This window comes from Sparus aurata, chromosome 2 (genome assembly GCF_900880675.1).
Source record: "Sparus aurata chromosome 2, fSpaAur1.1, whole genome shotgun sequence".
Lineage (NCBI taxonomy): Eukaryota > Metazoa > Chordata > Actinopteri > Spariformes > Sparidae > Sparus > Sparus aurata.
In genome coordinates this window covers 12,509,157-12,579,240 of record NC_044188.1, presented here as the reverse complement: position 1 = coordinate 12,579,240, position 70,084 = coordinate 12,509,157, and the positions used below count along the sequence as shown (strand labels likewise).

The window sequence follows — 70,084 nt, the reverse complement described above, 5'->3', positions numbered from 1 at the left end:
AAGCTATAAAACACATCCTTCCAAGAATTCTGACTGTGCCAAAGGCGAGGCTCTGAGATGACATCAGTCACATTTTTCTTTTTAACACTGTTCACTTGGATGGTGTCATCTGGCACATGGTTCAGACTAGACCAGTGTACTGAGCTTAGTCAGCATGGGTATGATGAAGAGACAAAGGGCTTCAGCTCAAATGCATCAGATAAAAAGACTGTTACTCATGACAAAACAAAACTGCCACTGACATGTGAGAGGTGAGTATATTGTTGGTAGATTAGTGTTTTCTGTTTCCTTCATTTTCTTCCTCTTGTATGTTGCTTATTAACTTGCTTTTTTGCTGTCAAGCTTGGATACCCAAGTGTGGTTTATCACAGATTCATCAGCAATGAACATGTGATGTAATGATTTCCTCAGCGGGGAAGCAGCCTGACTTATGGGGGCCTAAACACCACATTGAGAGACCCCTCAAAAAAAGACAATTAGATAATCTCTGGAGTACCTCTCATGACTCAATTTCAAGACAATTTACTGTAATCCTATACAAATTAACAGTCACACAGGTTATTATGCTCTTCACGTTGCACTGGAAGATTTGAAGATGTTGTTTTACCAGTATTGTTCAGTTTTCTTGCTTCTAAAATGCCAGTTTAGCTTGTGTCTGTTTTAATGGTGAGTAGTTGGGTGATTAGTGCAATGTACAGTAGTTAAGGGTTATGGGTGTGTGTGTGATCATGACCTGATGCTTGTTACTTTTTTATCTCACTCGTCTAGATCTACTGGAATGAGTGTTGCCTTGAAGAGATCTTTTACGCTGGACAGCATAAAAAAAGACTGCACTCTCTTTCCTGGTGTGACTTTAAACTGCTTGTTCTTTAACGGCTGTGTGAACCTGTTGCAAAGAGTTAAAGACATTGTGGGCAGAGAGAAGCAAAACAGGCATGTCCGCGAGTGTCCATTTCAAGAGTTCTTGGTGTTCTTCTTTTCTAAGACCCACTGCTGTCCCGAGGTGAGCCCCAGAGGTCAATATTAAGAGGAAGCAATTTAGACCAGCACACTTTCACAATTATTGCCATTTTGTGTATGCAATGCATGTCTACTTGTTCTAATTTGCTATTAAATGTATTATGATCATGTTTGTTTGTGATTTCCCTTCAAGCAGATGAAGACTGATAATCACAGCACACATTTGAATTACAGATGTCTTTGTCCTTCATGTGTTCCACTGAGATCTGTGGCTCACGCCTCCCACATCATCACCTTTGTTGTAGAGGACTGCTGGAAATCAACAGATTGTAACCTTGAGATAAAAATCTTTGGACTTAGATCTGCATTTTTAGAGTTCCTTGTCTTCAGCCTGCCTGAGAGTCAAGTGAGCTTGATGTCCTATCAAAGACTATCAAAGAAGTCTTACGTCTGCTGTGTGCAGGTTTGCATATATACCCATAATATTTCTTTGCGACGCCTAAGTTCTGTGAAGTTCTCTCAATAAAAGTGTATTTCAGGATAAAGTCAGTGCTCAAATCAAAAATACTGTAGACTTTGAATGTATTGCAATCGTGACAGCTGTTTTAATTATGCTTACCAAAGTGAGTCAAATATTTTTAAAGTTATATCGTCAAGGATGGATGTTGTGATGACGGATTTAAAGCAAAATGCAAATTCAAGTCAATATGAAGAGCACTTGTGTGTATATTGTATATTTTTCTATATGATTTGGATAAAAGTTCAGAATTTTAAGGTTTGCATATATATATATAAAACAACCACATGGGTCTACACTACTATATGTTTTCTATATTATTCAGTGAATTTACATGGATTTTTGGAAACAAATGACAAATTGTATTGTATTTGTAACTATATTTGCAGAAATGTGTGATCTGTCTGGAGTGATTAATTTGCATATATTCTCAGCAGGTGCCATGGAAGTTTTGTGCACCACTTGCTCACAAAGAAATATTTCTAACACAAGCAGGTAATATTAAAAGCAAGTATTTCATTCTTTACAAGAAAAGCACATGCTATTTTCCTTGAAAAGTCACATAATAATCCAAACCTTTTTTCCTCACATCGCATCAAATTTGCTGTTTATACCAGGTGGGGTGGAGAATGTGCAGCCTGTAGACACCAGCAGATGGGTGGCAAGATGTTTTCTGGCAGCTGTGTTACTGCATGGAATCTACATGATGAGAGTAAAGACATCACCAAACCGAGTCGGTCCTGCTCATGGCAGTAACTCTTCAATTGTGGTGCTTTTTACCATGACATGGCACTGTTTTTCCCCATCACGCAGCATCCACCAGCCTTCTGAGTGGTCCCAGATAGCTGTAGGGATGACTTTTGTCTTCTCCCTATCTTGTGCTCTTGGAAGATCTGTGCATGTGTTAATTGCCTGCAGGACTGCTCTTTCTGTCATGAAACTGTTTTGCAGCACACAGCTGCATTGTAGGGCTTTTCATGTGACTGTATTGTTTATCTGGTTAACCCTCAACCCTCTTTTTACAAATAAGAACACAAGACACTGGTTTGAAGACATACTTGTTGTTGAAACTATGGGATTAACACCAAAATCATGGGCTGTGTTAAGGCAGATAGAGCTACTGGCCACTTTTTTTCTGTTTGTCTCACTTCCCAGTATGCTACAATCCATCCTGACTAAATTAAACGTTTTAAGCGTCCTCTTAAATGTGCAGCTGATAACCTGTCTACAGAATTCAAGGGTACCAACAAAGTATGTACTGCTCATCAAGATCAACCGGTGATTTTAAAAAATATATAAACCTATGCGAACCTGTCACACTACATAGTTCTAAAGTTGAATTTGATGACACTCTCAATAAAAATAAATAAATAAATAAATAAATAAATAAAATAAGGCCATCATGTTCTATTTTTTTCTTCATTAATACCCTCTCAGCATGCAGTTTTGGAAAACAAGTTTATTGAACAGGAGCATTGTAGCTTGAATAATACATACTATGATTTATCAAACAATCGCATGTTCCAAAAGTAAGAAAAAAAAGAAAAAAAATCTCCTGTACATATTTACTCTCTTTGTTTTAAGCATTTAATTTTTTTCATTTTACGTGGTGAGGATTGCAGACACTCCACGGCATCCACAGCGATTGGAGTGGTGACAGTTGGATGTAAAAAAAACCCCTCTCATGTTATATTTCTATTAGCTATTCTACCACTGCATACATCGCTGACTGTAAGGAACACTTGTACAATAGTACACTATCTCAATATTAAACAGTTTTTTTTATGTAAATGTGTCCTGTGTGATTTTTTTTTTATTCATGTTTTATAATGGCACTTTCACTTAAAATGTTTACCATAAGCTTATATGGGAAAACATAATGATGTAGGCCATTTAACATTATTTTTTCAATGAATCATAGTAAATGTGCTTATTAAGTGTTAAGTGAAAATTAATTTAAATTAAGCCCACTAATGACAAATACACACGCACACACACACACACACAGTTAAATTTGATTATACACACAAATTCTGCTGCTCCTCAAAGCATCTAGGCAGCAACAATAAAAAGCATATGGGTGCAGTTTATCTCAGTCGGTAGCGCGCGCGTCCCATGTGCCGAGGCTCTGCAGCGGACCCGGGTTCAACTCCCGACCTGGGTCCCTTTGCTGCATGTCACTCCCCCTCTCTCTCCCTGTTTCCTGTCATATCTTCAGCTGGCCAAAAAAATATTTTTTAAAAAAACAATAAAAAGCATGGCTGCCAGCCACCGTGCAGGTCGATGCCGACATTTTTGTGGCATTATTCCCTCTCTGAGAAGTATTGCACCTTGCTTTGACTGTGGCATTTATAGAGCAGCTTGTGATTATGTGCTGATGGACTATACATGTCATCCTATCTACCATCCTGTTAACACCTCAGGCGAAGGGAACTGCCCCTCATATGACTTCCTGGCCTGTTCTAATACTAACAGGCCCTCCCACCTTAGGTGAAGGGGAATCTCCCCTCCTCTCTCATAATGATATGTTAATTACTGCATTCAAAATTATTTAATTCCAACAAGCTGCACATTGACAGAGTGACCGACACATTCCTCCTCTATTCATTGGCACCGAGGAGATGAATCAGTCCTCTTGGGAGGAGATGGATTTCCGTTCCATTGAGGTCCATGAACTTATATGGAAACAAGCAGTGTCTACGACAGACAGTGGGGTACATTGTGTCATAGTCATTCTGTATGCTAGGCAGATACTGTTATTGGATCAGCTTTGCAAATGGTTCCCCACCATCAACCTAAAGAATGCATTTTAACGTGGCACAGAAAGACAGGAAGTTCCCGCATTTTGTCTCACAGGAAACAGATGATTATAGCCTACTCCCTGGCTGCCCACCAGGGACGTGCACATGATTATAGAGGGGCAGGGGCTCAAAGTCAGGAAAGGGCAGTACGTGCGCGCGAAATGTAGATTAATTAATGTAAAATGAATAAACAGTACTTATAGAAAGCTAACTACTTAGCTGTGTATCCTGTGTAGCTGTGAGTGATATGCAATTGCCATTTATTTTGTGTCAACAAATTATTGTCAACATGATTTTATTCACATTATAATACTGAGGTTTGGAAGACATGCAATTCAGCTACAATTCTTAAAAAGCAATAAAACACTGGTTTATTATTAGGCTATTTATTGAGCAAGTGCAAACTAGAAATACAGGCTACACATCTAAAAATGTGACAAAACCAAGAAATGACTACTGTGACTGCTACTGTAAGTAGGAACAGCAATGTTTACAACAGCAAAGTTGCAGTAAACTCAATATCTGATAGAAGTTTGAGATTTGAGATAAACAGCCGACACAGCTGTCAGATTGTTCTAACTCTCATTAACAAGCATATAGCATAGCTTAATAAGCACAAATGGGTGCTCTTCAGAAATATGACTCATATTTAAGCACGTTAAATAAGTGGAAGGTGACTTGTTAGCCCCCACAAGGAAGTTAAGTTAATTGATTTATAACTCACAAAGGTTCAAGTCGCTCTACTGTCACGTGTCATCTACGTGCATGGTGGAGTTCTCGATGAGGCAGCTCTCTCTCTCTCTCTCTCTCTCTCTCTCTCTCTCTCTCTCTCCCTCTCTCTCTTCTCTGCAAGAGACAGAGTGGAGCAGCGGACAGAGAGGCGGCTTGAGGCTCAACACACACACAACACCTATTACGTACGAAATTCATACGGTAGATAACCGTGGCGTTTTTATACCGCCGTTTTTTCACATCCCTATGCACAACAGGAATTTATTTATTAATCTATCTATAAATGCATGGAATCTCTGTCTGTCTGTGTGTGTGTGTGTGTCTGTTAGTCAAATATCTCTGCGGATCAGGATCACACTGACCCGAGACTTTCAACATGGCTGCTGCGTGGTTCAGTGGTGTGCATCTAAGCATTTGTTTGGACTGCAATAATACCGTGAATAAATTATTTCATAATTGCTTTACAAATTCCGCTGAGCATTGTCCACCAGAGCCACCACAGTCACGTGCGCATCAGAGCCAATCACTGCAGAGCTCAAGCCCACGACATACCTGAAGAAACAAGCGGATTTATACCTACAGCGGCGCGAGCTGGACCGGGATTTTGCCGCAGTTCGGTCCGTTCTGTTCTGTGCATCTAAACTGACTGCTGTGGATTAATGAGATTAAACGAGTCCGGACCGAGTTTGTTCGGGTCTGAGGAGATCCGAAGACGCGCGGACAACAAAGTGGAATCGGAATCTGTGGATGTTCGTGTGTAGCTAGCCGCTAGCTAGCCACTAGCCGCTAGCGGCTAGCTACACGGCCCACCTCCCGAGGCGACGGACCGGCACGGCCACAACCGGACCTAGGGTAAATAATGTCCGCCACGCTTTTTCGCGAACATTGCCGTCACGTTTGCTTTGTGTCTGGTGCAGAAGAAACGGTAAAAACGGGCTTTTGTCACGAAAGTGTCCAAGCAGCAAGTTTGGTTGTTGAGGAACAGGAAGTTGTGGGAGGGACCTAGGCGGATGATTGACATGCAACGACGGTCGGTGTGTAGACAGCGATATTGAGAGTTGAGAGATTTGTGACATTTAGCGTGTTTGGAGTGTGTAGTTAGTGTGTTATGTAGTGTTTGGTGTAGTGTGTTTAGTGTGTAGTGGAGACGGTTTTTTGTTTAATGAGTCAGAATGAGGAGAAGCTGAATGTGGAGCAGGCAGTCCAGCTATTTATTCAGCTGGAAGGAGCTCAGGCAGACCTGAGCATTGCCTGCATTTAAATGTAAATAGTTACATATAACTTTGTACATTTTTTAAATGTATGCACAAATTTAGCAAATGACAATTTATATTTGCAAGTAAAAAAAAAAAAATGGTTTGTTAAACATATTTGTGGTTTTCACAGTAAAAAAATCTAACTTTTTCTACTCGGATTTTATGTTTTTTTTTGTGATTTTAGGTCCATTGTGTTAATACAGTATGTCAAAATGAAAAAAGATCTGTACAGTCACACATGTGAGGTTGTGCTGAAAATAATGACACCAAGTAAATAGTTTTTAAGGTGAAATATAATGGCAAAATCAAAAATAGTCAAAAACAGCCAATTATACCCTGGAATATCGGATTTCACAACAAACCTAAATATCCCTGACATCCCACCTTCAAACACAGCCTCATTTGGCCATCCATGAAAAAGCTGCTTAACCTCCCACTTTTTTATAGGAATACACTTTTCTTACGGGCACTGCACTAGTTAAAAAAACCACACAAAAAGGGCACTTTATAATACGTGGCAAAAAGGGCAGGGGCTCAAGCATCCCTTGGGCCTTATGTGTGCAAGTGCCTGCTGCCCACTGTAGCACTTTATGCAACATTAAACTAGCATTTGGGTAAATGTGGCTATCAATGACATGATCAGGGATACTTATTGATTATGATAAAAATAAGCTCCAATTGACATTAGATCACCTCAGGGGCACCAACCTTAAGAAGGGAAATGATAGCCAATTCAATAATTCAGTCTCATAAAAAGGTACTGAATTGCGGAGAGAACAAACAAACAATGATGTTGCTCACATTATTAGCTCACGGATATGCAAAACACATGGCAGGAAGGACCTGCAGCGGGTGGTGAGGGCAGCAGCACATGTCATTGGGATTACACTACACTGATTGACTCCAAAAGAAGGCCAGTGGTATTGTTAAGGACCCCACTCACCACGGACATTACCTCCCCCCTGCCCTCTGCGAAGAGATATATATCTATCAGATCTAAAACCATCAGACTGAAGAACAGTTTATTCCCACAGGCAGTGCAATGCACTATAAAGGAAAGGCCCAAGGTCAGGGTTTGTTTCATTGGAGGGGAGGGAAGCTCGTGATGGGTTGGATAATTAATGCTGTATTCACTCTGCTGGCAGTAACAAAGTCAGAGAACCATGCATGCAAATTGATCGGACAGACAGGGTTCATGGAATTTTCAAAAGAAGCTGATCTTATGATTGGAGGAGTTTTCTCTATAACTAGTACACGCACACTGATTGATAATGGCTACCAAGCAATTCCATATGCATACTGCAAAAAGTAAGTGACTTGAATATGGTAAACATTTATGCAATGTCATAGCACAATAACATTTTTTATGCACCACTCTGACATGTTGCAGAATGATTTGCTGTAATAACTTGCTTGTCAGTAATGTGTCAACCCTTACCACTTCTTTACAGGTGGAATGACAGAGAATTAAAGTTTGCCAGGACAGTGATTTTTACTGTGGAGGAGATCAACAGGGATACTAAGCTCCTTCCTGGAGTGAGTCTTGGCTATAGGCTGTACAATGGTTGTGGAAATGAAAACCTTTTACGAGCAGCTGTAGAAGCTGTAAATGGAGAGAATTTGAAAGGCTGCAGAGGTCAGATCCAGGCTTTTTTAGGCCATTCATCCTCAGGAGTGAGTAAAGACATAAACAGCCAACTAAGTCCGCTGTCTGTTCCTCAGGTGAGAAAAAAAAATGGCATATAACTGCAATCTATCCTTGTTTAACATTCTATTTGTTTTTGTTATATATAATATTAATGTCCATATATGTATATATGTATATATAGTGTAGTTTGCATGTCTTTTTTAGGTTAGCCATCTTTCAACCTGTGCTTGTTTGAGTAACTATAAGACTATACCCCACCTTCTTCAGAACTGTGCCAAGTGACCACTTCCAAATCATCGGTCTGGTGCAGTTTATGAAATATTTTGACTGGCAATGGGTGGGGATAATTCATTCTGAACAACTGTATGCAGAGCAAGGGACAGCTGAATTCACTAAGGAAGCAATGAAGGTGGGCATATGTGTTGAATACAGATTACCTTTCTCTAAGACATCTCAAATCACTTCAAAGTTGAATGCTATTGTAGAGACACTGAGGGAATCCTCATCAAAGGTGGTCCTGTTGTTTATGTCCTTGTCCGTCACAAAAACGTTCCTGTCCAAAATGGAGAATTATAACATAACTGGAAAGCAGTGGGTCGGCAGTGAGTCTTGGATCACACAAGCAGATCTGGCATCTGTTGAGAGAAACAACATTTTACAGGGAGCAATGGGCTTTGCTCTCCCTCAGGCATCCATACCAGGTCTTGGTGAATTCTTACTCAGCTTGAAACCTTCTGATGAACAACAGAGTGATATCATAAAAGCTATCTGGGAGAAGTTCTTTGACTGCAGCTTCTCTCCATCAAATACCTCTGCTATGTGCACTGGCACAGAAGATCTCAGGACAGTGTCCTCTGACTACACAGATGTGACACATTTCAGGCCTGAGAATAATGTGTACAAAGCTGTGTACTTGGTGGCATATGCCCTTCATGCACTACTGCAATGTGAGAATGGGTCTAATCCCACAACAGGAAAGCCCTGTGTGAACAAGAGTGAAGTTCAGCCTAAGCTAGTACGTTCTAATCAATTTGTTTGTATTAAATCATTTTCATTAAAGGTTCAGTTTGATTACAAAATGCCTTGATGGTTTATCTTTTGCTTGCTTGTTGTATTGAGACCAAAATGCATCATATTGTCTCTCTGAAGGTGTTGGAACATATTAAGTATGTGAACTTCACGACACAGAATGGGGCCAAGGTTTTCTTTGATGAAAATGGAGACTCAGTTGCCCAGTATGACTTAGTTAACTGGCAGATAAAAGAAGATGGCTCTGCCGAGATTGTGAATATTGGTCAATACGATACCTCTTTTCCAGACGGGAAACATTTTAAACTAAAAGACAACAGCAACATAGTTTGGGGAGGAAACAGTGATCGGGTAAAGACAGTGGAAAGTTGCATGTCTAACCCTGGAGTGTTGAGAGAATCTCATTTTTGTTATCTCATTTTGGATGACAGCTGAATGATGCAATGTCAGTGATGCCCAAAACTTGGTTGTATTATTGACTTTTACATCCTGTGTTTGCCTTATCAGGTGCCAAGGTCTGTCTGCAGAGAACCGTGCCCACCAGGGACTCGTAAGGCCACGAACAAGTTTAAGCCTGTTTGCTGTTTTGACTGTTTTGAATGCCCTGAGGGAACAATAAGTAATCAGACAGGTCAGTAAGAATTTTCGAATTGAATTTTAGTCATGTGTGTTGTCTTCAGTATATATTCAAAGGTGATACATTCAAATGCATGATACAAGAATATTAATAAAACATGGTTTGATTGTATTTTAACAAGTTGTAATTGTATTTCTGTTTGATTTTTTGTGTGATTTCACTGTTTTAACAGATTCTCCAGACTGTTTGATCTGTCCGCCTGAATTCTGGCCAAATGAAAAGAAGGATCAGTGTCTTCCAAAACCTACTGAATACCTGTCTTACAAAGAGGTCATGGGGGCACTTTTAACTGGATTTGGCTGTGTCGGTGTATTTCTATCCCTTCTGACATCGATCATTTTTTTGACTCATAAAGAGACTCCCAATGTTAAAGCCAACAACTCTGAACTGAGTTTTTTGCTTCTCTTTTCATTAAAACTGTGTTTCCTGTGTTCCCTGACCTTCATTGGCCGGCCATCCGAGTGGTCCTGCATGCTGCGACACACAGCATTTGGGATCACCTTTGTCCTCTGTATCTCTTGTGTTCTTGGCAAAACTATAGTGGTTTTAATGGCCTTCAGAGCAACACTTCCAGGAAGCAATGTGATGAAATGGTTTGGTCCTACACAGCAGAGACTCAGTGTTCTGACTTTCACTCTCATTCAGGTTGTGATTTGCATCCTTTGGCTGACGATCAGCCCACCATTTCCAAAGATGAACATGAAATACTATAAAGAAAAGATAATCTTAGAGTGTGCACTGGGTTCAGCTGTTGGATTCTGGGCTGTGTTGAGTTATATTGGACTTCTTGCTCTCTTGTGTTTTATACTTGCTTTTCTTGCTAGGAAGCTGCCAGACAGTTTTAATGAGGCCAAACTGATAACCTTCAGCATGCTGATATTCTGTGCCGTCTGGATCACATTCATCCCAGCATATGTCAGCTCTCCTGGCAAGTTTACTGTAGCTGTGGAGATATTTGCAATCCTGGCATCCAGCTTCGGTCTGCTGGCATGCATTTTTTCCCCAAAATGTTACATTATTATCTTCAGACCAGAACAAAACTCAAAAAAACATATGATGAGGAAAATACAACCAATAACTCTTTAATCTATAGTTTAGTATCCTCTTAAACAAATAGCACTACTGTGGCCATGAATAAACTGAATGGTCTGATAGATAATGTAAAAACACAAGACATTGTTGGAGCCTAAATCATGACCTTGTTGTGATGTGTTGAATAAATTAAATACACTGACTCGTGTTCTTTCCTGTGTTTTTTTTTTTTTTTAATCATACCGTATACAATCTATTCAAATAAACCAAAATGTTTCAACTTGCAACTGTGCAGTGGGGTATTCTAGAGCAAAGTAAGTAATATTGTAAATGTCAAAATAATAGGGAGCAGAAAACAATCTTTCCTCCATCAATATCTGCCATCAATGTGTCAGTTAGTTGGTTAGGTAGCTATTAATTAGTACTTGATAGCTCTCGCCAAAAAGCAACCTAGGCTTTATTTGTGATTGTATATGAGTCAAACCCGCACCGGTGGTGCACCGGAGACGCAGCTTCTAATGTGAGTTGTTTAAAAACCTTCTTTTTAGTAAATGCTGTGTACACAAACAATGTTGTCAATGCTTGTGTTCATGCGTAGAGACCCTGCTGATACTACGAGAGAAAGGTTCATGTTATGTCGAGCCTTCTTAGTGTTTTAAAAATAGCGATTTTAATGCTAGCATACGAGTTCCCCTGCACTCCATTGAAAATTAGCTTGCCCAAAAACGAAACTATTGTAAATCTTCAAAGTGCCTTTTTCGTCGAAATTATGCTTTTACACGAAGGTTTGACTCATATACAATCACAAATAAAGCCTAGGTTGCTTTTTGGCAAGAGTTTCATTTTAATTCCAAAAACACTTTGCAAAAAACATGTTTTCATCACTCCACTTGATAAGCATTGCTTTCAGTATGAATGGTACAGATGTGTCACTAACATTTTTTAGGTGATCTTCCGAATATCCATAGTTGGTTTGCTGCGGCATTGGTGAACTGAATGATAGGTACTTTAAACAGTTTGTACATCACTATTAAAAACTCAGTTGACTGTTAATATTTAGATTTCAGATTTAGTTTTGATTCTGATCATTGCTCATTTCAATTTATCGAACAACTGTTGATGAAAAAAGAAGATCTGTAGCAACATTATGTTGATATTTTATCTAAATACAGCTTCAAACTCCTTTTGATGGGATTTAATGGTGTGTCTCAGCCACTCTGATAGACAAGTCATTCATAGCAATAATCCATCATCAATTAATCAATCATCCATTCTTTATTTGTATAGTGCCAATTCACAGCAAAAAGTCAGATCAGGACAATTTCCAAACTGAGCTGGTCTAAGCCGTTCACCTAAGAGTTGATTAAATGCACACACATTACACTTAAATAGTGTAATGTGTGTGCATAAAATGCAAAAGCACATAGCAAATAAGCCTTTGCTGATAAACAGCCTATCATGCCTATCATGATAATGGAGTCTGCGATGAGATACAGCCTTGAACCCATCAAACACACTGACCCCTTCTGCTTCTGTCCTGGTCGTCTGCTGCTACTCTCAGTGTTAGTCATACTCCGGAGCCCCTTTGCTGCCAGTGTCCCTGGGCTGATTAGATAGAGATCTCCCTATGAGCCTAGAGACAGCTGTGACAGCCAAAGTGGTAAATGATGTCCATCTTGACAACTGCTATTGTAACTTGTTGCTCGAGGTGAGTGAGCCAGAGTCAACTTGAGGCCTATTGTCCAATTAAAATGTAGACAGCTTCTTTGTTGGAATCACGCTAAATAGCAATGCAGAATCACTGTAGTCGTTTACCTCAAGATTTATTAATGCGTTGCCTCATATTGATTTTTTGGAGATTGTATTGTTTTTTTTGAAGGCCGTCATAGGCCTTATTAAGATAGTCTGCATATTTTGTGTCTTATACTATTACATACAAGAACATACAATTACAAAAAACTTAGCAGATCAGAAATAAATTTATCAGACACACTACCCTCACTACCAAATAACCAACCCGGACCAAATTACACCCTGGGCTGTAATTTGACAAATAAAGTGCCCTATTAATAATGATCAGAAATAAATCAAGGCTCAGAGGATGATTCACTCATTTGGGCTTTATTTGACATAGTTTCATTTTAGTACAGGGTAATTTGTTGCTAATTACTACCTTGTTAGCATATTATTTGACTTTCTTTGAGGTCCATTAGCGACACATTACAAAAGAAGTTTCACTGCAAAATAAAGCAAAGACCATCTTTAGTTTCTACCCTTTTACACATTTTCTTTTTTAGAAGTTAATCAGCAACATAGTTATATTTGGTAGCTCCTCAACAACAAATAATGGCTTATTACATCGTGTTAGTTGATGTTAGTTGTAACTGTCCTTGTTTACTATCTAAGAAAGACCATGTTATACCTAGTTTTATATAATTTGATACAAAGTACATTGTATTACATCTTATGAGTATAGTTGGCGACGGAATGTTCTGTAATCAACCCAAAGATGTCTTTGTCTTAACATTTTAGTAACGCATATCATTAACATTTATTGAACTATTGCCATCTGGTCACCTCACTTTCTTCATGAGTGGTGAGGTATAAGCTTATTTATTATTGTAAGGGTCATTATATCACAGGCAGTTTTTATAAATTAAATTAGCTGTGGCATATCCATCTCATCCATTGTATCATTACATTATCATTAACTTGTGCATGTGGCCTGAATACAGAGAGTAGACCTTTCCTTGTTGCCCTCTGGGAAATAAATCAACCATTTATGAAGAGAGCTTGTCTACCTGCATCTTACACACTTGTTATAAGAGCTGTGTCCTCTCTTTTAAAACATGCCTTGCAAACATGCATGAGCTGCAGAGAGCTATTATCTCATTTCTGTTTGTTCTCTACCCGGACACAGTTTTTGGTTGTGATCTGCTTGGTAGATTTAACATGCCAAGTTTGTTCAAAAAGGGAGACATAATGATTGGGGGGATTTTCCCAGCTTTCAACAAAGAGATAAGTAGCACTTCGACATTTGAGAGCGAGCCACCTGGAGTGAAGTGTGCAGGGTAAGTTTGAATCCATCTCACTTTTCCATACTGCATACATGTTCCTGTACGCTTATCTACGTTGTTGTCATTGTACGTACATGTACAGCTGCAGCTTTCTAATCTTACAACCTAATTAAATCAACAATGCCTTTCTAGATTTGACCTGAGAGCTTTTCGGTGGACCCAAGTGATGATATTTGCAATTGAAGAAATCAACAATGATCCTGCTCTCCTGCCAAACATATCTCTTGGCTATAGGATCCTTAACTCTTGCGCATCCCCCACAAATACGTTACGTGCTGCACTAACACTGGCTAGTAGACCAGAAGAGATAGATTTGACTTCCCCTTGTCCTCCGGCTATATCTGCCCTGATAGCAGAGTCAGGATCATCTCAGTCTTTAGCAGTGGCTGGAACTCTCGGACCATTTCAAGTACCAATAGTAAGAGAATAATTGAAGGTTCTATTGCATGAGTGTTCCTTGATATTTGCTTTTTACTTCTTGTTTTGAGGCTTCTTTTGGTGTTCTCTTTTTAGGTAAGTTACTTCTCAACATGTGCCTGCCTGAGTGACAGAGCTAAATATCCTACATTTTTTAGAACAATCCCCAGCGACTACTTCCAGGCAAAAGCTTTGGCAGCACTTGTCAAGCATTTTGGTTGGCAGTGGATTGGGGCCATACAGTCAGACAATGATTACGGGCGAAATGGAATCCTAGCATTTACTGAGGAGGTTAAAAAGCTGGGGGTTTGTGTCGCATTTGTTGGGACAGTTCTACGCACTTACACCATGGATAAAATTCTGGATGTTGTGGAAATGATCAAGAGGTCAACAGTCAGCGTCATCCTGGCTTTTGTTCCAGAGGGTGACTTTTACCCTTTAATGAAAGAGGTTGTGAAACAGAACATTACAGGAATTCAGTGGATTGCCAGTGAGGCCTGGATAACAGCACCTCGACCTTCCACACCTGAAATCTACCAAGCTTTTGGTGGAGCCCTAGGATTTGTGGTGCAAAAAATGTCTATTCCAAATCTAAAACCATTTCTTACAGACATTAGTCCTTATACTGATCCAAGTGCAGCCTTTGTGAAGAATTTCTGGGAGATTATGGTCGGCTGTAGACTCCTGTCAGAAGGGGAAAACACAGGTACTGAGGTGAAGGATGAAATATGCAAAGGCAATGAGACATTAATACATTCCCAGGATGTATTCTTCAATGTAACACAGCTCAGAGTGTCCTACAATGTGTATAAAGCCGTTTATGCCATTGCACATGCCCTTCATCAGCTGTTATTCTGCCAACCAGTTGGAGGAAAGATTGTGAGGCCATGTCTGAATACATCTGAAATTCAGCCCAAACAGGTGAGAATTAGTGCAAGTGAAATCCCCAGTGCCTCCAATTGTCTAAAAATAAATAACACATATGTCAGTGTATAAGTCATCATGTTAATATGAACACTTAGAAATAACAGTCATTCTGTTCCTTTTCTTAGGTCACTGATCAGCTTCAAAGGGTGAATTTCAGGAATCAGTTTGGTGATGATGTGTTTTTTGATGTCAATGGTGACCCTCCTGCTTCTTATGATATTATTAACTGGCAACTGATAGACCGACAAGTGCAACATGTCACACTGGGACATTTTGCCTCTGATGTTAATGGCAATTATAGGCTCAGCATTCAGGAGGAAGAAATTGTGTGGAGGACAGGGAAAATGGTAATCATGGATGCTTTTAGTGTTTTAAGTATGTGTCTTGTGTAAACCTGAAATTAATTAATTAATTTCACTGAATTACTGTTGGACTGTTTCAACGTTATTTTCACAGGTTCCGACATCCGTGTGCTCTAATATTTGTCCAGTAGGAACCAGAACAGCTCAAATAAAGGGAAAACCCTCCTGCTGTTTTGACTGTATCACATGCGCTGATGGAACTATAGCCAACTCAACAGGTATAAGAAGCATGTATGCCATATTTAACAAACAAATATTATCCAATATCATAGTGTGTATTTAGTTTTTACCTACATTTTGTTAGAAATGTTACTATCAGTGCTGCGAGATGTGGGATAATTTTTTTGTCTCTATATTGCATATTTGCAGAGGTTAGACACTGTTCTTATTTTTTTGGTTCATGTTTGACAGGTTCCGCTGACTGCACACCCTGTCCACAGGAATACTGGTCTAATGAAAGGAAAGATGAGTGCATTCCTAAATCAGTGGAGTTCCTAACATATCATGAGCCGATGGGAACCGCTATCACAGTCATATCTTTGCTCGGAGCTTCCCTATCTTTGGCCACGATGATGACCTACATCCGCTACAGAGATACTCCTGTAATCAAGGCCAGCAACTCTGAGCTCAGCTGCTTCCTTCTGGTTTCACTTTTTTTGTGTTTTCTCTGTCCCCTCACTTTCCTCGGCAGACCTACAGTCTGGACATGCATGCTGCGCCACACAGCTTTTGGTGTGACATTTGCACTTTGTATTTCCTGTGTTTTGGGAAAAACTATTGTTGTTGTTACGGCTTTCAAAGCCACAATTCCTGGCAACAAAGTTGCAGGAAAGTTTGGTCCTGCAAAGCAAAGGATCATAGTTTGCTTCTGTACTTTGATTCAGATAGTGATATGTGTGTTGTGGCTTACCTTAAAACCTCCTTTCCCAGACATGGTTTTCAAAAACAGCAATAAGAAGATCATTTTAGAATGTAACACAGGCTCAGAAGCTGCTTTCTATGCAGTTCTTGGGTACATAGGAATCCTTGCAATAATATGTTTGATCCTGGCATTTCTAGCAAGAAAGTTGCCTGATAACTTTAATGAGGCCAAATTTATAACATTTAGCATGCTGATATTCTGTGCTGTCTGGATTACTTTTATCCCAGCATATGTCAGCTCTCCTGGAAAGTTCACTGTAGCTGTTGAAATATTTGCAATTCTATCCTCAGCATTTGGCTTATTACTTAGCATTTTTGCACCGAAATGTTACATAATATTAATCAAGCCAGAGAAAAATACAAAGAAAAATGTAATGGGAAATAATAATAAAATATAACTTTATCTTAATAAATGATGCTTCACACTGGCACTTACTTGTAAGTAGTTACATGAGTATGGTAACTTTAATCAGCATTTTATAGAACAGATTTTGCATCTTTAAATCAAATGTATTTGATTCATACATATTATGACATTAGAGATGCACACGATTTACAGTACTCTCTGTGAAAACCATGGATGGAAATTATTAATCATTACTTGGATGGATGGACGTTAGTTGATGAAACCATTAAATGAAGCAGTAGCATGTTTTGTAAACCATTTCATAATAAATTATTTCCCTGTGTGTATGTGAATGCAGTGTTAAATGAAGTTGTAATTATATAGATATGGTATATATAAATACTGTACACTTTTTAACTAGCTTAGTTAAAACGTTTTTTTAATTAGCTTAGTAATAAAATTTGCAGACTTCAACAAATCACCATCACCTACCACAACATAGACTCCAACACAAAGTCAAAGTTAACATTTTTGAAAAGCATGTAGCTACCTGTGCTTGCTTGCAAATTGTTACCAAAATTCTGTCTTGAGGGGCTCATGTCAACTACCTGATCCAGATTTCCAGGGCTAATCTGGATAGTAGATTGGCTGTTCAAACATTGCATTGGCTACTGGCATGGCGGGCCAGCACACGTGCCATGCAGGATAAGAAAGTTACTGCGAGCTGGCTAATCTAACTGTAGCTTGCTCGCTAATGTTAACATTTGCAAAATGTAAAAAAAAAGATTTTGACAACTGTCGATTATAGCCAACAATAAATTATGTACAGGGCAAAGGCGTATAACTAAAGATCACCTTCTTCTAGCTAAGAGGGATGCAAGGCAGGGGCAGATTAAAAGCTAAATGTGAACTAAGCTAGGCTTATCTGTGTGGCATAGGTCTGAAGTTGGTTACTGTGTAAAGTCTGCTGATGGAGTGATTTGGCAAGCAAGTTAGATTAATGTTGGCCAATGGTCCAGATAAAATATAGGAACATTCCAGGTAGTAATATTGTGTTAATTATAACGTATTTTAAGGCATTCAGTTTTCATTTCACCGTTCAGTCCTGTGTATATCATGTCACTGTTTTAGTTGATGCCCATCTGCTCATTCAAACAGGTGCTGATTGTAGTTTATGTAACAGCTACTGGTGTCATTAATAACAAGGGTTTTTCAGAAGTTACTATGGAACCTTTAAAAGTTCATATGACAACACAGAAGTATTTAATCAAAATGGCTTTATTATGCATGGAAATAAATTATAAACACATGAAAAGTACTGTCATTTTCATTTCTGCATCATGTTTTTCTTGCTGTTTTTTTCTGGTTTCAGTATTATGATATAGCACTTTGGGGCAAAAATGCAAAAGAGGAGACCAAAAGCTGAGGCTAAAATAGCAAAAATATGGACAGCCACTGTGTATTTCCCAGCTGTGCTCACATAAACTGGGATAAAAGTAATCCACACTGCAAAGAATATCAGCATGCTGAAGGTGATGAACTTTGCTTCATTAAAATTATCAGGTAGCTTCCGAGCCAAAAAAGCCATCAGGAAGCACATGCAGGCAAGGATCCCGATGTATCCAAGAACACACCAGAAGCCAACCTCTGAACCAGGAACACACTCAATGATGATGGTAGCACTGTGGTAATCTGTGTTGTTGTTGGCATGAGGTGGACTGGTGAGCAGCCATATCAGACAGATTATTACCTAAGTGAAGGGGAAAAACAGTGTGATTTAGTTGAGTTGGAAAAAAAAAAAGATTTCTGGACTTATGGAAGGTGTCTCTACCTGGACAGCCGTTCCTAAAAGTGCGCTGGCTCTCTGCTGGTTGTGTCCAAACCACTTCATGACATTACTTCCTGGCAGTGTGGACCTAAAAGCCATTAGGACAACTACTGTCTTGGCTAGGAGGCATGAGATGCAGAGAGCAAAACTGATTCCAAATGCTGGGTACCTAATGCAGCAAAGCCAGTCTGAAGGCTCTCCAATGAACAACAGGCCAACAAGGAAACATACAGCAAGAAACACTAATAGGAGGAAGCTCAATTCCATGTTGTTGGCCCGAACAAGTGGTGTGTCTTTGTATGTGAAGAATATGGTGAGGATAGAGAGGGAAATACAAGCCCCAAGGACAGATACAATGCATAGCACAATACCCATTAAGTCATGGTAAGACAGAAACTCAATAGTCTTTGGGATGCAGAGTTCTCTGTCTTCATTGGGCCATGAGTCCGCTGAGCAGCGTAGGCACTCTAAAGAATCTGTAGATGGGGAGAGAGGAGGACTTTGTAGTTTTGAGAAGACACGCTTACAAGGAGAAAAAGTGAAAAAAGACAACACACCAGTCTTATTGCTAACTTCTCCCTCAGCACAGGGGACACAGTCGAAACAGCAGATTGGTTCCCCTTTTCTCCTGGCAATGCGGGAACCTGGAGGACAACTGTCACTGCACACAGACCGGGAAGCCTGAGAGGCAAAATTCAGCCTGATTTCAGTCAATAATAACCACTCCTCTTTGTTAAGCAATATTCTAAAGACTCTAATTCACTAAAGGTCTAATCTGATTTATTTTTATAGAAATATTTTGAATTGAAGAGCTCAGCTACAATAATACATTCTTGAATTATACTGGTAAAAAATAATTTTCACTCTGTTATCACCTCAGCTATCACCCATTCACAAATGTAGCTATTCACATGGTAATTATACTGAAATTATTATCACAATGTTGGCTTAGTGGTTGCAACATTGTAATTGATGTTAGCTTGAGTAGATTATACTTGATGGTGACATTTTCTTCTGCTTGTTTAAAAGTACACATAAACAAGAACAAATTAGCTGATATATTAATCAACAGTACATACAACAGTCTAAGAGGTAAACATGGCCTCAATCCCGTTTGCAGTGAACACACCTGCTTCCCAACAGGCCACTGAATTACTGAGTCATTTATGACCAGGCTTTGTCCAGCAGGCAAAGAGGCATCATAGAAACCTACTTTTATCAAATTTAGCGACCCGTCAGGCCTGCTTTGCCAGTTCAAAAGGTCATAATATGCAATGGGATCACCATTATCGTCAAAGTTGACTTTTTCCCCCAGTGCTGAAAAATTTGCATGCTTCATGTAGTGGAGAAGCTGAAGGTGAAAATAAAAACACATTATCGATACACTAAATCTGGTGCATTTGACTTCTTTTTCACCCCTTTTTTCATTTTTTATACGTAAAAATAAAACTTAACCTACAATAAGTCTCACCTGCCAAGGTTTAAATTTCTTTGGGTCTGCGCAGGTGCCATTAAGAAAAGGTCCCAGGCCAACTATGCAGTTACTCATATCTTGCAAGGCATGGGCAACCAGATACACAGCCTTGTAGACATTATAGGACACTCGTAGCTGTGTTACATCAGAATATGGAGAGTAAACATCATTTAAGTCCACTGTCCCTTTACATGGGAATCTGTCTTGGAAGTTGTCGCCCCAATGAGAGTGGCTATTCACTGACCCGTTTAGTCGACAGTTAAACAACTCCTCCCAGTATTCTGCCAAGAAAGCTGATTCATGAATATCGGATGGCCTGAGACTAGTGAGGTGTTGTTTTAGCCCTGGAATCACATCAGCTCTCCGGATGGCAAATCCCAGTGTTCCTGTCATTAAGTCTCCAAACTTTTCCCAGAGTGATTTGGCAGTGGACCAAGCTTCACTGGCGATCCACTGCAGACCAGTTATATTCTGACGATAGATCTCTTTAAGAATACCCTTCATCTCCGACTCACCAGAGAAGTTTATGATGACCTTTGAGGATGCCATCTAAACATTCAAATACACATATAGTTAATATTTAATGACATTTTTACAACAATTTTAAGAAATGTGATTTTGTGATTGTGTGTTGGATATCTTCTACTTTATATGACATATAATTAATATAACAAAGCACAAAGCACCGTGGATTATTTGAGTTTCACTGTAAACAATGATGTATGTGCTTAACTATAAGAGGCTGTTTTTACATTCATTGCTGAAACTGTGCATTTTCTCTTTGTTTATTGGCCCTTTGTGTTGCAACTATGCAACTGTTGATCTTAAGGTGTGCAACAGCTGTTCTCATATATACTCAAATTAATGATATTCACACCACATAGGTACCTGAATAATATCCATAAGCTCATCTAGAGCCTGATGACTCAGGACTACAGGGTAGAAGTGTGTGTAGGCAGCACACACACCATATTGCTCTGATTCCTGCAGAAAGAGCTGAATGGCAAAGCGAGCATAATCAGATTCCACCCCAATGACTCCCACCCAGGTCCAGCCAAAATAACTAACCAGACGGGCCAGGGCTCTGATCTGGAAGGCGTCACTTGGCATTGTGCGCATGAATGTAGGGAAGTCTCTTTGGTTGCTCAGACAGCTGCAGGATGCGAAATAGCTCACCTGTTATTATAACAAACAATAGTTAAACTTCTGCACCATTTGGATCATGAAAAGGCTGTTGAACAAGCATCATATTTCACAGAACAATACCAGCGTTCAAGCATTAGGTGGTGCAGAATTCCACCTGCATTTGAAAGGGAAAAAAAAAGAAGGAATTTGATGACTCTACTACCCAGTTGTAAAAATGTGGATTTTGAAATATGAATAGTTGACTATTTCTTGGTCAATAGGTTTTTTTTAAAAAGAAAAGAAGATTTTGTAATTTTTTCACAGTATAAGCTCAAAGTACTGCTTATTTGAAAGTCCAATCAACAGCAACAAGTATCTCATCAATGTCAGTAAAAACCATGTTCCAGCATTTTTCTCTCCAACTAGCTGAAGGATTAAGTTTTTCTCCATGGGTTGAGAAAATTATTACTTCTCAAGTCAAATAAACCATTTTTTAAAACTTATAAAGCTGAAATGGGGCTGTTTTCAGCTTTTATAAGTTATAATTTAGTAATAAGTAAGTTATTTGAGTGCATTTGAGTTCATTACAATAAAGAATTAATACAACAGCGCTCAGTTAGTCTCACCACTGGGATATGGAAAGAACCCAGGCTTCTTAGCAGAGCCATAGACACCCCAGAGGCAGCATCTCCTATGATTACTGGGGACACAGTCCTTTGTATGGCAGCACAGCCTAAATTAGAACCAGTGTTTCTTTTTTGACCTTTGACTCTGTTCATGATTTCAGTTCTGTAGCCTCTCTCTGGCTGGCCATTCACCAACAGCAAAGATGCTCTCAGAGACACAGGTATGTCATCAGAACTGTCAAGGATGTGGAAACCCAGCTTGATCTGTGGCAAGAGGTCACTGCGCTGGTTGATCTCTTTGATTGCAAAAGTCATTGTCTGCATCCAGCGCAAAGCTCGAGAGCTGTAACTGTGGAAAAAAGTTCAAAACAGTTCATCACAACACAAGTATCCTGATACCCTCTCAACACTAATCTAATGACATGTACTCTACTGTGAAGACCAACTACAAAAGCCAACTACTATACAATTAATTCAAGTTTTCACTTACTACTTATACATACTACGTGTTGGTTTAATTGTGTATGTTGGAAGAGAAGACACAGGGCTGTAGTGTAGAGGGAATAAGCCCCCTATAACTACATCTCCTTCTTCGTACAGACTGTTTTTCTCCTCTCCCCCCAAGAAAACACAATTATCCAGAGCAGCAGTTAAACCAGGTTTGCCCCAAATAAAAAAAAGAAACATAAGAAGCTTTGCAGCTGGTAATGCCATGGCTCCTGCTTAGAAATGTTAAATATTTGTATGGCTGAACAAAACAAAAAGTAGCTGCCCTTTCTGGTCACATAGAATGAATAATGATATTTCAGGACGCACTTGATTTATAGAACATGATTAAGACCGCCCAGATACAATAGGTGTGACATCACAAAGGGTAACATGTTGTGTTTCTTGGGTAGGTTGAATATGCAGTGGCCTAAATGGAAAAAACAAAACAAAAAAAAAGTTTGTCCATCATCAATTCATCATTAGAGCCTCAGTTGTTCACTTACTCACATATAATTTACTGTATTTGGCTGTTGTTTGTTAGATTTGTTTATGAGTTATTGCTATACTCATCTAGTACAATGTGGTTCTTTATTTCTCATATCACAACAATGCATATATATTATGTATACAAAGAAAAACCACAGAAGGAACAATATGAATCGAAGACATAGATTAGAGCAGAATTATAAGAATAGAATAAAATAAAACATCATACTGTGGTAGACAGGTGTCCAGTATATTAACTGTGATACTGAGATGTTTGCAGGTATATATATATATATATATATATATATATATATATATATATATATATATATATATATATATATATATATATGGACCTAAACCAGAAGTTAAGCCTAAAATAGATATGAGTTGAGCATAAGTTGCAATAATCATTATTTATAGAAAACAATGTTCATGACAGTCTCAGAATTAAGATTCAGATAAACATTTTTGATCACAGTAGTACAGGAACTGGCTGCGGTGATTAGGGTCTGTGATGATCCTGTTGGCCTCTTTTCTGCACCACTTTTTTGGAATTAGGGTTGTAAATCAGCCACGCTTTATGTTAGGAGAGCAGTCTGTAGAAATGACTCTATGTCTGAGCACTATAAGATGTGGATTATAGACAGATACCCTTGCTCTCTTCTAGTTGTATTATCCGGTTCTGGCAATGAATGGAGATCCAATTAAGAACAATGGCAAGGTCCTGGATCGAAAGGTTGGGCAAGTCTCAATATAAACCAAAATGTTACAGTTCCACAATATTTTCATTCCATTCTTTCTTTCATTTTACTCCACAATTTTTGTATGTTTTGTATAAATTTGAATGATGCTCAAACATATATAAATAGGACCTTTAAAGTGACTACAAACACCTACTCGCCAATGAGAGAAATTTGGAATTCTGTGTTATGCCCAAGTAGCTACTCTTTAACAAGTGGATAGGGGGGGCTAGGGAACAAACTGCCAACCCTGGACAACCTGCTCCTCTCAAATGGTCTACCAATTTTTTTCTAAAAGTGTCACAAACTACAGCCTCGAAAAAGGCGATCATTTTAAATTCACACCTCTCTAAAACAGATTTGCAGAAGAGATGATTAGAATTTTCTTAAGGAAGGATTTATCACATGAGACTTCATCAGTTTTATCTAGGTATACCTGATAAACTGGGAGATGAATATGCATCCAAAAAAAATATGTTTTTGGTTGTTTTTTTTTTGTTTTTTTTTATATCTCCGGGGCCATTGTTGTGTTACATCAGTTATTTTTTTGATCATTCAATCTACATCAACCCACATTAGTAAACCAGGCGGAGCCACTGATGTCCAATGTCTTGATATCTTGATGATGTAAGAATACGAAGGTCACCTACTCCATATAACTTGCCTAATTCCATGCTCTTTCTTTCGCTTTTGGGGACTGTGTAACAATATGACTTTCTTTGTTTCATTTGCCTTGCTTTACTCTGTCTGTGTCCTCACCATAACTTATAACACAATTGCTAGCATCACCTCTGCACCTCCATCTGCAGCCAATGTGTGCACGCTTCACAAAAGCTTTCCTCCAGGCTTTGTGGCCCAGGGTGACTTTGTTATCGGGGGGATCTTCCCCCTTCACTATAACCAGGAGATGCCAGACATCAACAGCACCTACAGACCACCACCAGTGAAGTGCAATGGGTGAGTTTAATATATGTGCAATGGAAATGATAGTTTTAGTCCAGTCAAATGCCAACAAAAATCGTTTTGAAAGTCTATAATGATGGATCATGTTTCTTTTTTTATATTCACCAGATTTTAGTATGCAATATAAATTTTGCCTGACATGTAAGAAAAATTCCCACGTACACTGATCACGTTAAACTGATTTGAACTTTGAGTTTGAGAGATTTAGGTGCCAGAGAGAAACTTAAAAGAACAGATAATACTTTATTTTATGGGTATGTGATTAACTGATAATTTTCAAATAATTTAAAAGACGTTTGTTACACTGTGTTACCAAAGCCAATGAATGAAATTAACAACTTGGAGGTGTACCAGTTCAACAATGTAATGTATTTTTCCTAAATTAATTCCAATTAATTGCACAGGTCTTTAAAGAAAAAGTCTTGCAAAGATTCAATTCAATCTAACTTCAATTCAAAACATCAGATCTGCCCTTGACTTTACCCATTTTTATACCTGCTGTGTTCATGTGTGTCTACTGGGTTGCAGCTTTGACCCTAGGGCTTTTCGCTGGGCACAGACTATGAGGCTGGCAGTGAAGGAGATCAATCTGAGGACTGAGCTATTGCCCAATTACACCCTTGGATATAAAATCTTTGATTCATGTGCATATCCATTGACCGGCCAGAGGGCTGCTCTGGCTGTCCTGAATGGGCTGAGCGAGGACAACTCTCCCATGTGCAGCGGTGCCTCTCCTCTCCTCGCTGTAATTGGGGAATCCGGTTCTGCTCAGTCTATTGTGGTGTCGAGAATCCTGCAGCCATTCAGAATCCCGATGGTAATTGATGTGTTATTCCCCAAAAACAGCAACATGTCACCTTATAATTTGGTTTACTGTACTCTTTAACTGGTCAATCACTGTCCTTGTTCATACAGATAAGCTACTTTTCATCTTGTGCATGTTTCTCTGACAGAAGAAAATTTCCTACCTTCTTCAGAGTAATCCCTAATGATGACTATCAGGTGAATGTCTGGCCTTTTGATAGCCTTTCAGTGCTTTAGCAGTAAAAAGATGTCTTTTGAAAATGTAATATATTTATTTCTATATCATCTAGTGTGGTTTAATGAAAACATACAATTTAAATGATCTTTTTTACTTTTTGACACTCATTTCTGTTGAACTAAGGTGAAGGCCATTGCTCAGCTGTTGGTACGCTTCAACTGGACTTGGGTGGGGCTGGTGCGAGGGGACCATGAATACGGGCGCTTTGCTGTGCAAGGTTTAATGAGAGAATTACAGGGTACCAAAGTGTGTGTAGCATACCAAGAAATGATCCCTCTGCTCTACAATCGCCAGAGGGCCCTGGAGATCATTCAGGTAGACACAGTTTTATAGTGTTAAAGATGTTTTCACCTCAAGACCATTTGATAGTAGGTGCTGATTGCACATCAGTACCCTTTATGAACCTTTGTGTATAATTTTTCTGTTATTTTGTCATAGAATATTAGACAATCCTGCTGAAAATTGCAGTCTACATGCTGCTTACAGTGTCTCAGTGTCCCCAAGTTGGACCTATGGAGGGGAGGGGTAACTTCTTTTCCATATTGTCTTTTATTTATCTGAATAAGTATAACATTTCAAGTCCTGCATATAGTGAGGGGGTAAAAAGAAAATACTATTATTTTACATTACGCACTGGTCTGGCTCAATGTCACTTATTTGAACCCTTTCTTGTTTTTGCCCCCTCTTTTCCATGTGAAACTCTTTCCTCCTCCTTCATCTGCTTCTCTGTAAAGGTTATGCGAAGGTCTTTGGCAAAAGTGGTGGTGGTATTTTCAGCCGAAGGGGAGATGACACCTTTCTTGGATGATTACATGATGCAGAACATCACTGGAACCCAGTGGGTAGCTAGTGAGGCCTGGGTCACAGCGTCTGTCTTTACAGGCAGCGAGTATTACCCCTACATGGGGGGCACCATTGGGTTTGGCATCAGGAAAGGTCATATACCCCGACTCAGTGACTACCTGCAGACAGTAAACCCTCAGATGTATCCCGATAATCTCCTGGTTAAGGAGCTGTGGGAGGCTCTGTATGGTTGCAGTCCTTCTCTGTCCTCAGGCTCCCAGTTGCCTCCCTGCTCAGGGCAGGAGTCCCTGTTGGAACAGCATTCAGCCTACATGAATACATCAAGCCCGAGAGTTGCATATAATGTCTATAAGGCTGTTTATGCGATTGCTCATTCCCTCCACAACCTTCTTCTCTGTCAGCCAGGCAGTGGGCCCTTCCAAAACAACTCATGTGCATCAAGCAACAACATACAACCCTGGCAGGTAGGGCCTTGTTTTCTAAGCAAATGCAAAAATAACACATGGAAAATCTTGATGTATTTTTGAGTAATTACTATCATCCATTGGTTTTCTAGCTCCAATACTACCTAGAGGAAGTGACATTTAACATTGATGGGGAGGAGGTCAACTTTGATCTGAAAGGCGACTCAATACCCTATTATGATATCATAAACTGGCAGAGAGGCACAGACGGGAACATTGAGTTTGTCCATGTGGGGTTGTTCGATGGAACCAAGCCTTCTGGAGAGGAGCTAGTGATCCAGGAGGACAGTATAATATGGGCAGGCCATCAGAGTGAGGCAAGCTGCTCACACTGTGTTTTTACCTTCATCAGATGCCAACTGTTGAAGTTCTGTAGGTTGAGGTGGAGGTGAGTCAGGTGGACAGGACAAGGTGGACCTCCTATGAATGACTTTGCATTCATACAGTAAAAAGTAGAGAGACTAGCAAAATGTGAAGGGATGCATGGAAATGTAACAGCATTTGATCACAAGGTTATATATAGAGGTATAGATTCTTAAATACTTTGAATACCCTTGGGACAATAACCCAGATCACAGTGTGTAAATTACAGCTTTTCTCTAATAGTTTGGAGGAAAAAAAATCCAAAGTGGAAAGTGCATCTTGATTAACCAAAAATTCTTTATTTTAAGTACATATTTTGATCGTTTATACAATGTCAGAGAATAGACACAGCACCCTATACTCTGACTGCTGTAATTGCTTGCAATTTTCAACTAACAGTACAAAATTCAAAGACGTTCACTTCACAGGAATATTTAACATAAAAAAACAGCTTAAATTCACATTTGAGGAGGAGCATAATGTGTTTAATAATTAAGCAAATGAATACGGCATTAACAAATGAGTCTATTCAGACAATGGATTCATTGAATAATTGCCTGTCAACGTCACCTCAGTCACTGCAGAGCTGAAAGCCAGTATCTGCTCCCCAGGTGCCGCAGTCTGTATGCAGTGCCAGTTGTTATCCCGGGTCCCGGAAGGCTGTCCGTCGTGGGGAGCCTGTTTGCTGCTTTGACTGTGTACCATGTGACGGTGGCAAAATTAGCAATCAGACAAGTGAGCTTAAAACCATGAATATACATCACAACCATTAATGTATGTAATGTACATGATAATAATCAGGTAATATTTGAATACTGAAAATGTTGACCCTCTTCCCTTTAGATTCAATAGAGTGCACATTCTGTCCTGAGGACTTCTGGTCGAACAAAGACAGAACAGCCTGCATCCCTAAGAAGGTGGAGTTCTTGGCCTATGATTCCTTGGGTATAGCTCTGACAGTGACCTCTGTGGTGGGTGCCTGCCTCACTATAGCTGTCTTCGCAGTCTTTTTCTATCATAGAAACACAGCCATTGTCCGGGTAAATAACTCTGAACTCAGCTTCTTCATCTTATTCGCGCTGACTCTGTGTTTCCTGTGTTCCCTGGTGTTCATTGGAGAGCCAACATCTTGGTCCTGCATGTTGCGCCACACTGCCTTTAGCATAACATTTTCACTTTGCCTCTCCTGCATCCTGGGGAAGACTCTGGTAGTGTTGGCTGCTTTCACTGCCGCCAGACCAGGAGACAACATCATGAAATGGCTGGGACCCAAACAGCAGAGAGTCATCATCTTCAGTTGCACTCAGGTTCAGGTGGTTGTCTGTGCTGTCTGGCTCATTGATGCCCCCCCCTTTCCATCCCGAAATACACAATATGAACACTCAAAGATCATACTGGAATGTAGCGTGGGCTCTAGCATTGCATTCTGGTGTGTTCTGGGATACATTGGTCTACAGGCCTGTCTGTGCTTTGTTCTAGCTTTTCTGGCCCGTAAGTTGCCAGGCAACTTCAACGAGGCCAAGTTTATCACTTTTAGCATGCTTATCTTCTGTGCTGTGTGGCTGGCATTCATTCCTGCTTATATCAGCTCCCCTGGAAATTATGCAGATGCAGTGGAGTCATTTGCCATTCTGGCTTCCAGCTTTGGCTTGTTGTTTTGCCTGTTTTCTCCAAAGTGTTACATTATTTTACTTAAACCAGAGAAGAATACAAAACAGCACCTAATGGCAAAAGATAAAAAGTAACAGGCCATAAGTCAACCCTTTGAAATGTGTCAGAAATGTTATATCTAATTGCCACTACTAATTTAAAAGAAATCTTCACAGGTTAAGTGTTCTTGCACATTTGTATTGTCAGGCTGGTTTTAGACACCTGATATTGGATCATTGTAACTGTAGTCCAGAGTACAAGTTAATAAATAAATATATAACTTTAATGTTTTTTTAAGAAATATTGACTTTCATCAGAGAATGTTCTTTTCCGTCCGGGGGCTCAGTTTTATTTTCATGATTTTTTGCTAATCCTCTATGCTGCTACACCTGTGAACTTTTGTTTTTGAATGAAGCAAGATCAAAGGGTTTAGAAATGTACACACTGGACAAGAACATTTAAATAATGAAGCAATCATTGAATTTTACTATTCCAACCAGGGTGAGAATTTCATCATTTTAGGGGCAAGGCCATTTGGCCTTCACTTTTTTTTTTTTTTTTAAAGGCACCAAGGCCACAGGCCATTGAGTAAAATTTGATGATTTACCTTTCAGATTGATACCATAACATCCTAATTTATAATAAGACATGGATTATGTATTAAAACATTGTTTTAATACCAATATCAAGGTTACATTAGAAAAATTTTTTTTTAAAGTGGGGTTAGGGTTAGGTGATTTTGGTGACACTACACTGAATATTAGTGTTGGTGTTATTGAATATTTCTCCCAATAGAAATTCCCCAAAATTATGGCAAAGCACATTTTTTCAAAACAAATAGAAAAACCAGCAGGAGACCACTGATGTGTGGAGTGATTTTGGTGACACTACATTGAATAATAGTGAAATTATTGAATATTTATTGTAGTATTTCTTTTCTGGGTTGCACTTTGTTGACGGTCCCTGCGCCCTCGTCTCACAGACGGCTGACCTTAGAGACAAATGTTAATGTCCAGCCCGGAGGACCACTCGTTCTGATGAAAATACGGTTGTAGCTCGTTGTCTGCCTTACTACAGTAGGAAAGAAGCGTCGTTTGTGTTTTAACAATGTTTCACTTATGAGTTATTGATCCGGGAAGTTCGAATCTGTGAATATATTTCCAACTATACTGTACTAAATCCTACCTCATAAGTCAGTTAACGTTAAGTAACATATCAAAACCGGCTGAGCTCGCTTGAACACCTGTGCTGTGAGTATCGTTCTTCCGTTTTGAGATGCTGCTGCTGTCCGAGAGGCTTTCACATGAGGCCATGGCCGCCGTGGACACCGTGAAAATTCTACCCTGATTCCAACAGACCTAAGGTTTGCAGAATATTCTGTGCCTATGTTTTATAGCATGGCCAGGCCCAACTAAAGATAACTAGAAAATGCATTTCCTGCTGTTAAAGTCAAAAACCATTACCACTTGTACTCTTGAACCCTACCGTTTGTCTGCCATTTCTTGTATTTCAGCAACTGTGGGTGATTTGGGGACATTCAGATGAAAAGCCAAACACCCACCTTGTCTGAACTAATAAGAACATGCTTGGACAACATGGTGACTGTAGTCATCCTGAGATATATAAAGATTTGTATTGTAAATCATGTTGGTGTGTTTGGTGGTGTAAGCTATTAAACTGGTGCCAATTACAGCACGTACAGGAGAGTCCGACAAACATGAGGAAACACATTTTCTGATTGTATCCATTACATTTTCGTTTATGTAATTTCCATCAACCTTACCAACAATTAAACTTTCTTTTCCACTGTGACAGTGAAAGTTGCCCTTTCTTTCCATTCTTGAACCCTTATACTTTGGCCCATCACTCTCTAAAAATATAATAAGAAAATTAAACCTAACTTACGTAAGTAAGTAAGAGTAAGTGAGGTATGGCTATGGAAATACGCACACATCAAGCAACTAATTCAAAAAATGTGTAACACTTTACAAAAAGGGTCCCTTAATTAACGTTATTTAATGCATTATTAAGCATCAATAAACAGTTTAATAATGTGTGAATAACCATTATAATGTATTACTTAACATTACTAAATGCATTAATAAGCAGTTAATTAATGGTTACTGCTCAGAGTTAATTAATACATTATTAAGCATTAGTAAAAGTTACATAATGTAATTAGTTATCCTTATGTATGCATTACTTAATACATTACAGGTAACACATTATAAATGCTTTACTGCCTCATAAGCATTACTTAACCATAGGTAACCATTACTGAATGCTTTTTGGACCCTTATTGTAAAGTGTAACACATGAATCCCTTAGATAACACATAAGCATTTACTTAACCACTATTAGTTGAAATGTAGTTGAAGCAATCACATATAAAGAATTTTACACATTTTATTTAAAACAGAATAAAACAGGTTAACAAAGATAACATCTCAATTCGTACAGAGGAGAGCTTTGAACCAACATGAACAAACACGTCTGTCTATCCCTGCCAGTCTACCCACTGTCTATCTGTCTGTCTGTCTGTACACCCCCCACCCCCCGCAGGAGTTCTCTATTATCCTTCATTTTATTTATTGTAGCAGAAATGACTTGGTTAGCCTTTATAACCTCCTCGCACCTTTTAGCAAAGTCTGCCACCGTCCGGCGCTTCTCCACCTGATCATATTCTTCTGGAGCAGTATTGCGAGCTCGGCAATCGCTGCAGTCTTCACAATAGTAAGTCTGTCTACTCCATACTTCTCAAAGGATTTGGCCATATTCTTCCCTGTCTGGAAAATGGCAAGGACTTCCTTGTACCTCTTCACCACATCACCTGGTCCTCCAACTAATAAAAGTACAAAAGGACAAGAAGGAATGTATCATTTGAATCATGAGATTGATGAGAAGAAAAAACAAAATCATTGTATTATACTGTCAATGTGCCACGGGACTAGGGCTGGGCGATATATCGATATAAAACTTATATCGATATATTTTTGAAATGTGATATGGAATTAGACCATATCGCATACATCGATATAGTTCAAATTTGCGCTGTGGTCCTTGCTCTGGGCAAACCGCTGACCCGGAGCTCTCTGCACTGCTCCCCCCGCCCCTCCTCCGTCATGCACAGAGAGGGGAGGGGCTGGAACAGACACTCCGGCACTCTTCAACAAACACTTTGGTGGCCGCCGTTGCCCCGCACTTTGGCCTTGATACCCCGTGAAAAAATATCATCGCACGGCCACCGGACAGCGTAGCGAGCTTGTCTTGCAGCCACCTGAGTGCACAGTAGTCACTCACAGTAACTTCAGTGAGTTCGCGGTTCGCGCAGGTGGAGTCTCATCATCACGATGATCTCACGTGAAAGCCTCTCAAACAGCAGCAGTGTCTCAAAACAGAAGAACGAAACTTACAGCACAGCGAGCGAGCTCAGCCGGTTTTGACATGATACGTAACTGACGTATGTGGTAGGATTTAGTTTGGTAAAGTTGGAAATATATTCACAGATTCGAACTTCCCGGATCAATAACTCATAAGTGAAACCTTGTTAAAACACAAACGACGGCTCTTTCCTACCGTAGTAAGGTAGACAACGAGCTACAACTGTATTTTCATCAAAACGAGCGTCTGGACATTAACTGTGGTCTGCATGGTCAGCCGTCTGTGAGACGAGGGCGCAGGGACCGTCTACAAAGTGCAACACTGAAAAGAGAAACTACAAAAAATATTCAATAACTTCACTATTATTCAGAGTGTAGTGCCACCAAAATCATTCCACACATCAGTGGTCTCCTGCTGGTTATTCTACATTTTTTTGTTTAGAAAAAATGTGCTTTGCCATAATTTTGGGGAATTTCTATTTGGGAGAAATATTCAGTAACACTAACATTCAGTAAGGTGTCACAAAACTCACCTCACTCTAACCCTACTTAAAAAAACTGTTTTGTAATGTAACATTAACTTGATATTGGTATTTAAAAAATGTTTTAATACATAATCCATGTCTTATTGTAAATTAGGATGTTATAGTATCAGTCAGAAAGGTAAATCTACAAATTTTACTCAGTGGCCTTTGTGCCCCTGACAAAAAAAAAAAAGTGAAGGCCAAATGGACTTGCCCCTAAAATGACGAAATTCCCACCCACATGTCATATTTGGCTTTGATTTTGACTAAACATTTGCTCTCACTTTGCATAAAAATATCGGGATATATATCGTATATCGATATTCAGCCTAAATATATCGGGATATGACTATTAGTCCATATTGCCCAGCCCTACACGGGACACACTGATCCTATATGTGACAGTTCAACACAGTGTAGAAAGGGGTTTTCTGGTACAACTTCACCAACTCACAAGGTACATGGATAGTGAGGAAACACCATGGCACACAGGGAATTAGCAAAGACTAAATTAGGAAAAAAGGGGGGGGAAATGTTAAATAAAAATGGACACATTTGGGGTGAATAATTTTTGGAAATTAACATTAATTTGGACTGTACTAGTCCTTCTAGTACACCCCTCTATCAGCGTGTGATGAGTGATTGGGAGATAGGGACAACAGACAGAACATATACAGTCCAAGCCAGCCAAGAAATACGCTCCACATACCCCGCTGGTGAGAGCGATGTTTTCTTTTCTTCGCCTTTTTCTCTTTCTTATTCGTTCTCTTCTTCCCACTCTTTTTTCTCTTCCCTTTCCCCTTATCTTCCTCTTTCTGTCCGGCGATGAATCAGAACTCTCTGACGAATCAGAGCTGGACTCAGAGTCGTCCTCACTGTCGCCCCCTTGAGACTTGTCAAAGCTATGGATGTGAGGATTGATAGTTGATTACATCAGCTTGATTGCTAATTGTATACAAACACCTACAACAACAAACACGGCTATGACACAACTTTTGCACCCACAGCGTACACACCCGTCATTCTTTAACCCTCGGGCATCCCTTAAAATTAATATACACTCTTTACCCTCATGTCCAGATTTGCCTCATGGACTACCCTCTCATAAAAGTGCAGTAAAAATTTAATAAATAAAAATGAATCTCACTGTAATTCTAACATATGATATTTTTTTTTTCCATGAATACCTAATAAATCTAAGCCTCTACCTTCAAAATACAGGGAAAACCGGTTTTATGTCTGATGACCCCCCCAAAACTAGCAGGGGCAGCAGAGCTCCATCACATCAAGTTTCAGTGAAGGCCTGGATCTCTTATCTTTTTTGTGACGGGTATATTTTTCTAAAATGAGGGGCTGAAATTTAAGTTTACTGATATGAAAGTAATAATTTCAAATGTGTTCTATCCTTTGCTGTATTATTTTTATAAGGTAAAGGGGTAGGTGTTAGAGGGTGACAGAATCTGTCCCATCCCACTCCCACAAAAATAATCCTGTCCCATCCCAATCCCATAATGACAAGTGAAATTGATTCCCACCCAAAGGATTCCCAAAAATATGTCAGCCTCTACTAGGTGTAGGCCTGTAAGCATTAGCTTCTACACACCATTTTGGTTACATGACTGAGAAGTCAGTCTTTGATATTTACCGATATAAACTTCTTCTTCTCCATTATTCAAGTGTCACTCAGTCAAATATGACACCATCTTTTTGCAAAGTTGACATTTTGTAAGAATGATGTATTTGTTATAACAACTTGAATTGTGAACTTTGCAAAAAAGTGTCACAAAGTTAACATTAAGAGCTAATTGTTAAACGTAGCTTAATCCTACCATGTTTTCCAGAAGAATTTCCTTTTTCCGCTTTTTCCTCTGTGGGGGGAGCGAAACGTCAAGCTCATCCATCTTGAGACACATGTCAGTGATGCTGTGTTCAAGCCAACTTGGAAATCAGGCTTTTCCGACCTCTTACTTTAAAAAGTGCACCGACCAAATGTCGGTGCTCCCACTTCTTGGAGAATCACTTGTCTGACATCACACAACAATGTCTAATGTCAATGTCTGGAACGCTTTGAAGACAGAAATGGGCGTTTGCGATGTGGAAATCCAGAGTTCCGAGTTATCATGAATGCAGCATTATGCCGAGATGTGCCTGCATGCCGGGATCTGCATGCCGCTCGCAGCATGAGGGGGATGCAGTATTCGGCAGAGCTGGTTTTGAACTCGCCAAGATATGCATCCCTGTATGGAGGACCAAACCTGACATAAGTATAAATAAATAAATAAATGCATAAATGCATAAATAAATACATAAATAAATGCATAAATGCATAAATAAATACATTAATAAATAAATAAATGCTGAAATAAATGTATAAATAAATAAATGCATAAATAAATACATGCAAACATAAATGAATAAATAAATAAATGCTGAAATAAATGTATAAATAAATAAATAAAAGTATAAATAAAAGAATAAATGCTTTTTATTTATTTATACATTTCTGTTCACCTACATTTATTTATTTCTGTATTTCTGTTCACCTACATTTATTTATTTCTGTATTTCTGTATTTCTGTTCACCTACATATATTTATTTCTGTATTTCTGTGTCCATATGTAAATGAGGAGGTAGGAGGTCCTAACCTCAGTCAAGAGCATGATTGGTTACAGGAGTGTGCTCGATGAGGGTCTACTACTTCTGCCTTACTAGCAGCGCTGATTCCTGTACACTGTACAGGAATGTTGCTGGCTACCAGCAAGCCCGCTCAGCTAACTGTTAGCTGCAGTTGTTGACATTTGTTCATGTAGCTATGGTATAGTTATGAATTTGACTGGCGTTCATTTTAGCGAGGGTCCCAGGTGTGCTGGTGGTGTGGTTTGAGAATCCCGTCTGGAGAGAGAGGGATCCTCAGCCATGTCCGCTAACCAGGAAAAACATTCTGCTCATCGCTCCAAGTCATGTATATGTGTATCTAGACGAGCACTATAGAGCACAAATCGTCCAAAAGTGCATGTTGTCGGTCTCATATCTTTGTCGTGAATGTCTGTACTCTCAAATAACTCATGGGTGGAACAGGCTGAGGCATTTGTTCACGCCGAGCGGCTCGAGAGCGGAGTGGAGACCCCTTTTAGCTCTTATGTTAGCTGTTAGCTGCTCGCTGTAGCGCAGCGTCCAGGCTACCTTGTGACACAGGTTACCATCGGGTATTTTTCATTCCGCACTGTTCAAATTGTCGCTTAAAGCCATCGTTCCGAGCCGCATACATCGTTATTAAGCTGAAGCTAAGTCAGTGTGAAAACTGTACACTGTCATACAGCCTGCTGGTCAAACAGTCTGCAGAGTACTTTGACATCCAGCCCGAGCTCAGCGTCAGGTCAATCAGCTGTGGCAAATCGTGAGACGTCCAGATCAACCTGTGATACAAACACCAGTAGCGACAATGGTTCATAGGAAAGCCCAGACATGTATCTCACTCTCGGTGGTAACATGTGTCAACAGTTAACCTGGACGCTACGCTCTTAGCGCTACAGCGAGCAGCTAAAAGCTAACTAGCAGCTAACTGCTAACAGCGGTGTCCACGCCGCTCTCGAGCCGCTCGGCGTGAACAAATGCTTGATACTGTTCCACATATGAGTTGTTTAAGAGTACAGAGATTCAAGACAAAGATATGAGACCGACAACATGCACTTTTGGACGATTTGTGCTCTGTAGCGCTCGTCTAGCAGTGGTTTGCAAGTCGCAGCCACGGCTTCTCCGTGTGGATAGAAGTGTTCAAGCCACGTCAAAACGAATACACATATACATGACTTGGAGCGATGAGCAGAATGTTTTTCCTGGTTAGCGGACATGGATCTCCAGACAGGATTCTCAAACCACACCACCAGCACATCTGGGACCCTCACAAGTTAAAATGAACGCCAGTTAACCTGTCACACTGGTCGAGGCCATTAAGCTAACTGGAGCTGTTTACAACGTTACAGAGAGGGAGGCTTGAGATCAGGAATCGTTTGCTTTTGTCTGGCTCTCCGATTTGACCAATCATGCTCTTGACTGAGGTTAGGACCTCCTACCTCCTCATTTACATATGGACACAGAAATACAGAAATAAATATATGTAGGTGAACAGAAATACAGAAATACAGAAATAAATAAATGTAGGTGAACAGAAATACATAAATAAATAAATGTAGGTGAACAGAAATGTATAAATAAATAAAAAGCATTTATTCTTTTATACTTTTATTTATTTATTTATACATTTATTTCAGCATTTATTTATTTATTCATTTATTTATGCATGTATTTATTTATGCATTTATTTATTTATACATTTATTTCAGCATTTATTTATTTATTTATTAATGTATTTATTTATGCATTTATGCATTTATTTATTTATTTATTTATTTATACTTATGTCAGGTTTGGTCCTCCATATCCCTGGCTGCTTATGACAGACACACTGCTTTATGTATGGAGTCCATGTTCGTATGAATAAACACTCTTAATTGCAATTTCTCTAACCTCATAAGAGTGTTTATAAGGATAACTAATTACATAAGGATAACTAATTACATTATGTAACTTTTACTAATGCTTAATAATGTATTAATTAACTCTGAGCAGTAGCCATTAATTAACTGCTTATTAATGCATTTAGTAATGTCAAGTAATACATTATAATGGTTATTCACACATTATTAAACTGTTTATTGATGCTTAATAATGCATTAAATAACGTTAATTAAGGGACCCTTATTGTAAAGTGTTACCAAAAAAGGTTTTTATGATTATTATCATTATTCATGCACATTTAAGTATGTCTCAAAACTGTCTTCCTTGTGAAGATTTTTTTGTTAATTTTTTAAAAACAAGCTGGCTGGTATACAGACATAGCATGTAGCAGTTGCATGTAGAGATTTGCATATCATAGATGAATACCACTGGCTGTATTATAAGCCCTCTTATTTAATCATGATAAAATGAGTAAAATCTTAATTAAAGTACATTTTAGTTATATCTGCATTTATATATGAATTGTGTTATCTTATGGTCCATTTATGCAACAAATCTCTGATACCAGAGTTTAGAATTAGGTGCCCAAGTAACAAGTACAGCATGTCCCCACAGTGTATTCCTGAAAAGTGCATGTGTTGATTCTCAGGGGGAAAAAAAAAAAAAAGGAAATTAAACTTTCTGTAGTCCACGTGTCAATCAGCAGGATCAGTTTCTCAGATGTTCAGTGATGCATAACAAACCAAATCATCTTCAGAGAATTGAGAGTGTGCTGACATTGGCTTGTGATGTTTCTCTGGCAGTACAAAAAAGCTATAAATGTCAGCTCCCAGGTCAGAATTGCTTTAGTGAAGAGGAGGTTGCCTCATGATGGATTGGATCACTATTATGTTTTTCGCTCTGCTGGCAAGGACACACTCAGAGAGCCAAACGTGCAAATTGATCGGACAGACAGGGTTCAAGGAATTTTCAAAAGAAGGTGATCTAATGATAGGAGGAGTTTTTTCTATGAGTAGTACACGCAAACTGATAGACAATGACTACCAGGCAATTCCATATGCATACTGCACAAAGTAAGTTTTTAAATATGTTTTTAAATATGTAAAACAAGTAGCAATGTAGAATGTTAACAATGTTTTCAGTACAAATCTGATGTGCCACAAAATAATCAGTTGAGAAAAATTATTATGTTATGTATTTAAATTTAACATTGGGCTTACAGGTTGAATGACAGAGAACTGAAGTTTGCCCAGACAGTGATTTTTACTGTAGAAGAGATCAACAGAGATACTAAGCTGCTTCCTGGAGTGAGTCTGGGCTATAGGCTGTACAACGGTTGTGGAAGTGAAAACCTTATACGAGCAGCTGTAGAAGCTGTGAACTCAAAAGGTTTAAAGGGCTGCAGTGGTCAGATCCAGGCTTTCTTAGGCCACTCATCCTCAGGAGTGAGCAAAGGTATAAACAGCATACTAAGCCCACTGTCTGTTCCACAGGTGAGAAGAATTATTTGAGAAATAAGAGCAATTGCCCTTTTTGTGTATTCCTTTTAAAAACATATATAAATGTATTGAATCTAAGATGTTTCTGTTTTTCTTTGAAGGTTAGCCATCTTTCAACCTGTGCTTGTTTTAGCAACAGAAGACTATACCCCACCTTCTTCAGAACTGTGCCAAGTGACCGCTTCCAAATAATTGGTCTGGTGCACTTTATGAAATACTTTGACTGGCAATGGGTTGGTATTATTTATTCAGAAGGTTTGTACTCCAAGAAAGGTACAGCTGAATTCATTAAGGAAGCAATGAAAGTGGGCATATGTGTTGAATACAGATTACCTTTCTCTAAGATATATCAGAAAAAGTTTGATGTTATTGTAGAGAGACTGCGAGAATCTTCATCAAAGGTGGTCCTGTTGTTTATGTCCTTGTCTTACACTAAATCATTTATGTCCAAAATGGAGAATTATAACATAACTGGAAAGCAGTGGGTTGGTAGTGAGTCTTGGATCACACAAGCAGACCTGGCATCTGTTGAGAGAAAAGACATTTTACAGGGAGCAATGGGCTTTGCTCTCCCTCAGGCATCCATACCAGGTCTTGGTGAATTCTTACTCAGCTTGAAACCTTCTGATGAACCACAGAGTGATATCATTAAAGCTATCTGGGAGAAGTTCTTTGACTGCAGCTTCTCTCCATCAAATACCTCTGCTATGTGCACTGGCACAGAAGATCTCAGGACAGTATCCAGTGACTACACAGATGTGACACATTTCAGGCCTGAGAATAATGTGTACAAAGCTGTGTACTTGGTGGCATATGCTCTTCATGCACTACTGCAATGTGAGAATGGATCTAATCCCACAACAGGAAAGCCCTGTGTGAACAAGAGTGAAGTTCAGCCTAAGCTAGTAAGTTTTAGTAAATGTATTCAGACATAATATACGTTTGTAGTATTTAGTGTTTCCATTCTGTCATTCATTAAGGGTGTCACATGCATACAAAATGTCTTAATGATTTATTTTTTGCCAGTCGAATGTATACTAAAATGTGACAATTGTCTCTCTTAAGGTGTTGGAACACATGTATTATGTGAACTTCACGACGCAGAATGGGGCCAAGGTTTTCTTTGATGAAAATGGAGAGTCAGTTGCCCAGTATGACTTAGTTAACTGGCAGATGAAAGAAGATGGCTCTGCTGAGATTGTAAATATTGGTCTATACGATACCTCTTTTCCAGAAGGGGAACAATTCAAAATAAAAGATAATGCCAAAATAGTATGGGGAGCAAATAGTAATGAGGTAAAAACAATAGAAAGTTGTATGTGTTACCCACGTTCTCTTCTGAGTGGGGAGATTTTCTTAGTACCCTTATACTGTTGCCATCACAGTGAAGTGAAGATAATTTCTGTTAGCTGTGGGATGTAAGGTGGAGAGGTAGTCTCAACATTTTGGGATATTTATACTTTTACCCTAAGCAGTTTGTTGCATTATTTAGTATTTATGTGCTGTTTTATCTTATCAGGTACCAAGGTCTGTCTGCAGAGAACCATGCCCACCAGGGACTCGTAAGGCCACAAACAAGTTTAAGCCGGTGTGCTGTTTTGACTGTTTTGAATGCCCTGAGGGAACAATAAGTAATCAGATAAGTGAGTATTGACTTAAAGATTTTATTCATTCAGTATTCTAGTGGTTAATGAAAAGACTGATAGTGTGATAAGATATACATATATAAATTGTTGTTATTTTCTATTAGTGTGATGATTATATCTCTGTATGATTTCACTTCATTGATAGATTCTCCAGACTGTTTGATCTGTCCTCCTGAATTCTGGCCAAATGAAAAGAAAGATCAGTGTCTTCCAAAACCTTCTGAATACTTGTCCTACAAAGAGGTCATGGGGGCACTTTTAACTGGATTTGGCTGTGTCGGTGTATTTTTATCCCTTCTGACATCAATAATTTTTTTGACTCATAAAGAGACTCCCATTGTAAAAGCCAACAACTCTGAGCTGAGCTTTCTGCTACTTTTTTCATTAAAACTGTGTTTCCTATGTTCCTTGACCTTCATTGGCCAGCCTTCTGAGTGGTCCTGCATGCTGCGACACACAGCATTTGGCATCACCTTTGTCCTCTGTATCTCTTGTGTTCTTGGCAAAACTATAGTGGTTTTAATGGCCTTCAGAGCAACATTCCCAGGCAGCAATGTGATGAAATGGTTTGGTCCTACACAGCAGAGACTCAGTGTTCTGACTTTCACCCTCATTCAGGTTGTGATTTGTATCCTTTGGCTGACAATCAGCCCTCCATATCCAAAGATGAACATGAAGTACTATAAAGAAAAGATAATCTTAGAGTGTGCACTGGGTTCAGCTGTTGGATTCTGGGCTGTGTTGAGTTATATCGGACTTCTTGCTCTCTTGTGTTTTATACTTGCTTTTCTTGCCAGGAAGCTGCCAGACAGCTTTAATGAAGCCAAACTGATAACCTTCAGCATGCTGATATTCTGTGCCGTCTGGATCACATTCATCCCAGCATATGTCAGCTCTCCTGGGAAGTTCACTGTAGCTGTGGAGATATTTGCTATCCTGGCATCCAGCTTTGGTTTGCTGGTGTGCATCTTTTTCCCAAAATGTTATATTATTATCTTCAGGCCAGAACGAAACTCAAAAAAACATATGATGGGGAAAATACAACCAAGGACTCTGTAATATACAATTCAATTATGTCCTCCAGAACAAATGGCCTCAGTGTGACAACAAATAAAACAATGTTACAGCATGGTCTGCAGATAATGTGGAAACATAAGACAACCTTGTAGTTGATGACCTTTTACTTCTGTTTAAAATGAATACACTGACTCGGGTCTCCTTTTTCGTCATTTGCATTTGATCAAGAATGTTATCAAGTACACAAAATTTGGTTTGCAGCTGAAATATATTCATCTTAGTCATAAGATTCATTAATGACAAAATATTTTGATATAGAACAAGATAGGGAGCTCAAAGTTGCTCCCCTCTCTCAATAACTGCCATCAGATAGTAGTGCTATGTTAAAATTATGTATTTAATTGAATTCTATGTTATGAACAGAGCTGTTTTTGGCCATTCAAAACTGCTTTAGAATTTTAGAATTGGTATTTTAGGGTGCATGCATTATTGAACAATCTTAAAGTATATGTATAAAACATTTAACATTTACTAGTCATTACCTTCATCATAAGTTGTAATGCTGGCGTTACCTCTAAACTCTGACAGTTTCCATACTAAACACATTAAAGATTCCTGTGGGGAATACTGAAGACCACCTGACACCTCATCCACAAACACAAAGACCTATAACTGTAATCAACCATCTACCATAATTTTAACCAGTTTTTACAATCCTCATCCCCAGGACTCTTTTTCATCACTTCTAAAACAGATTGTAAATATTGTCATCATGGCATTTTAATGATTAAACACATCATAAAATTACAAAGAACAAAACAAACACACACATACTGGCATACTACCATGTTTCACGGGGCACATTTTCACCACTTGAAGGGACCATCCTTTCTAGAGGTTCCTCAGGTCTGAAAAAAGACAAGTATAATCACCATTGCTTAGTGATTCTAAGCAATGGCTTAGACCTTCAAACCTTTGAAATGATGAAGTACTGGTTTCCCCATGCTATATGGGGACTTCCACAAAATCCAAAAATAGCTTACTTCTCACATATTGGTATGTGACTACTGGGGACCTATTTTTACATACAAATCAAATTATGTTGTTTGGATGAACCACTGTTCTTTACCTTGGCCAGTCTGAAAATGAATAGAGAAGAGCAGCTTACTTTAATGGAGAGTTAAAGAGCAAGATATGGAGGAGTCCTTACCTAGCGATCTGCAAACCCTTGGCTATAACTACTACACATTCTTGGTTACCATCTACAGAATTTGCAGAGAGGTGTTTGGTACCCTCAAGTAGCTGAGAGTTGAAACCAAAAGAACTAGACCGGGGAAGGCTACTTTATTTCTATTGCACATATTATACATTAGGACAATGCAATGTGCTTGACAGGGTAACACTCTACAGCAAAGGCAAACTAGCAAAGGGGCGATTTAGCAATGTGAGGTGTAAAGATTAACACCTTTGCATTGGACACCAAAAGAACAACAGAAGCTTTATCTTACACATTAACCCAGCCAATGCTGCCCTGGAGGCCTACTTATTAATTTATTATTTTGTTAAAAACCTTCCAACAAGGCTAGGCCAACAAGCTAATTTGCTGCTAGGAGTCTTTCTATATTCTTCACTACAGTACACTGTTTTCCTTTCTGCCAAATTAGAAATTTGAATTAGAAATGTTTTAACCAAACTGTTTTTGAGACCGTCATGTCACTTCCATTAACTTGCGATTGGTTGAGGACATCATCACCTGAAATCTGTATGTCAATCAATTACAACGATGCAAAGTTAATATCTTGACAAGCAGACTAGATGCACTTTTTGAGTAAATAACTTGCATTTTTTAATTTACCACAATTTAGTTTTTCTTCACAAATAAACACTGTTTGTTGCAATATAACTTTAGGCTACACCATTGATAGATACTCTATTTCCTGCATGAGGTCCGTATGCCTCATTGGGAAACAATAGGATTTAATAAAAGTACATTGCTTTAAAGAAATGAATGCATGGTTTTACTGCTTGATTTGTAATTGCACGTAAGACAGTAAGTAGTCAACTAGTGTAAGATAATGCTGTTGGATGGTTTTCCTCCTGTTTCCTCAAATCTTTGGGAGTCAACAGTTGCCACTGATTTCCATCCTCATTTTCTTTCATATTTCATCATAATCAACTATTCTTCATTCTGCATCTACCAATTTAGGCAGGGCTGCTGATTTTTTATTTCACATGTATTGATGATGTAAGAATAAGATGGTCACATACTGTATATAATGTGTGTTACTTTTTGCTCTCTCTCCTTTTGGGGATAACTAAGAACATGACTCATGCCTTATTACCCATGCTGTATTCTGTCTGTGTCCTCATGATAACTTATAACACAATTACTAGCACCACCTCTGCACTGCGATCTGCAGCCAATGTGTGCATGCTTCGAAACAGCTTTCATCCAGGGTTTGTTGCCCAGGGTGACTATGTTATTGGCGGGATCTTCCCCATTCACTCTAAACAGGAGATGCCGGACCAAAACAGCACCTACAGACGACCACCAGTGAAGTGCACTAGGTGAGTTTAATACATGTGGATTGGAAATTACAGTGGGATAATGTTATTTACGTTTCCAGTTGAACTGTGTCTGATTGTTGAGAACAAACATTTGAAACTATTTATAAATGAATTGTTATTTCGCATGTTTTATATCTACCAGATTTTAGAATACAGCGATAATTTTATGAGGGCTTAGACTCACTTGCTTTTTGAGTTTGAAGAATTAAAGTTAAGAAATTTCCAGGGAGAGATACAGAGACACACATAGTTGTGCTTTATTTTAGCATATGTGATTCCCTAATAATTTGAAGACAATTTTCTAAAACCTTCCTGGAATTAAGTGTTTCATTTGGAACTATTTTTGAGGAACAGTAATAGGGTTACACAAGCAACTGCTAATTGTTCTTACAAGTAGTAGATGCTTGTGTATTTAAACATGTATTTTTCCTAAAATGTATTTGAAATTACATCAGGCTTTCAAGACAAAAGCTTGAAAATTGTGAGGAAAGTTTTTGATTGTCATTGTTTAAACATGAATGACCTACAAAATAAAGCTATGCCAGACATTTCTTTATTACTTTTGAAAAAATAAAAATAAAAATATAGGAAAATATGGATAATGCTAAATGGACAAGGTAATGTAAAGAAAACAAACAAATAAACAGACAAACAAAACCAAAAACAACAACAGCAACAGCAACAGCTCAGCTTCTTTATTACAATATAGATGCAAAGATGCAATTCAAGCTAACCGCAACTCAAAACATCATCTCTGTCTTTGGAAGGAGACTACCAGTCCCAAAGGGACATTTTCACTCCATACCAAAATACAGACATGAGCACCCAGGACCTATAGATATGCAACTGAGGGGGGAAATATGTGGCAGCTGTCACACAACAACACTCCCTTAGCATGTAAGGGTTTGTTGGCTTGATCAAGAGTAATGCCCAGGAAGTGAACTGGCACTTCTTCAATTACCAGTTCACACCCTGAACTGTCAATGCTTGACTTGAACCAGTCAGCCTTTTCTTCCCACGTCAAGTCCAAGTAAACTGAGCTACGACTGCCCCTTTTACTTGCTGTGTCCATGTGTAATTGCATCTGTGTTTGGTTGGTTACAGTTTTTATCCCACAGCTTTCCGCTATGCTCAGACAATGAGGTTGGCAGTGGAGGAAATAAACCAGAGTACTGAGCTATTGCCCAATTACACTCTTGGGTACAAAATCTTTGATTCATGTGCACATCCACTGACTGGCCAGAGGGCTGCTCTGGCTGTGCTGAATGGAGTGAGTGAGGACGACTCTCCCATGTGCAGCGGTGCCTCTCCACTCCTCGCTGTGATTGGGGAATCTGGTTCTTCTCAATCCATTGTGCTTTCAAGAATTTTGCAGCCATTCAGAATTCCGATGGTAATGATGACTCTTTTCCACTGAATTCTATGCTCTTTTATTGTACTCTATTGTATTCTCTTTTTTCTTTTCTACACAGATCAGTTACTTTTCTTCGTGTGCATGTCTTTCTGACCGAAGAAAATTTCCTACCTTCTTCAGAGTAGTCCCTAGTGATGACTATCAGGTGAGAGTTGAGCTTCAGATTTAATTGGGTACTGTACCGATCATTCAGTGCTGACCATTCAGTGCTGTACCAGCAAAAAGACGTTTGAAAAATGTCATACATGTCAATACTGTGTGGTGTTATTTAGTCAAAATCGTGTACCCCCTCAATTCAAAGTTAATCATCAAAAATAAATAAACAATAATAAACACAGAAATGAAAAACAAATTACACCAGAGAATTATTTAATCCAAATATATGTTTTTTTGAGGTCTGAGTTGACACTCATTTTTGTTGACGACAGGTGAAGGCCATTGCTCAGCTGCTGATACGCTTCAACTGGACTTGGGTAGGGCTGGTGCGAGGCGACCGTGAATATGGGCGCTTTGCTGCTCAAGGTTTACTCAGAGAATTAAAGGGTACTAAAGTGTGTGTCGCATATCAAGTAATTATACCCCTGCTCTACGATCGCGAGAGGATACTGGATATCATTCAGGTAACTACAAAGATCCTCTGAACCCAGTTTTAGACAATTAGAGAGTTTTCATTTCACCTCAATACCCTTTTCTTGTCAGTACTGATTACAGTTTGATGTCATTACAGGTCTACTTTGTAAAAAGGGTTGGGTTTGGGTTGCCCAACTTGTCAAATACTGACACTTAAGGATTGTAGGTTGAGTCATCAGCTGCCCCTAAGTGTCAGTAGATGATGAGTTGGGGATGAGATTCAAAGATCAACTGGATCTTCAGAAAAACCTTTGTGTGTATCTTTTCTTTAAATCTTTCATAGAATTAGACAATCCAGATTCATTGGGCAGAGGGGTATTGTTGTCAGTGATGACAACAATACCCCAACATGTCAACTGCTTTGGAAATCCTGTGGACTTTAAGTTTAAAATATGCAATTATTTTTCCTTTATATATCCTGGAGTTTTCATCAGTGTCAGTTTTTTCTAACATGTTTTATTTATTGCTCTTTCCTCCGACTTCATATGCCTCTATCTAAAGGTGATGCTTATCTCTTCAGCAAGAGTCGTGGTGTCATTTTTATCAGTGGGGGAGATGACATCTTTCTTGAAAGATTACATGATGCAGAACATCACTGGAATCCAATGGGTGGCTAGTGAGTCTTGGATCACAGCTTCTGTCTATACAGGGAGCAAGTATTACCCCTACATGGGGGGCGCCATTGGGTTTGGCATCAGAAAAGGTCATATATCCAGACTCATTGACTACCTGCAGACAGTAAACCCTCAGATGTATCCCAATAATCTCCTGGTTAAGGAGCTGTGGGAGGCTCTGTATGGTTGCAGTCCTTCTCTGTCCTCAGGCTCAGTGTTGCCTCTCTGCTCAGGGCAGGAGTCCTTGTTGGAGCAGCATTCAGCCTACACGAATACATCCAGCCCTAGAGTTGCATACAATGTCTATAAGGCTGTTTATGCGATTGCTCATTCCCTCCACAACCTTCTTCTCTGTCAACCAGGCAGTGGGCCCTTCCAAAACAACTCATGTGCTTCCAGCAACAACATACAACCCTGGCAGGTATGATCAAGTAACTGTTACAGTAGTACATTAAAAATCACGTTAGAAGTATCTTATAGTAACTCATGTTATTTTTGGATTTTCAAGCTCCAATACTACCTACAGGAAGTGACATTTAACATTGCTGGGGAAGAGGTGAACTTTGATCTGAAAGGCGACTCCATACCCTATTATGATATCGTAAACTGGCAGAGAGGCACAGGCGAGAATATTGAGTTTGTCAATGTGGGGTTGTTCGATGGAACCAAGCCTGCTGGAGAGGAGTTGGTGATCCAGGAGGACAGGATAATATGGGCAGGCCATCAGAGTGAGGCAAGCTGCTCACACTATTTTTTATCATTTATGTGGTGGAGAACGACCATATATTGGTACAGTTACCACTCAAGGTACAACCAAGGGTAAAGCACTCCTTGAAATAGAGGGGGCATTTAGTCCGTGGGGGTTCTAACTTTACTTGTTATAAAATACACACACACACGCAAACACACATACGTACATTCACAAAGGTATAGATAGATTGTGTGGTAGGTCAGCTTAAAGTTTTGCATAATTAAAGGGCATAAGTGTCAAGTTACTAGTTAGTTGTCAGCAACCAGGCTTTGAGTGGCTCAAATCAGCTGCACTATGTTTCACCTTTTTAGTTAAGCAGAGTCAGCACTGCCAGTATTGCAACAATGGAAAATGATCATTTATTATTTTACATTATCATTCATATGGTGGATTTGTCAATTTTTCATTTTTTTTTGTTGTAAGTAATCAAACAATTGACTGATTATTTCTGCACATCCAATGCAAAGCTGAAATAAATAATCTGCTCCATAGGTGCCAGTGTCTGTCTGCAGTGCCAGCTGTCATCCAGGTTCCCGGAAGGCTGTCCGTCGAGGGGAGCCTGTTTGCTGCTTTGACTGTGTACCATGTGACAATGGCAAAATAAGCAATCAGACAGGTGAGCATAAAAGTATTTTTCTTGTGTATATTCCAGTAATATTGCAGTACTGCATATGTATACCAACTCTTCTTTTTTTTTTTTTTTTTACCCTCTTGCCTTTAGATTCAATAGAGTGCACATTCTGTACCGAGGACTTCTGGTCTAACCAAGACAGAACAGACTGCATCCCTAAGAAAGTGGAGTTCTTGGCCTATGATTCCTTGGGTATAACCCTGACAGTGACCTCTGTGGTTGGTGCCTGCCTCACTATGGCTGTCTTTGTTGTCTTTTTTTATCATAAAAACACAGCAGTTGTTCGTGTGAATAACTCTGAACTCAGCTTCTTTATCCTTTTCTCGCTGACTCTGTGTTTCCTGTGTTCCCTGGTGTTTGTTGGAGAGCCAACGTCTTGGTCCTGCATGCTGCGCCACACTGCCTTTAGCATCACATTTTCACTTTGCCTCTCCTGCATCCTGGGGAAGACTCTGGTAGTGTTGGCTGCTTTCACTGCCACCAGGCCAGGGGACAACATCATGAAGTGGCTGGGGCCCAAGCAGCAGAGAGTCATCATCTTCAGTTGCACTCAGGTTCAGGTGGTTACCTGTGCTGCCTGGCTCATTGATGCCCCCCCCTTTCCATCCCGAAATACACAATATGAACACTCAAAGATCATACTGGAATGTAGCGTGGGCTCTAGCATCGCATTCTGGTGTGTTCTGGGATACATTGGTCTACAGGCCTGTCTGTGCTTTGTTCTAGCTTTTCTGGCCCGTAAGTTGCCAGGCAACTTCAACGAGGCCAAGTTTATCACTTTTAGCATGCTTATCTTCTGTGCAGTGTGGCTGGCATTCATTCCTGCTTATATCAGCTCCCCTGGAAATTATGCAGATGCAGTGGAGTCATTTGCTATTCTGGCATCCAGCTTTGGCTTGTTGTTCTTCCTGTTTTCTCCTAAGTGTTACATTATTTTAATGAAGCCAGAAAAGAATACAAAACAGCACATAATGGTAAAATAATGTAAGTAATATGACATTAGGTAACCTTTTGAAAATATTTGAGTCTTCTATTTAATGTTACACTTTCTTTAAAAGTAGTCTCGATAAATTATGATTGATTTCACATTTTGCATTAAGTGGATGTTGATATTTAACACAACTGATAGTACAGCATGACAACTAAAATACTGTGTACATAGAATTAAACAATCATCACAACAAGAAACTCATCACTTTAATCGATATCCTGAGGAAATTGATTTATGAACATACTTTGATGGCAGTGAGGCTCAGTTTTTTTTAAAAAAAGCCAAAACCTGCAGTTGATCTTCTGCCCTGTTACACACGTGAGCTTTAGTTTTGGATTGATCCATATTCAGTGGGTCTAGAATACTGTAGATAAAAAAGCTATGTTTATATATATATATATATATATATATATATTTATGTATGTATATATGTATATATGTATATATATATATATGTATGTATACACACACTGAGGAAGAGTGGATCATGGAGCATACTGGCACTACTGTAAAGATCAGGACAATGAAAAAAAAAGACTGTCCCTCCTGGGTTAGAAATGGAAGTTTCCTCCACAACTTCACTCCAGGATCGGGTTGAACAGCAAGAGGATAGAGAAAAGAAAAGTGAACAGAAAAGAAGCGGGGACCCAGAATAGTACCCTTACAGACCCTGGTAGTTAGGCTACAAAGTGCAGTCACAGATTCTAAATGGTTACCCTATAAGTGGGATCCTAGAGGTAGGATGTGAACAGGGACAGAGCAGAGACAGAGCCTATTCTAGTTTTTGAGTGTGGAGAGTATGATCTGGCTTTCTAGTTCAGGTTCTAGACTAGACTAGACAATGTGCCTGTAAGTGTCATCCAAGTAGCTGGGAAGGTCAATCTTTCAAACATGGCAAAATTAGAGGTCTGGTAAGGAATTTGAACAAACAAAATAACTTCATGGGGGAACACAACTTCATATATTGCGATGCAATGTGCCTTACAGAGTAATATAATACAGCAAAGGCAAACCAGAAAAAGGGAGATTTAGCATTCAGAGGTGTAAAGATTAACACCTTGGCACTGGACATGGACAGACCAACAGAAGCTTTAGCTTACACATTAACCCAGCCAAGCTGCCCTGGAACCATGCTCATTCATTCATTATTCTGCTAAAAAATTTTGTAAGAGAAACTGACTTCCAACAAGGATAGACCAACAGGCACATTTGCTACAGGCTAACAAAGATGACTGCGCAGTAAGACCTAACCAAAATTAACACATAAATATGCTTAGTTATCACTGGGACTTAAAGTTAGCTAACTTACTATGGCATGAATAGCAGGGCAGAACAACTTCTTGTGTCTCTTTAGGTTAACTGTAGCTACCTGGAGTCTTTCTAGTTACCTTCACTACAGTGCACTGTTTCTTTTCTGACAAATTATAAATAACATGTCCATACAACATTTTTAACCAATTGTTTTGGAGACAATCATGTTACTGTCATTACCTTGCAATCAGTTTAGGACATCTTCACCTGAATTCTGTATGTCGATCAATTACAACAATGCATAATTAATATTTTGACAGACAAGATTCACTTTTGGGAGAATACATCACACATTTTTTAATTAACCATAGTCTAATTTGTCATCGACCTTGACACATACATTTTGTCATTGTTTTTATCATCAATTATGTATTTGTAGCGACAGTACGTCTCATTTGAGTTATAGATAAAAGCTGTTAGCAAATATTGTTTGTCGTAGTTTTTCTTCGCAAATTAAACAGTGTTTGTTACAATATAACTATAGGTCTGCATCTCTACACCTTTGATAGATACTCTATTTCCTGCATGAGGCCTGTATGACTCATTGGGAAACAACATGATTTAATAAAATTACATTGCTTTAAAGAAATGAAGACATGGTTTCACTGCTTAATTTCTCATTGCATGTAAGACAGTAAGTAGCCAACTAATGTAACATGATGGTGTTGGTTGGTTTTCTTCCTGTTTTCCCCAATTTTTGGTAAAGTTACCACTGATTTCCCTTCTCATTATCTTTCATCATAATTTACTATTCATCTGCTTTTGCCCATTTAGGCGGGGCTGTTGATGTTTAATTTCACAATGTCTTGATGATGTAAGAACGAGAAGGTCACATACTGTATATAATTTGTCTAACTCCTTGCTCTCTCTCTCTCATCTTGGGGATAACTAACAACATGACTCATTGTGCCTTACGTCCATTGCTTTACTCTGTGTGTGTCCACATTATAACTTATAACACAATTACTAGCATTAACACTGCACCCCCATCTGCATCCAAAGTGTGCATGCTTCGAAACCACTTTCATCCAAGCTTTGTTGCCCAGGGTGACTTTGTTATTGGCGGGATCTTCCCCATTCACTATAACCAGGAGATGCCAGATATCAACAGCTCGTACAGCCCAACAGCAGTGAAGTGCAATGGGTGAGTTTATTACATGTGGATTGGGAAATTATAGTGCAAGGATTTTATCTATTGTTCCCATAGAAAGGTGTCCAATTGTTACAAACATGTTGAAACTTATGAAATGTATGAATGGATTATGTAATTTTGCATGTTTTATACTTACCAGATTTTACAATGCAGGTATAATTTCATAAGGGCTTAAACTCACTTTTACTTTGAGTTAGAAGATTTAAGTTTGTGAAATTTCCAGACAGATACACAACAGACATAGTAATACTTTGTTGTATAAGTGTGTCATTCCCTAATAATTTGAAAACAAATTTCGAGAAGTTTCCTGAGTAGTTTGATGCTATATTTGGGTAGAAGGTATAGGGTTAAACAAGCAACTAATTTGAATTCATAATTGGAAGTGTACTGGTGAACAATGTATGGTCAAACAATGTATATTATACACAGTCAAAGCAGCAAACAGGCTCCCCACAACAGACAGCCTTCCAGGACCCTGGATGACAGATGGCACTGCAGACAGGCACCTAGGGAGCAGATAATGGCTTTCAGCTTTGCAGTGGATGTGCAGAAATAATTGAAAAAATAAATACATTCAGTCTTTGTATGGTTGTAGTAAAAATGAAATGTTTCATTTTCATTTTCATGCAACATTGAAACAAAACTTTACTAATTACCAAGGCTTTCCCCCTAAAATGTGTTCAAAATTACATGACGCTGTCAAATCAGCTTATTGATAATGATCTGGAAATTAAGTACTTGTCATTGTTTAAAATTTACAGATATGAGATTACAGCTAAAGACATATTTTAAACTCATTTTGGAAAATATGGAAAAAAGCTTAAAAAAAACTTGAACTTAAAACATCCGATCTGGCTTTGGAAGAAGACTTAGTTCATGAGTCCCCATGGGGGAAAGTCACATTCTTCACTTTATTATATGTTATTATTTACACAGACAACGTTCCAAAATACATACAAGCACACACAGGACCTATAGATTTGCAATTGAGGGGGAAGATATCAACAGCTGTCACATCACAACACCCCCACAATCATGTATGGGTTTGGTGCCTTGCTCAAGGGCAATGCCCAGGAAGTGAACTGGTATCTCTCCAATTACCAGTCCATACCCTGAACTGTGGTGAATGCTTGACTTGAACCAGTCAGCTTTTGATAGACAAGTTCCAAGCAAACCGAGCTACTAATGCTTAGAAGTAAATGTAATGTTTGTTTCCATATGTGTATTGTTCATGTGTATGTGCATCTGTGTTTGGTTTGCTACAGCTTTGATCCCAGAGCTTTCCGCTACGCTCAGACTATGAGGCTGGCAGTGGAGGAAATAAACCAAAGTCCTGAACTACTGCCTGATTACACTCTTGGATACAAAATCTTTGATTCATGTTCATATCCACTGACTGGCCAGAGGGCAGCTCTCGCAATGTTGAACGGGCTGAGCGAGGTAGACTCTTGCTTGTGCAGCGGTGCCTCTCCTCTCCTCGCTGTGATTGGGGAATCTGGTTCTTCTCAGTCTATCGTGCTGTCAAGAATCTTGCAGCCATTCAGAATCCCGATGGTAATGTTGACTCTTTTACTCTAAAATCTATAATCTGTTTTACAGTACTCTTTAATTTTACTCTATGGTACTCTCTTTTTCCTTCTCTACACAGATCAGTTATTTCTCTTCGTGTGAATGTCTCTCTGACAGAAGAAAATTTCCTACCTTCTTCAGAGTAATCCCTAGTGATGACTATCAGGTGAGATTTCAATGAGTTTGATGACCATTCAGCTCTGTACTAGCAAAAAAAACGAAATGTCATATATTTCTTTTTTATTCTACCTGGCATTATTGAATGAAAATCTTGTAACCCTTAAATTACATTTTATTCAACAAAATGACACCAGGGATGTTTAAAAACTTTTTATCCAAATTTCTGTATTTTAATGTTAAGTGAGTTGACACTCATCTCTGTTGAACACAGGTGAAGGCCATTGCTCAGCTGCTGATACGCTTCAATTGGAGTTGGGTAGGGCTGGTGCGAGGAGACCGTGAATATGGGCGCTTTGCTGTGCAAGGTTTACTGAGAGAATTACAGGGTACTAAAGTGTGTGTCGCATACCAAGAAATTATTCCTCTGCTCTACAATCGCCAGAGGATACTGGCGATCATCCAGGTAGATACAAAGATGCACTGAGCCCAGATTTTACTAGAACTAGAGAGTTTTCATTTCACAGCAATACCCTTTTTGGGTCAGTGCTGATTACACCTCAATGTCATCAAAGGTTCACTTTGAAAAAACGTTTGGGTTTAACTTGCCCGATTTGTCAAATATTGACACTTTAGATGGTAATGAGACTCAACTATCTACTTTCTTACAAATTGCACCATTAAGGAACCTTCGCATTGAGTTTTTCTTTAATTGTGTTCCCAGGTGCATGTGGGCACAATTTTGTATCTCGGAGTTATCGCCAATGTCAGTTTTTTATAACCTGTTTTATTTATTGCTCTTTCCTCCTCCATCATCTGCTTCTCTCTAAAGGTGATACGTAGCTCTTCAGCCAAAGTAGTGGTGTCATTTTCTTCAGTGGGGGAGATGACACCTTTCTTGAGAGATTACATGATGCAGAACATCACTGGAATCCAGTGGGTGGCTAGTGAGGCCTGGGTCACGGCATCTGTCTTCACAGGCAACAAGTATTACCCCTACATGGGGGGCACCATTGGGTTTGGCATCAGGAAAGGTCATATATCCAGACTCAGTGACTACCTGCAGACAGTAAACCCTCAGATGTATCCCAACAATCTCTTGGTTAAGGAGCTGTGGGAGGCTCTGTATGGTTGCAGTCCTTCTTGGTCCTCAGGCTCCCAGTTGCCTCCCTGCTCAGGGCAGGAGTCCCTGTTAGAGCAGCATTCAGCCTACATGAATACATCCAGTCCTAGAGTTGCATATAATGTCTATAAGGCAGTATATGCGATTGCTCATTCCCTCCACGACCTTCTTCTTTGTCAACCAGGCAGTGGGCCCTTCCAAAACAACTCATGTGCTTCAAGCAACAATATACAACCCTGGCAGGTATGATCCAGTATTCTTACTGCTACAATATTACATTGAAACATCTTGTTCAAAGTATTTTAAAGTGATTCATATCATCCATTGATGTTCAAGCTCCAATACTACCTACAGGAAGTGAAATATAACATTGCTGGGGAAGAGGTGAACTTTGATCTGAAAGGCGACACTGTACCCTATTATGATATCATAAACTGGCAGAGAGGCACAGGCGGGAACATTGAGTTGGTCAATGTGGGGTTGTTTGATGGAACCAAGCCTGCTGGAGAGGAGCTGGTGATCCAGGAGGACAGGATAATATGGACAGGCCATCAGAGTAAGGCAAGCCGGTCCACTGTGTTTTCACATTCTTCAGATGCTGTTTAGTTCTGTTGGTTGAGATGGATAAAGATAGGTGGTTACCCTAGCTGACCATGTATTAGTTTCCTAAATTCAAACCAAGTGGCAACCGAAGGGCTGAAAATTGACATCAATGCATAAGTGATGTTGGGCAGGGAGAACTGGTTTTCACAAGCGTGATTCTGAAAAAAATCACTGAGACATTTTAACTTTTATCTCCTTATCAGTTACAAAATCAAATTTCACCGACCCTAGTTTCAAAACAATGTACTGCAAACAGCCATATTTAGCCATATATCTATCTACCAGGACTGTGCTATTTGCTGCATCTCATGTGAGTTGAATGTATGTCCTTCAATTTCAAAATCAGCTTAATTTAACCAATGCTATGCTGGCAAAACATTTCACAACGATGAGACAGGACTGCTCTACCGTCACATTAAACTAATGTTAGCCTATGTAAAGCCCAAAAACTATATCAGAAATGAGAAAAAAAGACAATAATTGCTACAGTTAATCGGATAGCTCAGATTCGATTCGATAAGATTCAAATAACTCTGTTACCATCACAGTTATGTAACATTTGTTTAAGTCAACCCCCAAATATTACAAAGCCAGCCAAAAACATTTAAACTGTGTGATGCTAAAATAACTTTTTATGAAACAAACACACACACACACACCCAAAGAGATTTATAGACGGACAGATCTGCTCAAAGTGCTGCATAATTAAGGGCATGAGCGCTTTGAATGACAGTTGTCAGCAACCAGGCTTTGAGTTGCTCAAATCAGCTCCATGAAAATGAAATTTTTTTTTTACTACAACTATACATGACTATCTCAGATTTTTTTGTTCTCTAATTATTTCTGCACATCCACTGCAAAGATGAAAGAAATGATCTGCTCCCTAGGTGCCAGTGTCTGTCTGCAGTGCCAGCTGTCATCCTGGGTCCCGGAAGGCTGTCCGTCGTGGGGAGCCTGTTTGCTGCTTTGACTGTGTACCATGTGACAATGGCAAAATAAGCAATCAGACAGGTGATCTTATAAATATTATTTATTATGTTGTACTCAGGTGATATTTCAATACTTAATACTTATAGCTAGTCTTTTTTTTCCTCTTCCCTTTAGATTCAATAGAGTGCACATTTTGTTCCGGGGACTTCTGGTCAAACAAAGGCAGAACAGCCTGCATCCCCAAGAAGGTGGAGTTCTTGGCCTATGATTCCTTGGGTATAACTCTGACGGTGACCTCTGTGGTTGGTGCCTGCCTCACTATAGCTGTCTTTGCCATATTTTTTTATCATAAAAACACAGCAATTGTTCGTGTGAATAACTCTGAACTCAGCTTCTTTATCCTTTTCTCACTGACTCTGTGTTTCCTGTGTTCCCTGGTGTTTGTTGGAGAGCCAACATCTTGGTCCTGCATGTTGCGCCACACTGCCTTTAGCATCACATTTTCACTTTGCCTCTCCTGCATCCTGGGAAAGACTCTGGTAGTGTTGGCTGCTTTCACTGCCACCAAGCCAGGGGACAACATCATGAAGTGGCTGGGGCCCAAGCAGCAGAGAGTCATCATCTTCAGTTGCACTCAGGTTCAAGTGGTTACCTGTGCTGCCTGGCTCATTGATGCCCCCCCCTTTCCATCCCGGAATACACAATATGAACAGTCAAAGATCATACTGGAATGCAGCGTGGGCTCTAGCCTTGCATTCTGGTGTGTTCTGGGATACATTGGTCTACAGGCCTGTATGTGCTTTGTTCTAGCTTTTCAGGCCCGTAAGTTGCCAGGCAACTTCAACGAGGCCAAGTTTATCACTTTTAGCATGCTTATCTTCTGTGCTGTGTGGCTGGCATTCATTCCTGCTTATATCAGCTCCCCTGGAAATTATGCAGATGCAGTGGAGTCATTTGCCATTCTGGCTTCCAGCTTTGGCTTGTTGTTTTGTCTGTTTTCTCCAAAGTGTTACATTATTTTACTGAAGCCAGAAAAAAATACAAAACAGCACCTAATGGCAAAGTAAAGTAAGTAACATGCCATTGTCAACCTTTTGAAGTATCTGAGACTTTTATATAAAGTTAAAACGTTCTTTAAAAAGAAATCATGATAAATTGTGATTTATTTCACAATTTATTTTATTTCATTGTACTCTCCTGTACAATGACAATAAAGACTATTCTATTCTATTCTATTTGTATTGAGTAGACATTGATATTTAATGGAAACTTATATGTCAGCATTGCAACTAAAATACTGTGTACACGGAATTAAATAAGCATTTTGACACAAAGTTTATCATTTTAAGGTATATTTTAAGGAAATAAATAAAAAAAATACTTTCTGTCAATTTCCCACCCTGTTACTCCTGTGAATTTTCGTTTGGTTTGATCCATATTCAGTGGGTCTACAACTGTATTCACTGGAGAGCAAAATAGATAATTAATGATTGATTACTGTCCTAAATTATTGGTTGTTGCAAAGTACTGTGTGTATGAATTGTAACATGGTCAGGCTCGTTTTCCTTGTTATCTGCTGATTAAATACATAAGGAAGAAATGCACATGGAGCATGACACAGGCACTAGGGCAAAGATCAGGAAAGATATAAAGGAAATGTAGAATTGACCTCAACCAGAACCTGTGACGTCTCCCAATGTTGGGAAGAATAGCACTCCAGGATCGGGTTGTCACAGCACCAAGTGGATTATTGTAAAGAGAGAACAAGAGGGGACCAAGAATAGAACCCTTTAGGGACCCCAGAAGTGAGGCTGTAAGGTTCAGTCACAAATTTTGAGGGTGCGAGTATGATCTGGTTTTCCACTGTGTCAAATACTGCCGAAGGCATTATAAGAAGGATGGCATTGACTTACTCTGTGATAGCAAAGAGAGCAGTCTCAGTTGAGTGGCCTACCTTGAAACCAGACCAGTGCAAGAAGCTTATTTTGGTGGGAATATGCAGAACATTGAGTGCAGGCAGTTCCCTCAAGTGTTTTAGGAAGAAATAGAGGAGAAACAGAAATGGAATTCTTAACATTGTGGCGAGTGCATTGAAAAGAGGGTTAACTCTAGCTGCTTTTAGAGCATAAGAAAACAACCAGTTGTCAAAAATATCGATGCAGTCAGACTGCTGGGAACATGGGTTTGGACACGGCTGTCCTTCAATGCAAACATTTTGTGAGGGCCCCTTGCTGAGGAGTCATTCTCTCCAGCATGAGAAGGATTATGTTTCTCAACCAGGAGGCAGAGCAGTTTATAGTTCAGGTTCTAGACGAAACTAGACAATGTGCCGGTGTAGTTTCTGGGCTTTCTTCATCAAAGGTGTTGGTGTGTAGTATGTTGATAAAGAATTCTGCGGAAGCAAGGCTGGTGGAATGTTAGAGCAATCTTTATTGAAAACAGATCTCAATGCCAGCGTCCGTCCAGGCACAGCTGCTACCTGGGTTTCTGAAATTTATGACAAAGTTCTGCCCAATGCTTTGCCCTCTGCTCTAACAGAAATCCTATCCTTCGATCTCGGAAATCTACAAAGTGCCACCACCCTTCTCCGCTTGTGCGGGCCTTTTTAAAGTCTAATCACTGCATTGTCCCACTTCTTCTAATTAGTCACTTTGGTGGATTGAGGGTCCATCTATCCAATAGTAGAAGGAGAAGTTAGTCTGCCTCCTCCTGTACATTATCTAACTTCCGCTGAGGTCACTTCTTGGAACTTACAGCCTAAAATGGACCGGATTGTCTCTTCATGCTTATATGGAGATGTATACCTTAAGTCAGCTCTAAACAACTAGTATGGGAGATAGATTCAGTTTTATTGCTCCATATGGGCCCGTCCTCCAGATAACCTTTACGCACACACATAGAGAGCTGTTTAATTGCTCCGGGGCCCCTAGATATGTAAACATCACATCCGCCATCTCTCTTACCTCACAGTAAGAGAAAACAACTATCACTATTAAAGATTAGCTCTGAATGCGTAAGTGTGCAGACACCTCACCGGTAAATGCCATGCAACCTCTCTGCAGTTGCCCAGTTAGTCTTCAATCTGCCCAAGTTCCTTCCCACTGCATTACATATTCACATCCTGCACAAGCTATCAGTGGTTGCTAGGCTCAGTTTTAAACCATGCACCACACCCTGTCCACTAAACTCTGCTGCTGTCAATCGGTTTGGTACACTCTCCCTCAGAGGGAGGCCCAGATACAACTGAAACAATGGTGACTATTTGCTGTCTTTGCTCAACAAAGGTAGAAGGCTATTCTAAATTCCACCAGGTTCACAGAAACTCTACACATCTTCTGTAGCAGACTAAAGCCATTCTCTGTCTCTCACTGCTTTTGAATTCAATCAATCCAGCATATTTGATGAAGTTAGTGTACTTGCATGATTCCAGCAGTATTGGGGTTAAATCCACATGGTTGAATGCACTTACTTTATGTTATTTCGGCTGAAGGCTTCAGTTAATGCATTCAGTGCAATATAATGTAGCAGAAATGATAATAATAATAAGATTAATAATTTTGGTAAGTCATGAAAAAGTTATACTTAGGTAATCATGATTACAACACTTATAATTAAACAAATACATGCTGAGACTGATCAATATGTTGGCCTATTCATTTTACTGCTAATGTATTTATGAAGAAGACATGGACATGATTACTATTAAAAAAATAAAATGACTGATAAATGTTAGTTGTTGCATTAATCAAAATGTTGTTCTTGCATTAAGTTAAACATTAGTGTCAATTCATTCATTAGATTCCTTATAGTTCATGAAGGTATTCCATTAATAGATACATTTTCTTCATACACATAGTATTAAACTTATGTAGAGAAATGTGCACTGTACAAAAGAGGAAAGAGTTTTTCAAAAACAATTTTGGAAATTTAGTTAACAGAATCTGTTTCTTACAGGTGAAATGACGTTTGAAAAAAAAAAAAACCGTGCTGGTGATTCTCCTATGGTAGACAACGTTATAAAGATCACCCCCCATGTCAGAATTGCTTAAGTGAAGGGGAGGTTGCCTTATGATGGGTAGGATCATTATTTTTTTTTTCGCTCTGCTGGCAATGACAAACTCAGAGAAGCAAACATGCAAATTGATCGGGCGGACAGGGTTCATGGAATTTTCAAAAGAAGGTGATCTTATGATAGGTGGTGTTTTCTCCATAAGTGGGACAGACATACTGGTAGATAATGGCTACCAGACACTTCCATATAAATACTGCAAAAAGTGAGTGACAATGCTTAAAATATGTTGAACTTGCATACGATTTTCGAAAATGTTGCATGTTTTATGTGTTGATCTGAAAATGATAAGCTGTAATAACAAACACTGGGCTTGCAGTTGGCATGACAGAGAATTAAAGTTTGCCCGGACAGTGATATTTACTGTGGAGGAGATCAACAGAGATGGAAAGATCCTTCCTGGAGTGAGTCTGGGCTATAGGCTGTTTAATGGCTGTGGGAATGAAAACCAGATACGGGCCGCTGTAGACGCTATAAATGGGGAAGATTCAAAGGGATGCACTGGTCAGATTCAGGCTCTCATAGGTCATTCGTCCTCTGGAATAAGTAAAGACATCAACATCATATTAAGCGCGCTGTCCATTCCACAGGTGAAAAGATATGATTGGGACATTACTGCAATTTGTTAAATTTTTTATGTCCTATTGGTTTATTTGAATTTTTGCATCTTAAAAAACGTTTTGGATTTAATGTAGTTAATATGTTTTTTTTTAGGTAAGCCATTTTGCAACCTGTGCTTGTTTGAGCGACAAAAGACTATACCCCACCTTCTTCAGAACTGTACCAAGTGACCGCTTCCAAAGCATTGCTCTGGTGCATCTTATGAAATACTTTGAGTGGCACTGGGTGGGGATTATTTATTCTGAAGATTTGTACGCAGAGCGAGGTACTGCTGAATTCACTAAGGAAGCAATGAAAATGGGCATATGTGTTGAATACAGATTACCTTTCTCTATCACATCCCAACTCATCTCTAAGTCTGATGCTATTGTAGAGATGCTAAGGGATTCTTCGTCAAAGGTGGTCCTGTTGTTTATGCCCTTGTCTTACACTAAAGTGTTCCTGTCCAAAATGGAGAATTATAACATAACTGGAAAGCAGTGGCTTGGCAGTGAGTCTTGGATCACACAAGCAGACCTGGCATCTGTTGAGAGAAACAACATTTTAGAGGGGGCAATGGGCTTTGCCCTCCCTCAGGCATCCATACCAGGTCTTGCTGATTTCTTACTTAGCTTAAAACCTTCTGATGAACCACAGAGTGATATCATTAAAGCTATCTGGGAGAAATTCTTTGACTGCAGCTTTTCTTCATCAAATACCTCTGCTATGTGCAGCGGCACAGAGGATCTCAGGACAGTGTCCTCTGACTACACAGATGTGACACATTTCAGGCCTGAGAATAATGTGTACAAAGCTGTGTACTTGGTGGCATATGCCCTTCATGCACTACTGCAATGTAGCAATGGTTCAAACCCCACAACAGGAAAGCCCTGTGTGAACAAGAGTGAAGTTCGGCCTAAGCTTGTAAGTTCTAGTGAATTCATTCAGGCACAGTTTACTTGTTATATTGAGTGTTTCTATTTTTTGTTTGACAGACAGAACAAAATAATATGTTAATTATTTACACAAGACTCAATTTAATACTAAATGCCAGCTGTGTGTATGCTTAAATGCCTTGATTGTCTCTATAGGTGTTGGAACATATTAAGTATGTGAACTTCACCACACAGAATGGGGCCAAGGTTTTCTTTGATGAAAATGGAGAGTCAGTTGCCCAGTATGACTTAGTTAACTGGCAGATGAAAGAAGATGGCTCTGCTGAGATTGTGAATATTGGTTATTATGATATGTCTTTTCCAGAAGGGGAACAATTCAAACTAAAAGACAACACCAAGATAGTCTGGGGAGCAAACAGTAATGAGGTAATGTAAATTAGAGTTTATGTGTGTAACCCAGGTTCTCTGAAGGTAAATTGATACCCTGTGTAGAGGTGATGAATCTTAAAGTGTATCAACCTTACAGTAGCTGAACTGGTGGATGTCAGCTCATGCACATATGGAAAATGAAGGGTGGAGAGGTGGTCTCATAATGATAAAGAATGTTATTGTATTAACCCTTGTGTGGTGTTCATATGGTTACTCAGCCAGTGTTCGTGGGTCTGGTGGACCCGCTGCATTTTTGGGCATTTAATTCAACACAATCAAACAATTTTACGTTAAAATACTCAACAGATGTTTACTTCATCCCAATTACAAGGAATGTAAACAGCATATATGGTTAATATTTGCCCTTTACCTTTGTTAGATCACTTTTATGAATCAAAGTGCTACTCGTTTTTTAGGAAAATGTAATAAAATAAATATGTAAAATTAGTTATAATCTAAATATGAATTTAAGAAATGTAACAAATTTACAAATGAAGCAAAGTTTTACATAACTATTGATTTTAATTTATTTGAACTTCATTAGAAATGTAACCCATTCAGGTCAGTTTACACATTACAAGTTGATGGTGATGGTGGTTCTGAGGGTCAGGTGGATGGGGCGCCAGCATTCTCCTCCTGAATCCTCCTCATGATGACTGCAAAGGCTGGGGCTCTTAGAACCCTAACCCTCCAGTTCCTCGAGAAGAGGCATCTCCTCTGGAGCTTCCCTCTGTTCCACTCTGGTTCAGTGCCATCCAGATGACAAGGCGTTGTGCGCAGAGATTTCCAATATGTCAAAGAATATCACCAGTGGCCAGTGTAGGGTCCTGCTTTTGCAGCTGTATGCAGTCACAAGCTTGAACATGTTGTCCTACGCTCCTTTGGTGACATCATAATCCATGATGATCTCTGGGTTTGATGCTCCTGGCCACAGATTCTCCATCCCCGTGCAGTGTACTCATGAGTACCACATTCTTGACTTTCTCTGACGGGCTGGTCCTGAGGCTCATCTTTGTTTTGAAACCAGCTGATGCTCAATCTCATCCTCATCTTCAAAGTCACTGCCAGAAATGTGATCCTCACATTTTGAAAACCTCTTCCTTTACATCATCATTACAAAGCCTTTTGAGCAGAGCATATTTTGGCCACCTTGATCAGTTGTGCTAAGGAACCATACTAGCAAAACTATATTTATTTACACACACACACACACACACACACACACACACACACACACACACACACACACACACACACACACATATAACAACAAAAGGCCCAGATAGGAGGAGGAAACACCCTGTATGTCATATAATTGTGTAGGGGGGGGGTGTACAGTGTGTGACCCAGTGTGTGACCCAAACACCATACAAGTGTTAAGTCATGGTCATTTCACAGCTAAAGCATAGCCTAAATCCATAAGAACTTTTCCATTGCGATGTCACTGATTTACAAAACATTTTGTTATATTATTCAGTTCTACATGCTGTGTTTTTGACAAATCAGGTGCCAAGGTCTGTCTGCAGAGAACCCTGCCCACCAGGGACTCGTAAGGCCATAAACAAGTTTAAGCCAGTGTGCTGTTTCGACTGCTTTGGATGCCCGGAGGGGACAATAAGTAATCAGACAAGTGAGTAAGGACTTCAAAATAAAATTGTATTCATTTGCATTGTAGTTATGATAAATTAAATGACTGATATAATACCAATAATGTTTCCTTATAGTGTAAATATTGAATTTTCTGGATTTTTGTTTGATTTCACTTAATTGACAGATTCTCCAGACTGTTTGATCTGTCCTCCCGAATTCTGGCCAAATGAAAAGAAAGATCAGTGTCATCCAAAACCTATTGAATACTTGTCTTACAAAGAGGCCATGGGGGCACTTTTAACTGGATTTAGCTGTGTTGGTGTATTTTCATCCCTTCTGACATCGATTATTTTTTTGGCTCATAAAGAGACTCCCATTGTAAAGGCCAACAACTCTGAATTGAGCTTTATGCTTCTCTTCTCCTTGACTCTGTGTTTCCTGTGTTCCCTGACCTTCATCGGCCGGCCCTCTGAGTGGTCCTGCATGCTGCGACATACAGCATTTGGGATCACCTTTGTCCTCTGTATCTCTTGTGTTCTGGGCAAAACTATAGTGGTTTTAATGGCCTTCAGAGCAACATTCCCAGGTAGTAATGTGATGAAATGGTTTGGTCCTACACAGCAGAGGCTCAGTGTTCTGACTTTCACCCTCATTCAGGTTGTGATTTGTATCCTTTGGCTGACAATCAGCCCTCCATTTCCAAAGATGAACATGAAGTACCATAAAGAAAAGATAATCTTAGAGTGTGCACTGGGTTCAGCTGTTGGATTCTGGGCTGTGTTGAGTTATATCGGACTTCTTGCTCTCTTGTGTTTTATACTTGCTTTTCTTGCCAGGAAGCTGCCAGACAGCTTTAATGAAGCCAAACTGATAACCTTCAGCATGCTGATATTCTGTGCCGTCTGGATCACATTCATCCCAGCATACATTAGCTCTCCTGGCAAGTTCACTGTTGCTGTGGAGATATTTGCCATCCTGGCATCCAGTTTTGGTTTGCTGGGATGTGTTTTTTTCCCAAAATGTTATATTATTATCTTCAGACCAGAACAAAATTCAAAAAAACATTTGATGGCAAAGATACCATCAAGGGCTCAATAATAATGTGTAATTCAAAAGTGTTCTTCAGAACAAATGGCCTTAGTGTGTAACAAAAAAAAGAACTTTACTGCATAGTCCGACAGATAATGCAGAAAATGTTAGTCATGACCTCCTACTTGTCGACATTTGTTTAATAAATTAAATACACTGACTAAGGCCTTTTTTTCATTTGTGTCATTTTGTAACCACATCTTGCTGAGAGCAGAGATGCATTTCTGTGATTCCAAAACTGGATACTCCCCTCACAATGGCCTTGAGTTCCTGGCGACATCAAACACCCACTGGAAAAGTATTTAACCTTGGTTCATACTCGTGTAGTACCCCCCACAGTACTCCTTGGGGGATACAGATGTAGACTTTCTCCAAGCAAATTTCCATGACCCCCCCAGCAAGCCTGAAATACTAAAGAGCTCCTCCACTGTTCTACTAACAGAATGGAATCAGTATTGCTCCTTCTGATTCCGCTTTGGGACAATCGCTTGGAGCTTCCTTTTCTAGCACTCTGCAATAAACTTTCCCAGGCAGGATGATCGGTGTGATATAATAATAACTGGAGCACACCCTCCAGTCCCTTTTTCTGAAAATAGGAGCCACCACCCTATTCTGCCTCTCCAAAGGTACTGTCCCCATTCATGTGACATTAAAGAGGCATGTCAACCAAGACAAGTATGACAGCCCAGCAATGTAGAGAACCTTCAGCATTTCATGGTGAATCTTATCCAGACCTGGGGTCTTGCCATCATAGACTTTCTTAACAACCTCAGGGAACTAAAGGCTATGGACAAGTTGAACCCTGAGCTTTGATACTCTGCCTCCTCTACAGTTGACATGTTTAGTTGTGTTCAGGAGCCCCCAATTTTTATGACGCTCTGCTAATGGCAATCAGTTTGGCCCATCTAACCCTAGCCCTCAATGAAACCACAACTGTTTGCTGTCTACAATAGTGGAAGGAGCAACTAATTGAAACCAGGACAGCAGAAACTCTACTCTCAATGCTTCTAAATTAAACATTTGAAGCAGTTCAGCATATTTGATTAAAGCAAAACTCTTGCCAAAATGCAAACTAGGCTTTTTTTGTGAATGTACCTGAGTCAAACCTTCGTGTAAAAGCAAAGTTTCATCGTCAATAGCGGTTTTGATGCTATCGTAAAAGTGCCCGTAACACTCCCATGAAAATTAGTTTGACCCAAAAACCAAAAGACGGGGTATCTTAAAAGTGCCTCTTTCGTCATGATTATGCTTTTACACGAAGGTTTGACTCAGGTACATTCACAAAAAAGCCTAGGTTGCATTTTGGCGAGAGTTTCACTTTAGGGTGGTATATTTGCATGACTCTAGCAGTTTTGGGGTTGTATCCACATGGCTGGTTGTACTCAGTGTAAGTCATCTTGGATAAAAGCTTCAATTAAAGGAATGCAATGTAATATAATATAGTCCCTGTAATAATAATGATAACAAATAATCTTAATTTATGAGTTTAAGTTACCACTTAATTTGAGGGACATTATCTAAAAAAATAGATTAAAAAAAGTCTTAGTTAATCATGATTGCAACACTCGTAATTCAACAGGATACATGTCAGCTGCTGAGATTAATCAGTGTTTTGGCCTGTTTATTTAACAGCTAACTTTCCTATGAAGGTGACATGCGGGCACTGTTATTTACTCAAAAATCATGCTGATTTATCAATGTAAGTTATTTGATTTTTGATGATAAATGAGGTACTACAGGAATACTTTTTCATGCAGAGATTAATTAACTTGTAATTTCAATCCTGGTTATACTATATCCAGAAATGTATATGGTAGTATTTCTCCACAACATTTTCAAATATTAACTACCTTAACTAACTACTGTCTACAACTTGTCAGTCATGAGGAACCTGTTTCGTACAGGTGCAGTGACACGTATTGTAGAAAAAGTTATAAAGATCAGCCCCCAGGTCAGAATTGCTTTAGAGAGAGGGAGGTTGCCTCGCTATGGGTTGGATCACTATTATCTTATTTTCTCTGCTGGCAAGGGTAGATTCAGAGAAGCAAAAATGCAAAGTGATCGGGCAGACGGGGTTCATGGAATTTTCAAAAGAAGGTGATCTTATCATAGGAGGTGTTTTCTCTATGAGTAGTACAAAAATACTGGTAGATAATGGCTACCAGACACTTCCATACACATACTGCAAAAAGTGAGTGACTATGCTTAAAACATTTTAATATTTTATGCTACCTTAGAATAAGTTGCATGTTTAAAGTGTTGATCTGATGTGTGGCAAAATGATCAGATCTAATTATTTTGCTCATGACTGATTTGTCAAAACTTAGCATTTTCTTTGCAGTTGGCGTGACAGGGAACTAAAGTTTGCCCGAACAGTGATTTTTACTGTGGAGGAGATCAACACAGATGCAAAGCTCCTTCCCGGAGTGAGTCTGGGCTATAAGCTGTACAACGGTTGTGGAAGTGATAACTTGATAAGAGCAGCCATAGAAGCTGTAAATGGAGAGGATTCAAAAGGTTGTAGTGGGCAGATCCAGGCTTTCTTAGGCCATTCATCCTCAGGAGTGAGTAAAGACATAAACAGCATACTAAGCCCACTGTCCATTCCGCAGGTAAGAAGAAATCATTTGAAAATAAATGCAGACTGTCCAGTTTTTATTGTCATTTTGGTCATCCTTAGTTCCATCTTTAAACAATATAGATTTATGTTTTGCACTCTATTTTGTCTTCAAAGGTTAGCCATCTTTCAACCTGTGCTTGTTTGAGTGACAAAAGACTATACCCCACCTTCTTTAGAACTGTGCCAAGTGACCGCTTCCAAATCATCGCTCTAGTACAGCTTATGAAATACTTTGACTGGCGCTGGGTGGGAATTATTTATTCTGAAGAACTGTACGCAGAGCAAGGTACTGCTGAATTCACTAAGGAAGCAATGAAAGTGGGCATATGTGTTGAATACAGATTACTTTTCTCTACAACATCTCAAATCATCTCTACGTCAGATGCTATTGTAGAGACACTAAGAAAATCATCATCAAAGGTGGTCCTGTTGTTTATGCCATTTTCTGTCATGAAAAGTTTCCTGTCCAAAATGGAGAATTACAACATAACTGGAAAGCAATGGCTTGGCAGTGAGTCTTGGATCACACAAGCAGAACTGGCTTCTGTTGAGAGAAACAACATTTTACAGGGAGCAATGGGCTTTGCTCTCCCTCAGGCATCCATACCAGGTCTTGCTGAATTCTTACTTAGCTTGAAACCTTCTGATGAACCACAGAGTGATATCATTAAAGTTATCTGGGAGAAATTCTTTGACTGCAGCTTTCTTCCATCAAATACCTCTGCTATGTGCAGCGGCACAGAGGATCTCAGGACAGTATCCAGTGACTACACAGATGTGACACATTTCAGGCCTGAGAATAATGTGTACAAAGCTGTGTACTTGGTGGCATATGCCCTTCATGCACTACTGAAATGTAGCAATGGTTCAAATCCCACAACAGGAAAGCCCTGTGTGAACGAGAGTGAAGTTCGGCCAAAGCTAGTAAGTTCTAGCACATGTATTCAGACATAGTTTACTTGTTATATTGAGTGTTTCTATTTTTTGTTTGACACACACAACAAAATAATATGTTAAGTATTCAGACAGGATTAAATTTGAATTCTGAATGTTTTGATGGTTTACTTTTGCTTGCAAGCTGCATGTAAGCTAACATGCAGTTACTGTCTCGAAAGGTGTTGGAACATATTAAGTATGTGAACTTCACCACGGAGAATGGGGCCAAAGTCTTCTTTGACGAAAATGGAGAGCCAGTTGCACAATATGACTTAGTTAACTGGCAGATGAAAGAAGATGGCTCTGCTGAGATTGTGAATATTGGTCAATATGATACTTCTTTTCCAGCGGGGGAAACATTCAAACTAAAAGAGAACATCAAAATAGTTTGGGGAGCAAACGCTAATAAGGTAATGTAAATGAAAGTTTGTATGTGTAACCCAAGTTCTCTGAAAATATCTTGCCACCCTGTGTTTAGGTGGTGAATCTTGTTATATTGATATCAACCTTATCTAAAATACATTTTGAATATGGAGGCTGAAGAGGTGGTTTCATGATGATAAAGAATGTATTTATATTAAGTCTTGGTCCTTCCACGGCTAACGCATTGCCTAAATCCAGAGGAAGTTTTCCATTGCAAGTGATATACAAAACATTTGTTTAAATTATTGAGTTTTACATGCTATGTTTTGCCTAATCAGGTGCCAAGGTCTGTCTGCAGAGAACCGTGCCCACCAGGAACACGTAAGGCCATAAACAAGTTCAAGCCAGTGTGCTGTTTCGACTGCTTTGGATGCCCGGAGGGAACAATAAGTAATCAGACAAGTAAGTAAGGACTTCAAAATAAAATGTAATTTATGTGTATTGTAGTAATGATACATTAAATGACAGATATAATACCAAAAATGTTTTCTTATAGTGTAAATATTGTTTTTTTTTTTTTTTCTGTTTTTTGTTTGATTTCACTTCTTTTACAGATTCTCCAGACTGTTTGACCTGTCCTCCCAAATTCTGGCCAAATAAAAATAAAGATCAGTGTCGTCCAAAACCTATTGAATACTTGTCTTACAAAGAGGTCATGGGTGCACTTTTAACTGGATTTAGTTGTGTTGGTGTATTTTATCCCTTCTGACATCGGTAATATTTTTGGCTCATAAAAAGACTCCCATTGTAAAGGCTAACAACTCTGAACTGAGCTTTATGCTTCTCTTCTCCTTGACTCTGTGTTTCCTGTGTTCCCTGACCTTCATCAGCCGGCCCTCCGAGTGGTCCTGCATGCTGCGACACACAGCATTTGGGATCACCTTTGTCCTCTGTATCTCTTGTGTTCTGGGCAAAACTATAGTGGTTTTAATGGCCTTCAGAGCAACACTCCCAGGTAGTAATTTGATGAAATGGTTTGGTCCTACACAGCAGAGACTTAGTGTTCTGGCTTTCACCCTCATTCAGGTTGTGATTTGTATCCTTTGGCTGACAATCAGCCCTCCATTTCCAAAGATGAACATGAAGTACTATAAAGAAAAGATAATCTTAGAGTGTGCACTGGGTTCAGCTGTTGGATTCTGGGCTGTGTTGAGTTATATCGGACTTCTTGCTCTCTTGTGTTTTATACTTGCTTTTCTTGCCAGGAAGCTGCCAGACAGCTTTAATGAAGCCAAACTGATAACCTTCAGCATGCTGATCTTCTGTGCAGTCTGGATCACATTCATCCCAGCATATGTCAGCTCTCCTGGCAAATTCACCGTTGCTGTGGAGATATTTGCTATCCTGGCATCCAGTTTTGGTTTGCTGGGATGCATATTTTTCCCAAAATGTTATATTATTATCTTCAGACCAGAACAAAATTCAAAAAAACATTTGATGGGAAAAATACCACAGATAACTCAATAAATGTGTACTTCAAAAGCGTTCTCTAGAACAAATGGCCTTACTGTGAGATCAAATAAACCAACTTTACTGCATAGTCTGACTTATAATGTAGATATAATTTGTTACTCATGACCTCCCACTTGTTGAGATGTGTTCATAAAATTAAATGCACTGACTAAGGACTTGGATTCATTTGTGTGAAAGTCAGTTTGTAACTAAATTATATTTATTTTGGACACAAGATTTATCAATGGCATTCAACCAAAATCTTTCAACG

General features: G+C 39.2%; 8 protein-coding genes and 1 pseudogene across 8 annotated transcripts; 8 read left to right on the top strand and 1 right to left on the bottom strand.

Annotated features, from left to right (window-relative positions):
• The first annotated feature begins 84 nt into the window (after window positions 1-84).
• Window positions 85-3,022, top strand: LOC115574233 (uncharacterized). Its single transcript, XM_030405630.1, has 5 exons — window positions 85-251; window positions 769-1,003; window positions 1,157-1,423; window positions 1,912-1,972; window positions 2,095-3,022. Exons 1-5 carry the CDS (start codon window positions 100-102, stop codon window positions 2,757-2,759), a joined length of 1,380 nt encoding a protein of 459 aa, XP_030261490.1. The 5' UTR covers window positions 85-99; the 3' UTR covers window positions 2,760-3,022.
• A 5,454-nt stretch (window positions 3,023-8,476) lies between these two features.
• LOC115572089 (extracellular calcium-sensing receptor-like) lies at window positions 8,477-10,666 on the top strand. The gene is made up of 4 exons (XM_030401906.1): window positions 8,477-8,929; window positions 9,064-9,294; window positions 9,451-9,574; window positions 9,753-10,666. Exons 1-4 carry the CDS (start codon window positions 8,477-8,479, stop codon window positions 10,664-10,666), a joined length of 1,722 nt encoding a protein of 573 aa, XP_030257766.1.
• A 2,928-nt stretch (window positions 10,667-13,594) lies between these two features.
• On the top strand, window positions 13,595-16,714 carry LOC115572080 (extracellular calcium-sensing receptor-like). The gene is made up of 6 exons (XM_030401893.1): window positions 13,595-13,683; window positions 13,822-14,107; window positions 14,203-14,775; window positions 15,159-15,281; window positions 15,490-15,613; window positions 15,807-16,714. The coding sequence occupies exons 1-6, from the start codon at window positions 13,595-13,597 to the stop codon at window positions 16,712-16,714; spliced, it is 2,103 nt and encodes a 700-aa protein (XP_030257753.1).
• Window positions 16,715-17,989: 1,275 nt separating this feature from the next.
• On the bottom strand, window positions 17,990-22,429 carry LOC115572078 (extracellular calcium-sensing receptor-like). Its single transcript, XM_030401879.1, has 8 exons — window positions 22,209-22,429; window positions 21,716-22,064; window positions 20,853-21,140; window positions 19,962-20,513; window positions 19,620-19,841; window positions 19,048-19,171; window positions 18,494-18,966; window positions 17,990-18,412 (listed from the first exon to the last, which is right to left on the bottom strand). The coding sequence occupies exons 1-8, from the start codon at window positions 22,427-22,429 to the stop codon at window positions 17,990-17,992; spliced, it is 2,652 nt and encodes an 883-aa protein (XP_030257739.1).
• A 1,713-nt stretch (window positions 22,430-24,142) lies between these two features.
• LOC115572069 (extracellular calcium-sensing receptor-like) lies at window positions 24,143-28,814 on the top strand. The gene is made up of 8 exons (XM_030401865.1): window positions 24,143-24,390; window positions 24,925-25,213; window positions 25,312-25,398; window positions 25,562-25,753; window positions 26,173-26,706; window positions 26,799-27,023; window positions 27,681-27,804; window positions 27,913-28,814. The coding sequence occupies exons 1-8, from the start codon at window positions 24,143-24,145 to the stop codon at window positions 28,812-28,814; spliced, it is 2,601 nt and encodes an 866-aa protein (XP_030257725.1).
• Window positions 28,815-39,069: 10,255 nt separating this feature from the next.
• Window positions 39,070-41,205, top strand: LOC115572777 (extracellular calcium-sensing receptor-like). Its single transcript, XM_030403214.1, has 4 exons — window positions 39,070-39,546; window positions 39,707-39,937; window positions 40,161-40,284; window positions 41,085-41,205. Exons 1-4 carry the CDS (start codon window positions 39,085-39,087, stop codon window positions 41,117-41,119), a joined length of 852 nt encoding a protein of 283 aa, XP_030259074.1. The 5' UTR covers window positions 39,070-39,084; the 3' UTR covers window positions 41,120-41,205.
• A 2,422-nt stretch (window positions 41,206-43,627) lies between these two features.
• Window positions 43,628-49,204, top strand: LOC115572049 (extracellular calcium-sensing receptor-like). The gene is made up of 8 exons (XM_030401816.1): window positions 43,628-43,872; window positions 44,977-45,265; window positions 45,345-45,431; window positions 45,715-45,906; window positions 46,418-46,951; window positions 47,039-47,263; window positions 47,774-47,897; window positions 48,003-49,204. The coding sequence occupies exons 1-8, from the start codon at window positions 43,628-43,630 to the stop codon at window positions 48,893-48,895; spliced, it is 2,589 nt and encodes an 862-aa protein (XP_030257676.1). The 3' UTR covers window positions 48,896-49,204.
• Window positions 49,205-51,221: 2,017 nt separating this feature from the next.
• LOC115572038 (extracellular calcium-sensing receptor-like) lies at window positions 51,222-57,010 on the top strand. Its single transcript, XM_030401805.1, has 8 exons — window positions 51,222-51,358; window positions 52,633-52,921; window positions 53,016-53,102; window positions 53,328-53,519; window positions 53,886-54,419; window positions 54,513-54,737; window positions 55,667-55,790; window positions 55,884-57,010. Exons 1-8 carry the CDS (start codon window positions 51,222-51,224, stop codon window positions 56,774-56,776), a joined length of 2,481 nt encoding a protein of 826 aa, XP_030257665.1. The 3' UTR covers window positions 56,777-57,010.
• Window positions 57,011-60,774: 3,764 nt separating this feature from the next.
• LOC115572033 (extracellular calcium-sensing receptor-like) lies at window positions 60,775-69,828 on the top strand (annotated as a pseudogene).
• Window positions 69,829-70,084: the final 256 nt, after the last annotated feature.

Coding starts and splice junctions, on each gene's coding strand:
- LOC115574233 (XM_030405630.1), top strand. CDS start 100: ATGGTGTCATCTGGCACATGGTTCAGACTAGACCAGTGTACTGAGCTT. Junction 252..768: donor CTGCCACTGACATGTGAGAG/GTGAGTATATTG, acceptor TCACTCGTCTAG/ATCTACTGGAATGAGTGTTG. Junction 1,973..2,094: donor AATATTTCTAACACAAGCAG/GTAATATTAAAA, acceptor TGTTTATACCAG/GTGGGGTGGAGAATGTGCAG.
- LOC115572089 (XM_030401906.1), top strand. CDS start 8,477: ATGGAGAATTATAACATAACTGGAAAGCAGTGGGTCGGCAGTGAGTCT. Junction 9,295..9,450: donor GGGGAGGAAACAGTGATCGG/GTAAAGACAGTG, acceptor TTGCCTTATCAG/GTGCCAAGGTCTGTCTGCAG. Junction 9,575..9,752: donor AACAATAAGTAATCAGACAG/GTCAGTAAGAAT, acceptor CTGTTTTAACAG/ATTCTCCAGACTGTTTGATC.
- LOC115572080 (XM_030401893.1), top strand. CDS start 13,595: ATGATTGGGGGGATTTTCCCAGCTTTCAACAAAGAGATAAGTAGCACT. Junction 14,108..14,202: donor GACCATTTCAAGTACCAATA/GTAAGAGAATAA, acceptor TTCTCTTTTTAG/GTAAGTTACTTCTCAACATG. Junction 15,282..15,489: donor GGCAACTGATAGACCGACAA/GTGCAACATGTC, acceptor TTATTTTCACAG/GTTCCGACATCCGTGTGCTC.
- LOC115572078 (XM_030401879.1), bottom strand. CDS start 22,429: ATGGCATTACCAGCTGCAAAGCTTCTTATGTTTCTTTTTTTTATTTGG. Junction 21,141..21,715: donor GTTCTTTCCATATCCCAGTG/GTGAGACTAACT, acceptor TTATAATAACAG/GTGAGCTATTTCGCATCCTG. Junction 20,514..20,852: donor AGCTTATGGATATTATTCAG/GTACCTATGTGG, acceptor TTGAATGTTTAG/ATGGCATCCTCAAAGGTCAT.
- LOC115572069 (XM_030401865.1), top strand. CDS start 24,143: ATGACTTTCTTTGTTTCATTTGCCTTGCTTTACTCTGTCTGTGTCCTC. Junction 25,214..25,311: donor AGCCATTCAGAATCCCGATG/GTAATTGATGTG, acceptor TTGTTCATACAG/ATAAGCTACTTTTCATCTTG. Junction 27,805..27,912: donor CAAAATTAGCAATCAGACAA/GTGAGCTTAAAA, acceptor TCTTCCCTTTAG/ATTCAATAGAGTGCACATTC.
- LOC115572777 (XM_030403214.1), top strand. CDS start 39,085: ATGTCCAAAATGGAGAATTATAACATAACTGGAAAGCAGTGGGTTGGT. Junction 39,547..39,706: donor GTGAAGTTCAGCCTAAGCTA/GTAAGTTTTAGT, acceptor GTCTCTCTTAAG/GTGTTGGAACACATGTATTA. Junction 39,938..40,160: donor GGGGAGCAAATAGTAATGAG/GTAAAAACAATA, acceptor TTATCTTATCAG/GTACCAAGGTCTGTCTGCAG.
- LOC115572049 (XM_030401816.1), top strand. CDS start 43,628: ATGACTCATGCCTTATTACCCATGCTGTATTCTGTCTGTGTCCTCATG. Junction 45,907..46,417: donor GGATACTGGATATCATTCAG/GTAACTACAAAG, acceptor CTCTATCTAAAG/GTGATGCTTATCTCTTCAGC. Junction 46,952..47,038: donor ACAACATACAACCCTGGCAG/GTATGATCAAGT, acceptor TGGATTTTCAAG/CTCCAATACTACCTACAGGA.
- LOC115572038 (XM_030401805.1), top strand. CDS start 51,222: ATGCTTCGAAACCACTTTCATCCAAGCTTTGTTGCCCAGGGTGACTTT. Junction 51,359..52,632: donor ACAGCAGTGAAGTGCAATGG/GTGAGTTTATTA, acceptor GGTTTGCTACAG/CTTTGATCCCAGAGCTTTCC. Junction 54,738..55,666: donor GGACAGGCCATCAGAGTAAG/GCAAGCCGGTCC, acceptor TCTGCTCCCTAG/GTGCCAGTGTCTGTCTGCAG.